We start from the raw sequence: 72089 nt of genomic DNA, 5'->3' as shown, positions 1-72089 counted from the left end.
CTTAGCGTGGCTTCATTTAATGAACATGGCACAGGTGATACTGAGCCTGGAAGTGGTTGCGAACAAACACTGTGATTTGATCTGCTGAGGCTAGAAGCCCTAACCTTTACTTTAAAAAAAAACTGAAATCCAAACCATAACTCATTAATGGATTATGTAACAGTTTGAACCCTTGTAGCCTTTCCTTCTCACAGTTCTAATAGTTTTTATTTTTGGATTTCTCCTTAATATAAGTACATAGGACATAGTTAGGGTTGTGCCGATGGGCGATCGGATCGCCCATCGGCGATAGAAGGGTTGTTTCACAATGTCTTTTTGATATGACGATGCAATCGCGAGGTGTGGGGGGGAGACAGCACGTGTGTGGAGCATGCTGACGAGATTGAGGCTGAGTGAGAGGAGACAGAGGGAGGCTGCTTAGTGAGAGAGCGGAGGGTGGGGGGAGGGGGAGGAGATCAATGCCTCCGCCCGCTCGACACAAGCATACTCGGGTGTACTATTAGCAGAGCGGACTGCACGAGGAATGTCCGCAGTCATTCGGGGTTTCATAGTCGAGCGCACTTCCGTGTTGTAGTTTTCTGTAAAAAATGTCTGTGAAAAATCACCACGATGTGAAAAATACATGCCGAGCAGTCACTGGTGCACGGAGCGGAGTCCGCGCGGTCGTAAAATCTGAGCTTTGTGTGCACAGGGCTTGCGGACGTCCGCTTTGACTCCGTGCGGACCTCCGCGGAGTCTGTTCCGTGTATGTTCCGCCCGAGTATGTTCAGGCCTTAACGTGCATGTCGCGGAGCGGTGAACAAACCAAACAACACAATGTCAGGAGAAATTGAAAAGATATGCCGTCTATGTAAAGTCAACTTGCAAGTGAAGGATTTAGGATATACCGACAAAACTACAGTTGAACAGTTGTTTTCAAGTTGTTTTCCCTTATGAACACTGGATATGCTAACTTATAAATGTGGGTCAGATGACAACATGAGCTTAAAAAAGAGAGATTAAATCATTCCATGTATCTTATGCTGATATTTCACCCTTCCCTGTGATGACTGAGAGTTTCATTCTAAAGCACAGATTGACCACAAGGCCAGATCTGACAGTCTGGTTTCTGAGACCATAAATTAGGGGACTAAGACACTTAGGGAGAATGACAATGAACACATATAAAATTATGTGGATGCGCACAAGAGCTGTCCTTGTGGCAACTGTTGAGAAGGCTACAATAAATGAGTTGTGCATAGTTGACAGGAGACTGAGGCCCAGCTGCACCAGATGAAGCAGCAGTGTGTTACGAGCCTTCAGAGCTGAAGCTTTGCCTGTGGAGGCTGACCTAGCTGCTATCATCACACCAATATAAGAGCAAATGATTGCAACACTAGCTGATATAAACAGAACATAAGTGTTTGCTTTGTCATAATCATGAGATGTTGGGTCAAAAAACATGCTTTCCTTGGCACAGAATTCTTTCATCTGCAGACTCTCCAGATCTTCAAATGGAAATTCTTACAGTAACAGAACTCTTGTGAGGACATTTAGTGAACTGAAGGTCCAAACCACAACGACAGCCACTACTGTGTTTCTGATGGTGATGATGGTAGAGTGCCTCAGTGGGTAGCACACAGCTACATATCTCTCCAGAGACATCACCACCAGTGTGACAGGAGAGACACTGGTTGTGAGACTAGAAAACAACATGAAAACACCACAGACAGGATATGTCAGCCTTATTCTACTAGCAGCCAGTAGGTACAGTATCTGACTCAGTGCCATCTGGATAGTCTCTGCTAAAAGGAGGTTGAACAGAAGAATGTAACGGGATGTCTCACGAAACACAGTTTTACTCCTCAAGGTGAATAACATGACCCCGTTAATGAAGAGAAACACACAGCATGGTAAAGTAGTCAGAGTGGAAAGCACCACTCTTTCCAGTAAGCCCCGTCCAACAGTGATGTTGGTCTGAGACTGAGTTGCATAGGACATCTTAGAGAAGCATTGAAGACATGAGAAATTTAACCTGATGTCACTGTCAAATAAAAGCACAATAAATCTCTTCCTGTTGTATTGTGAGAACCATGAAAGTCCAACACCCATTAAGCACAGACACCTGTTGAGTCACATCGTCCATCCATCATCTGTGTTTATTTTCATGTGAGCAGAGCTGGTCTGCAGGGTTCTATCTATTCTACACGTTGTATATCAGCTTTGCCCGGCCCTAAACCATGTTCACATGACACTGCTCACATGTCAGCATGGTTAACATCTTAGTAATAGGTGATGTAATCTCCCTCTAATCATTCTCCAACCCCCTGGTCCATGTCAATGATTTACACAGTTGAAACATGTACATAATTAAGTAATCTTTATTCCTATAGTGCCTCTCAAAACCACAAGTGCACAGAAAACACAGAACCATATAACACAACAATAATTTGGGAGGACTGTCAAACACAGAGCATTCTCGGAACCCAGCGTCTGTATTCTCTGCACTGGCTCCCTGTAAAATCCAGAACCATATAACACAACAATAATTTGGGAGGACTGTCAAACACTGGGCATTCTCGGAACCCATCGGCTGTATTCGGCATCTGACTTCGGGCAGACGGCGATACAACCTCTGGGGGCAAACCCCTGATTTTTTGGCATTCCAGTTTGATTTGGGCGGAGGAGGCGAATTTCCGTTTCCGACTTCCGTTTATATATAAGTAAATATGCTGAACCATTGCGATGGATTCAGAGTTTGCAGTGACACCAATTACGTTCCGCCTTGTTAGTTCACTGCATGGACTGTTTAACCTGGCAGCAACTGCAGCCAGCTCAAACGTGATCGGTCAATATCATGCGGACTGCAAACAGCTAACAACCGGAAACCAGGGCTCTTCCACTCTTCTTCCGGAGGCAAGATCTCCGGGGTTTCCCTACAGACTCTACATTCACTGAATGTAGAGTCTGTATATAGAGACTAAACACAGAGTAATAAAAGAGAACTAGAAATACCTCCTTGTGGTTCATTCTATAACTCTGCAAAGCACTCATGGTCAGAGGTGGACAGAGTACACTACTTCACTACTGGAGTAAAAGTACAGATACTCCCTGTCAAATATTACTCCAATACAAGTAAAAGTAGTTTAGTCAAAATATTACTTAAGTTAAAGTACTAAAGTATTTGCTTAAAAAATTACTTAAGTAAAAATACTTTTAAAAAAATCTCAGGAAATACAGGAAAGGAAACTAGCTTTATTGTCACTCTTACGCGATTCTGCGACGGAAATGTTTATAGCTCAAAAATAAACAAATAAAGGCAAGAAGCCTCAGAACACAAACTCAGCAGCATTCATCAACAAATGAAATTGCTTCATATTGCCAAGAAAACACATTTCATCCCCAACTGTATTTTTCCTCACAAAAACCCAATTTTCCTTTTCTTGTAGTTACATTTGAACACATGAAGTATATGCTGCAAAAACTCAAAATCTTACCAAAAATATTTGTCTTATTTCTAATCAAAATGTCTCATTTCTAGTCAAAACAAATCTCATTACACTTAAAATAAGACACATGTATACTAGATTTATACAATCAGCACAGTATCGTTATTAGAGTCACCAATTCAGTATCTGACCAAATGTCTCCCCTTCTGTTCCTGAGATATGATGTTGAATAATGGCCAGAGAAGTGTTTTTGCACAGCATGATGATGTCACAGTGAAGCTGAACTTTGACCTTTTTGATATCATTACTCCATTGTTGTATTTTATAGATCTTTTTTGTAAATTTTTGTCAAAAACAGTGTATTAATCTTTGATTCATGGAATCAAGGTTCTGCACTAAGCTGGTTTAAATCTTACTTATCTGATCGTTTTCAGTTTGATCACGTTCATGATGAATCATCCTTACATACTAAAGTTTGTTTTGGAGTTCCGCAAGGTTCTGTGCTCAGACCAATCCTATTTACTCCACATATGCTTCCTTTAGGTAACATCATTAGAAATCACTCTGTAAATTTTCATTGTTATGCGGATGATACACAGTTGTATTTAACGATGAAGCCAGAAGAAACTAATCAATTAACTAAACTCCATAACTGCCTTAAAGACATAAAAACCTGGATGAGCACCAATTCCCTGATGTTAAATTCAGACAAAACTGAAGTTATTGTTCTTGGCCCCAAACAACTCAGAGACTCTTTATCTGATGACATAGTTTCTCTAGATGGCATTGCTCTGGTCTCTAGCACTACCGTAAGAAACCTCGGAGTAATATTTGATCAAGATTTGTCTTTTAATTCTCATTTAAAACAAACCTCACGGACTGCATTTTTTCATCTGCGTAATATTGCGAAAATTAGGCCTATCCTGACCCGAAAAGACGCAGAAAAATTGGTCCACACTTTTGTTTCCTCTAGGCTGGATTACTGTAACTCTCTATTATCAGGTAGCTCTAGTAAGTCCTTAAAAACTCTCCAGCTAATTCAGAATGCAGCAGCACGTGTTTTAACAGGAACTAAGAAACAAGATCATATTTCTCCTGTTTTAGCTTCTCTGCACTGGCTCCCTGTAAAATCAAAGATTGCAGGTTATCGTAATCTGCGCTCTTATGGTCAAATCGCATATGAAATCCCTCGGACTCGCTCTGTTTTTGGCGAAAGAGCATTCAGCGTCTGCGCTCCAAAATCCTGGGCTGAGATTCAGACCCATCTTAGACTTGACCATTGTATTAGTCTAGAAAATTTTAAAGTTAAAATTAAGGAGCATCTGCCCACCATTTGTACGTGTTTTATGGATTAATCATGAGGATTTGATACTGGATGTAATCCTTTTTATTTTATTTATTTATTTATTTATTTATTTTATTTTTTTTATCTGATGTTTATTAGTATGTCACTCTTTGTGTAACTTCTTGTGCTGCCTTCTTGGCCAGGGTCCTCTTGAAAAAGAGATTATTATCTCAATGAGAATTCCCTGGTTAAATAAAGGAAATATATAAAATCCAGAATTGAATTTAAAATCCTACTGTTAACTTATAAAGCTCTAAATGGTCAAGCTCCGTCATATCTTAGAGAGCTCATAGTGCCATATTATCCCACCAGAACACTGCGCTCTGAGAATGCAGGGTTACTCGTGGTCCCTAAAGTCTCCAAAAGTAGATCAGGAGCCAGAGCCTTCGGCTATCAGGCTCCTCTCCTGTGGAATCATCTTCCTGTTGTGGTTCGGGAGACAGACACCGTCTCCACATTTAAGACTAGACTTAAGACTTTCTTCTTTGATAAAGCTTATAGTTAGGGCTGGCTCAGGCTTGCCCTGTACCAGCCCCTAGTTAGGCTGACTTAGGCCTAGTCTGCCGGAGGACCCCCCTATAATACACTGGGCACCTTCTCTCCTTCTCTCTCTCATGTCCTGTTACTGCATCTTGCTAACTCGGCCATTCTGGATGTCACTAACTCGGCTTCTTCTCCGGAGCCTTTGTGCTCCACCGTCTCTCAGGTTAACTCATATTGCAGTGATGCCTGGATAGTGTGACGTGTGTGGTTGTGCTGCTGCCGTGGTCCTGCCAGATGCCTCCTGCTGCTGTTATCATTAGTCATATTTCTATTGTTATTATACACATATGATTAGTGTCATATATGTATACTATCAGATATTCATATATACTTTCAACCTATTGTACCACAATAGCCAGAATTATAATTATAATATTATTACTTTCATTAATGTTGTTGTAAGCTACTGTCATTACTGTCTGTCCTGCATCTCTCACTCTCTCTCTCTCTGTCTCATTGTGTCATATGGATTACTGTTAATTTGTAATGTTGATCTGTTCTGTACGACATCTATTGCACGTCTGTCCGTCCTGGAAGAGGGATCCCTCCTCAGTTGCTCTTCCTGAGGTTTCTACCGTCCCCGACCCTACCTCCCCCCCACCCCCCCACCTCTCCCCCCCTCTCCCCCAAAGGGTTTTTTTGGGGAGTATTTCCTGATCAGCTGTGAGGGTCCTAAGGACAGAGGGATGTCGTATGCTGTAAAGCCCTGTGAGGCAAATGCAAATTGTGATTTGTGATTTTGGGGTTTAGAAATAAAATTGATTGATTATTGATTGATTGATTGATTGATTGACTGACAAAAAAAACATGTCCTGTGAGGTCACAGTGACCTTGACCTTTAACCACCCAAATCTAATCAGTTCATTTTTTAATTTCGGCCGGGTTATGTGAACTGCACTCTGGTAAAGAAAGGTGTTGTGGAGCATCAGGCTACAGCAACACTAAACCCCCGAATTGGCCTGAGAAGGACTAAGTGCACAAACCTGCTAAAAAATCCCATGGAAAGAGATTCTCACTGCAGCCTGTAATGTTTTGAGCTATTTTGTTCTAAAAATGTTGGCATGCAGTCTCATTCTGTGGACGAAAAACAAGGCACAGACTTTCCTCTGTCGCCAATAATGAGGAAATACAGTGACTGCTGGATGGAGCAGTGAGTGACAATAACCCCGCCAACATTTTAAGGTATGGATCGCAGTGGAAATGCTACAGTCTTGGTACCATGTCTGAAGGATTCTTTCGGTTCCAAAGGTACCATACCAAAAATGTTTGGTGGAAACGGGACTTAACTGACCCAGTACCATCTGTACAGTGTCTGCAAAGAGAAGGTTAAACAGAAGAATGTAACGAGAGGTCTCACGAAATACTGTTTTACTCCTCAAAGTGAATAACATTGCCCCATTAATGAAGAGAAACACACAGCATGGCACTGTAGTCAGAGTGGAAAACATCATTCTCTCCAGTAAGCCTGAAACTTCTGTCCAGCAGTGAAACTGATCAGAAATTGATTTGCATTTTAGAGACGCAATTAAGACATTAATTGATGTAAAATACAATTTCCTCCAGTTTGTATGTCCACAGCAACAAAGATCCAAGCAGACATGCCTGTTGAGCTTATATGAAAAATCTGAAATCAAGCAAATACATTTCCCCTCTGCAGACAGTTAGGAGGTTCAATCTGTGCTTCTTGCCATGTGAGCGGAGCTTGTCTGTATGTTTGCCTACCCTCACAGACTATATATGAGCTCTGTCCTTCCACCCATTTCATGTCACACTATCACGTCTGCATTGTTGAAGTTTAGGGATACTTCATCACAGGGCAACAGTAGTTCAGTCCATAGGTACCTGGGTTGGGAACCGGAGGGTCGCTGGTTCATGTACCTGTCTGGACCAAATACGGAGTGTGGACTGGTGGCTGGAGAGGTGCCAGTTCACCTCCTGGGCACTGCCGAGGTGCCCCTGAGCAAGGCACCGAAGCCCCCTTCATATCAGTGAAAGATTTACACTGCTAACACGGTCAGCAATAAAGGTAAAAAAAAAAAAAAAAGTTTTCTGAAAAGGTGTCAAACTACAATAACATACAGCTAATTAGCACATCTTCTCATTTAGTCCCCTCCACCCGGATGGACTTGTCAGATGGAACTACTGTGTTACTCTAGAGCTACTCTAGCACCGTCCTTTACTGCTTCAACATCTGTGTTGGCACCACAATGACTGAAATCCAGGAACTCTCTATACTTTGTTTCTGGTGCTATGTCGACTTAAGACAACCCTGACTACATTCTTTCTCCAAAATCCATCCACCTTGCCTCTGAACCGCAGGATTGCATTCCCAGAGGACACTGTGTTCTACAAGTGAGCATATGCAGCACATCCTCTTTTGGTCTTCACTGCTTGTATCTGTGATCTAATGCTGGTCTTGCACCAAATGACTTCTCAAGCAATTTCACTGTCGCAGACAAATCTTTTGAGTTTTACCTCAGTTGGTGCACTCTTCCATGATCTCAATGGTTTGATGTGAAGTGGTAATAAAACTCAGTTCAAGCTGTCTTCAATCAGTCTTTTCCTTGTCTTGACATACCGATAAAATCAAACATGTTTAATATCATCATATGTTTTAGTCTTCTTTCATTCGGTCTTCTGTCATGCAAATAGCAAAGTTCAGACATCAGCACTGTCAACAACCAATAGGTGTGCGCTCTCTAGCAGCAAACGGGGTACGCAGTAAACATGGAGGGGATTCTGCAAAGGTAAAAGAATGTGAACAAGTCTCGGTTGTCATGGACACTAGAAAAGGAGGAGAAACTGGCAGAGATGTGGAGTGAACAAGAGTCTTGTTCTATTCTGCGTGTATCTGATCCAACCAGCACTTATTTTAGTGATAAATCTTAATTTTTTAAATGATTTTGCAGACATGTAAAGATCCATAATATGTCATGTTTCTTAAAGGGAGTTTGGCGTAATATTTTCCACCAGAAGCAGGATAGTAAATTATCTCAAAAGCACTCTAGTTGTAGTCTTCCTAACAGTGACCCTTAAAGATCCCCAGTCTTTGTGAAATCTTACAGTGTGTGACTAAAAACTGTGATGAAAAATAGCAGTACACACAACTCCAAAAATCTTAAGACAATATATATATAAATAAAAGGTGCATCGTACTGGCAAAGATCAAAAAACAGATAGAACACCGGCAATTATATTAAAAATCTCAGGAGAATCTAAGAAAAAACAAGGACATGCATGTAAAATTATAAGATCTTGTTAAGCAGTTATGAAGTTATATGGAAAAATATAGTAGAATAAGAATAGGAAAAAGACATAGTGACAGGGAAAAAAATATATCCAAAAAAAGTCAAAGATAAACGCAGAAAAAAATTAGAGACTTCAGTACATGTATGTCAATTAGTTACTTTTTAATTGGTCTCCTTTACAGGGAGATTAAACAGCACCATAGACACACTTTTAGAAACAGATATCAGGAATAAAAGCAAGAATAACTAGAGCACTCAGAGAGCGCAGACCTCCACCAAGCAACTCGGATTTCCCGCCATTTTATTATTTTATTATTTTATTTTATTAAAATTTGTTCAGAACTTTGAGTTATTTTGCAGACAAACAGACAAACGCCGTCGAAAACATAACCTCCTTGGCGGAGGTAAATATGCCCACAGTACTCTCAATATAAGATAATAGAAAAGTAGGGACCACAATAAATTAGAAGAAGCAATCTAAAATCAATTCTTCATTCAAGCCCTTAGGGCTGTCAGTTTGTAGTGTGTGTATCCACTAAACTTCCTTCTGTATCAAAAATCTATCCTTGTCTCCACCCCTTTTGAAAAGATACACAATTCCAATGCCTTGAAATTTGAGGGAACAAACATCATAGCCAGCTGTATAAAAATGTTGGCCCGCCGGGGACTTTTCTTCCCTATTCCCAATGCTACTTTGATGTTCACAATTTCTCGTTTTCAATTCCTGTTTAATTTGACCTATCAGAAAATTTCCCCGATGTGGGATGTATAAAGGATTGTCTTGTCTTGTCTTGTTATCTTATCAACCCGCAGGGACATTTCAGAAGGTAAATCACATGTCTGGATTTGCAAGTTATCCTGTTTTTAATATGGAACTTTTTACCAGTGTGAGGGTGCAGAAAAACATCCCTTCTGATCTTTGCATTACACTGGGAACAATTCAAACATGGAAAATTGCTACCTGTTGGGTCAGACAGAACATGCTGGGGAAGTTTATAATAAACAGCTCTAACCAGCAGGTCTCTTAGGTTGCTGGCATGGTTATTGGCAAAAATGGGAATGTTTTTGAAGGCATGATTAACTAAAGGGTTGCTGGATTAGATATGCCAGTGTTATTTGACACTCCTCTTAATGGGTAGTAGCATAAATGTTTTTTGAGTTTGAGAGGTTTAGATGCTAATAAAATATTTCTATCTGTGCTTGTTACTTTATCCAAACTGTACAGTGGCCAAGAGAGGTCACAACACACGCAAACTCTACAACACCTGCAAATCCACCCAACACATGCACATTAAGAAAACACCCCCAAATTCAGAAAACACATTCATCGATTTTGCAACACATACGCTGCAAATCCTTACAACACAAGCAAATGAGATAATGCGATGCAAATGCTCACAACACAAGCAAGAAGCTAAACGCTCTGCAAAAACAAAAACACACCAAAATAAAGACACCAACGGAAATGTTTCCAGGGGGACCGTAATCACTCACAGACCTGCTTTTTGCCACCAAAAACAACTTAGATGCTCGGACCAGAATCGACGACACATCGATGTGCTCCAACAGGTAAGTGTTTATTAATGCTAACATTATAGAGGATCAAGTTTTGCACTTGTCTTCCACCTAAAACAAATGTTAAACTTCTGACCTGTGTCTTGAGGAAAGTCTGGAAATGTCAACAACCAGTAAGTTCGTTACTGATTACGGTCTCCCTGGAGACATTTCCGTTGTTGTCTTCATTTTGGCGTGTGTTTTCGTTTTTGCAGAGCGTTTAGCTTCTTGCTTGTGTTGTGAGCATTTGCATCGCGTTATCTCATTTGCTTGTGTTGTGAGGATTTGCAGCGTATGTGTTGCAAAATCGATGAATGTGTTTTCTGAATTTGGGGGTGTTTTCTTAATGTGTGTGTGTTGTGTGGATTTGCGGGTTTTGTGGAGTTTGCATGTGTTGTGACCTCTCTCGGCCACCGTAAAACTGTTCTCTACCACTATACCCTCTGTCCCTGAACCGGTTGCATTTATCAATTGCTTGTTCATCAAATGCATTTTCTGTGCTAAAGATTCTCTAGGCTCTCAACAGTTGACTATATGGAAGGCCTTTCTTTAGACCACCACAGTGTGAAAGTTTATTCCTATCAGTAGGTTCTCTGTACACACCGGTGTTGAGCTGTTAGGTCTTATTTACAAGTACATGGATGAATGACACAGATTCCCCACTATATACAAATAAAAATTGAATGGATGACATTTTAGAATTAAGGTGCTTACTGAAGGCCTCACATTTCTCAAAAGTACCAGAGGATATGAAAAATATTTTATAAATATATTGGGACCAACATTTTAACAGAGAGTGAAAGGGGTTGTTCTAAAATACATACTCATCTTCAGACTTTCCCACAAATACATTTGCATAACTGGGGGAACAACAACTGCCAATAATGACTCCTTGACAATGCAAATAGGAAGAATTTTCAAATTTAAAGTAAATTTCTGTAAAGGACCAGCTGGGTAAGTTCCACTAGAAAACCAGTAGGGATGGTTATTCTCTCTGAGAACCTGGAAATGAGTCAATGCCTCTCAACTCTCTTTTGAACTAAGACGAAATGGTCTACTGGCCTACAAAAAGTGGAAATGGAGGGATTGTTAATTTGGACGAATAAAGGTACGTTTAGATCTCCGGTTGGGCAGAATAGGGTCATTCCAGTCATTCATACACAGATGGATCTTATCACTGAATTATGTATTCTCTATCCTGATTGTGGTTTGAACCTCACCTGTGTGTAGTTGCCATTCACTATTGTTTTGTCACACAGATGATGTCTCTTTAGCTGAAAGGCGTCCGTGTCTGTATGTTTTTGCCCATATTAAATGAGTGGATTCTACTTTGAGTGCCAATGTTGTGTTTTTTTGTGACTAAAAACTCACATTGTCTTTAGATGTGAGACGGTATCAGACGTTAATCTTTAAAAATTACTCTCAAAGTGTTTTCAAAGTCCTCTAGTGTATGGCAGGCATCTATTTACTTTAGACTTTATTGACTTTAACTTCTTAACCTTTACCATACTTTGTCTCCATAGAGGTACACACCCCTCCCCTCTCCATAAGATTTCTAATTAACTCCCACAGGAACCTTTAATCATGTCAATATATACTGAAAACACTAATGAGTAAGGGTTTGAATATTTTATGTGTCTAAATTAGTTACCAGGAGACTAGTTTGAAACTTCTATGGAAAGTATACCTAACTATGCAACTGTGTACTGTAGCAGCGCAGTTGCCAGGAGAAAATAAGATGACACTTTATGTGGATAGTCCCCCTACATACTATTCATAAACATACTCACATATTCTTAGAATAATTTAGTTGAATTATATTATTTAGTTGAGTATGTCCTGAATTGTCACCTGTATTCTACAGATAGAAAAAAATGTAATTGTTGAATCTCAACTAATCTGTAAGTGGACGATCCAAATACAGGGTTACCATGCATGCAACCTCATACCTGGATATGAGCTCAGACTTTCAAGATTCAAGTTAGCTTTTGAGGACAGACAAAGAAAACTGAAGTTTCCTCCATTTACTTTGGACTTGTTAAACTTTGTTATACTTTCTCCACACAAGGTACACATCATCCCCTCTCCATTAACATTACTGATAAACATCCACAGGAGGCTTTAATTATATCAATATTTAATGAAGACATGATGGTGAGTAATGGTTATCTAGGGATTGGGTCAGCTGTCTGTGATACCTCAGAGTCTTTCACCAAACTAAGAACAACATTTCCATAATAACACAACTCATTACTTGGAAAAGTTTGCAGAAGTATAACTTGTACTGACTTGTACCTACTGATGTTTTCTGTGTTGTTTTGAACATAAGATTTTAAAGCAGAATAGTATAAAACAAATGTTGAAAATCTATTAGAAAATCTGAAGTAATACAACATTTTTACAAGTATGAGACACAACACATGGCCAACTGATGTCAAATTCAAATTTGGGCAAATGCAAGGAACAGAAATTGTTGGCTGAGATATCTGGCAATCAAGCAAACACGCCCTAAAACAACTCTTTTCACAACTTAATGTCAGTTGTCTTATGCTAGTTTCAGACTAGACAATATCAGCCCAATTATAGCCTGACACCGCCATCCTACAATGTATGCCCGGCTTGTGAATGAGTGTCGTGTGCAATAAATGATCCTTTTATTCATTGTAATGTGTTATAGTAGACACGACATCCCAACAGAAAGTCTAGCAGCTTTGAATTCCTCTTGTCTTTCATGACTTCGCCTGTCACAGCTGTCAATTTGACCACTGAGAACACAAAGCGATCTGCTGCCATAGACCACTGTATGGCAACATCATCTTAGCTTAACTGATATTTTCTCTAGGGACTACTACAACAGAGTAAAACAGGTAAAATGCCAACACAAGATAGCAGAGACACTTTAGCAAACCTGGTAAGCACTGCCATTAGCATCAAGCTAGCAAAAAATGTTACTTCCTCATAATGGAGGATATAAAAGAACAAAACTCAAAAATACTGGCTCTGCCTTTATTTACCGCCGCTGCAGAAGGTACCAGCTGCATTTGAAACAGACCACATTAGAAACAGGCCTTTATTCCTCATCCCCTCTGTAGTTTTCTATTTTTATTTTTAATCTGCTCCCATTTGCGATGTTTAATTTAATGCATCACTCCGTCATTTCACACTCAACACTTCCTTTATCCATTTGATATTGGAGAGAATCCTTCATATTATAAAAAAAGGCTTTTATTGTGAAACATTTGTTGGAACTTGTGTTGGAGGATTCAGTGACTTGCAGTTTTAATGCAGTACTTCAGATATAGCTCCTGACATTACTACAAAAACATCTCAGCTGGGACATGAACAGACACAGTGACTGAAATATTAATAACAATAAAAAAATAATAATAACAATAATAATAATTTAAAAAAATATATAGGACAAGAATAATCCAGTGACATCACGCACGTTATGAAAGATGATCAGCAATGATTGATCATGGACCAATGTGTAGTTTGTCATGTCTGTCACTCAAGTTACTGCAGGATTTTATGACTTCACAATCTCCTAAACTGATGTCGTGACTGTTGAAATAGACAAACGTAATGTAGTCCGAAGCTGGCATAACCTGTAAAGCATCATACCTGAGTATGAGTTTATACATGTAATATTCAAGTCAACTAATGAGGACAGATGTTGACGGCTGAAGTTTGATTCATTTACTTTGCACTTGTTCAATTTTGTCATGCTTTCTCTGTTCTACAGATAAACATCTACAGGCAAAGCAAAAAAGCTGAACTTTTGAATCTCAACTAATCTGTAAGTGGATGATCCTAATACAGTCTTACAATGCATGCAACCTCGAACCTGAATGTTGTTCAGACTTTTAAGATTCAAGTTAACTTTTGGGGACAGACAAAGAAGATTGGAGTTTGCTCCATTTACTTTGGATTTGTTAAACTTTGTCATACTTTCTCCACACAAGGTACACATCATCCCCTCTCCATTAACATTACTGATAAACACCCACAGGAAGCTTTAATTATATCAATATTTAATGAAGACATAATGGTGAGTAATGGTTATCTAGGGATTGGGTCAGCTGTGGGGATTTCTCTCTGTGATACCTCAGGGTCTTTCAACCAACTAAGAACAACATTTCCATAATAACAACACAACTCATTATTTGGAAAAGTTTGCAGAAGTATAACTTGTACTGACTTGTACCTGATGTTTTATAAGTTGTTTTGAACGTTAGATTTTAAAGCAGAATAGTATAAAACAAATGTTGAAAATCTATTAGAAAATCTGAAGTAATACATTAGTATACATTTTTGCAAGTATGAGACACAACACATGGCCAACTGATGTCAAATTCAAATTTGGGCAAATGCAAGGAATAGAAATGGTTGGCTGAGATATCTGTCAATCAAGCAAACATGCCCTAAAACACAATTCTTCACAACTTAATGTCAGCTGTCTTATGCTAGTTTCAGACCAGAAAATATCAGCCCAATTATAGCCTGACACCGCCATCCTACAATGTTTGCTCAGCTTGTGAATGAGTGTCGTGTGCAATAAATGATCCTGTTATCCTGTGTAATGTGTTATAGTAGACAACAACGGAAGCCACATGTGGGACGCCTCACAACATCCCGACAGAAAGTCTAGCAGCTTTGAATTCCTCTCGTCTTTCATGACTTCGCCTGTCACAGCTGTCAATTTGACCACTGAGAACACAAAGCAAGTTAACTTTTGAGGACAGACAAAGAAGACTGAAATTTGCTACATTTACTTTGGATTTGTTAAACTTTGTCAGTCTTCTTCTTCAAAACATACACATCATCCCCTCTTCATTAGCATTACTGATAAACACCCACAGGAGGCTTTAATATATCAATATTTAATGAAGACATGATGGTGAGTAATGGTTATCTAGGGATTGGGTTAGCTGTGGGGATTTCTCTCTGTGAGACTTCAGTGTCATTCACCAAACTAAGAACAACATTTCCATAATAACAACACACCTCATTATTTGGAAAAGTTTGCATAAGTATAACTTTTACGGACTTGTACCTATTGATGTTTTCTGAGTTGTTTTGAACATTAGATTTTAATGTCAGCTGTCTTATGCTAGTTTCAGACTAGACAATATCAGCCCAATTATAGCCTGACACCACCATCATATGTTTGCTCGGCTTGTGCAAAGTGTTGTGCGCAGTAAATGATCCTTTTATCCCATGTAATGTGTTATAGTAGACAACAACGGACACCACATGTGGGACGCCTCACGACATCCCAACAGAAAGTCGGTAAATAGCAGACACACTTTAGCAAACCTGGTAAGCACTGCCATTGGCATCAAGCTAGCAAAGAATGTTACTTCCTCATAATAGAGGATACTAAAGAACAAAACTCAAAAATACTGGCTCTGCCTTTATTTACCACCACTGCAGAAGGTACCATCTGCATTTGAAACAGACCACATTAGAAACAGGTCTTTATTTCTCATCCCCTCTGTAGTTTTCTATTTTTATTTTAATCCGTTCCAATTTGCGATGTTTAATTTCATGCATCACTCCGTCATTTCACACTCAACACTTCCTTTACCCATTTGATATTGGAGAGAATCCTTCATATTATAAAAAAGGCTTTTATTGTGAAACATTTGTTGGAACTTGTGTTGGAGGATTCAGTGACTTGGACAGTTTTAATGCGGTACTTCAGATATAGCTCCTCATAGCTGGTGACACTTTTTACATTACTACAAAGACAGTACAGCTCGGACATGAACAGACACAGTGACTGAAATAGTAGTAGTAATAATAATAATAATAATTATAATAATAATTATAATAGTAATAATAGGACAAGAATATTTTGATGACATTACACACGTTGTGAAAGGTGATCAGCAATGATTGGTCTTGGATCAATGTGTACTATATATGTCTGTCAGCCAAGTTACTACAAGATTTTAATCTCCTAATCTGATGTAGTGACTGCTGGAATGGACAAACATGTCATGTAGTCTGCAGCCAGCATAACTTGTAAAGCATCATACTTGGATATGAGTTCAGACTTTTAAGATTCAAGTTAGCTTTTGAGGACAGACAAAGAAGACTGAAATTTGCTACATTTACTTTGGATTTGTTAAACTTTGTCAGTCTTTTTCTTCAAAACACACACATCATCCCCTCTTCATTAACATTACTGATAAACACCCACAGGAGGCTTTAATATATCAATATTTAATGAAGACATGATGGTGAGTAATGGTTATCTAGGGATTGGGTCAGCTGTGGGGATTTCTCTCTGTGATACCTCAGGGTCATTCACCAAACTAAGAACAACATTTCCATAATAACAACACACCTCATTATTTGGAAAAGTTTGCATAAGTATAACTTTTACTGACTTGTACCTGATGTTTTCTGAGTTGTTTTGAACATTAGATTTTAAAGCAGAATAGTATAAACAAATGTTGAAAATCTATTAGAAAATCTGAAGTAATACATTAGTATTACAGAGGACAGAGGGATGCCGTATGCTGTAAAGCCCTGTGAGGCAAATTGTGATTTGTGATATTGGGCTTTATAAATAAAATGGAATTGAATTGAATTGAATTGAATTGAATTGAATTGAAAATTGAATTAGTACATTTTTGCAAGTATGAGACACAACACATGGCCAACTGATGTCAAATTCAAATTTGGGCAAATGCAGGGAACAGAAATGGTTGGCTGAGATATCTGTCAATCAAGCAAACATGCCCTAAAACACGATTCTTTTATTTATTTATTTATTTAATGTTTATTTGTATAGGGCCAAGTATATAGCATACATAAATGCCACACACTACAGCATTAGCTGGGCCTTAAAATCCAAAAGAAACAAAAACACAAGTGACAGTGTAAAGTACACATGAGTAAAAGTACAGAGAGAACAATAAAATACACAAGCTGCAACACATAATAAGCACCACAGAATAGGAAGCACCAAATTATTTATGACTACATAACTGATTCCTCTTCAAAAAGTGCTTCAGTTTGAGTGTAAAGTGATCGAAATCAGTATCCAGTTTAAGTTCTGAAGGTAATGAATTCCAAATGTTAACTCCATGAACAGAAAAGGCTGTTTGTCCAAATGAGGATTTACAAAGGGGAACCTTACTGAGCCAGAAGCTCTAAGTGGAACCACAAGGTCACTGAGCACCTGGGGAGCCTGATTATGTAGGCATTTACGGACGAGTTTGAAATTGGCAAAATTAATGAAATTATCAAAATTTAATATATTTAGTTTCTGAAGAACATGGCAATGATGTGCTCTTATTGGTTTCCTGTCCAAAATTTTAATTGCTCGATTATATATCACCAAAAGACGGTTAATTGTTGTAGATGTTGCTTGTGACCAAGAGGTTACACAGTAACTTAAATGTGAAAAAATCATAGCGTGCATGAAACTGTTCGCAGCATGAAATGGGGGACAGTCCCTGGTAAGTCTAAATGTATGTAAGTTCGCTTTTGCATCCCTGCTCACCAGAGAATTGCCATTAAGTTTTAACAATTTAATGTCAATTCTCAATAGTGCCAGGTTCAGACCACACAATATCAGCCCAGTTATAGCCTGTCACCGCCATCCTACAATGTTTGCTCAGCTTTTGAATGAGTGTCACGCGCAGTAAATGATCTAATACTCTTCACTCTCTTCAACTCATAAAGCATCACCAAAATGTATCATAATGATGTCTTTAATTTACTGGACTATATTGCTGTCATTGTTCATTTTAGGTGCACATTAATAATCCTCCAGGGGCCGGTTGCACCAACTGGTCTTTACTATGCCTGGTCATAACTCCTAAGACGGTCTTTGTTAAGACCAGTCTTAGGAGTGGACTTAAGTCGGTTGCACCGACAGGGCTTACGCCTGGTCTTGGCTACACCGGTTTTAGCTGTGCGCATTCATGTGAATGCCCCCTGGAATGCCGCACCCGGCCTGCCAAGAGGAGTGCGGTGACGTCAAATGACATGCCGCTGATACACCCCGCGAGCTTGACAGTTGACAGCCAGTTTAATCTGTGTTGTTGTTTAATCTGCTTCAGTGGGAAGGTGAACATGAAGGTCAAGGCGGCGGCTCAGTGCCAGTGACACTATGCGGATGGCCCGACAGGCAGCAGATTTGTGGACACTGATCATGTCCCTGACGGTATTTTGGAAAGCTCCGTTTCCATAGAAACGGAGCGCAATCAGCAACTGTAAGGCCGGTGGCAGTGCTGCGTTACGGCCCGACACAAACCGTAAATCCGGTGACAGCTCTTCAGTGAGTTCAAACAGATCTCTCCTACCGAATCGAAACCTCTCAATCAGCTTCTCGTCATTATAAATGTCCAATGGATTGCTTCTGTTCCTAATTACTCTCTCCTGTCTAAATGCCCACTCGTTGTACAGATGGTGTATGAGACGTGCCATTGTCAAGCTGTGCTCTATGCGCTCTAGAGCACACTAGCACAGCTTGATAATGACCTTATGCCTGCTCTTGACTAGGCATAAGATTTACACCTGGTCTTAGTGACAAGAAGGCTTAAGCCTAGATGGTGCAACCGGCGTAACTATTAGGTCGGACTTACAGTGGTGGAAAAAAGTGTTCGGACACCCCATGCATTTGTGAAATATTGCATTAAGAATCACTCTTAGTTCTTCAAGTGCAATTTCTTTTAGTACAGTCACAGCCAAAATACTAAATAAATCCTAAAAAAGCCATTAAAAACTTAAAATTGATTGGTTCCATAAAAATACATAAGAAATTTTGAGTATTGGGTCATTTTGGTACCAGTGATGAAGGTCGTTCTTTTTATTAAAAGACACAATTTTTGTTGCCAAGCTTCGTGTCTACATAAAGCCAGCACATTTGAAAGTTCTTCAGACACAAAAATGGCTCAAACAAGGAACCTAACGCAGGAAACACGCCTGAAGATAAAGATTCTCAGCCAGGAAGGGTACAGCTGCCGCCAGATAGCCAGGAAGTGCAGATGCAGTCCTTCAGCAGTTGGATACACTCTGCAGAAATACAGACGAACCAACAGCTTGGAAGACAAACCAAGATCTGGGCGTCCAAGGGTTTCTTCAGCAAGAAATGACCGCATCCTGATCCGCATGTGCAGGCAAAACCGCCGAATGACATCACAGGAGCTTCAGCAGCAGTGGTCAAACCAAACTGGTGTCCAGTGTTCCACCCGCACTGTACGTGGCCGACTTTTAGATCATGGCTTAAGGTCCTACAAGGCTATCAAGAAGCCCCTGATCAATGAGAGACAGAGGTTAGCCCGGCGTCGTTGGGCCCAGGCACACAAGAACTGGACAGCCAGGAACTGGAAGAAGATTTTGTGGTCAGATGAGTCCAGTTTCCAGCTTTATCTTCCTCCTACTAATGTGAGGGTACGCAGAAGGCCAGGCGAAGCATGTACAGTACCTACTGTCAAGCATGGTGGAGGCAGTATCATGGTTTGGGGATGCATGAGTGCTGCTGGTGTTGGTCATCTCACTGTCTGTGATGGCACATTGAACTCTACCAAGTATTGGACCATTCTCCAAACCCACATGCTCCCTTCTGCGCGTGCACTGTTCCGTCGAGGTAAAAACTGGATGTTTCAACAAGATAATGCCCCTTGCCACACATCCAAGGCCAGCAGAACTTGGCTGCAGGAGCACAGTATCCAGGTCTTAGAGTGGCCAGCTCAATCCCCGGACATGAGTCCCACTGAAAATCTGTGGTGGATTATCAAAAGGTCTGTTTCAAAGCATAAACCAAAGAATTTAGAAGAATTAAAAGCAGTAATTCAAGAAGAATGGGACAAGATTACCCCTCAACAGTGTGAAAGGCTCGTGGGGAACATGCCAGCCAGGATTAGAGCTCTACTACGTGCCAATGGCAGGACTACTAAATATTAATTTGATGATGTGATGGTTTATTTATTTTTTGTTCAGTTTTGAACACATTCTCTGTTATTTGTTGACTTTGATACCGACAATGTTGAGAACTGACATATTGAAACTGTCAAGCCCTGTTGGTGCAACCGGCCCCAGGACTGTAATGTGCTCATGTTTAACCCAAACAATGTGTCATGCAAATGCAGATTTCGAACTCGAGTTTGACTGAACTGAACCACAACAGGTCAGGTATGAAAGCACCCTAAAGTCCAGTTCAGACCAAGGATTCACAAGGAAACAAGTTGAAATTTACAACTACTTCATGGGATCCAAAATGCCCCCCTCCTTCGCCTCACTGTATTGTTGACATTTACAGCAAGAAATCATCTTCAATCAGGAACACAACCAATACCTACCATACATTTCACACTGGTAAAGGTACACAGATGATGTCTGGTTTGTGTGGGCAGGCGTGGTGTGAGTCCTTACTAAAAGACTTTCACACCTTTGTCAACACCAACAATTTTAACCCAAGATTCACTATTGAGTATAGTCAACAGTAAACGAACTTCTTAGATATACTGGTTTACAAGGATGGCAACAGACTGGGCTCTAATCTATATAGAAAACCTACTGACAGAAACACTGTACTGCATGGCCATTCTTACCATCCTATTCTTCTTAAGAAGAGCCTGCCAATATCTCAGTTTAACCGCATCCGCTGCATCTGCAGCCCAGATGCCGACTATGAAGTCCAATCTACCAAACTTGTAAAACGCGGAAGTGTTCTTGATATTAAAACAGCAAATATATTCCTCTGTTATAATTTCCCACCAATGATAATAATAATGATAATAACGTGATAGTTCGGCTGTTCTAGATATTTGTTATAGCCTATTCAAATATTCAATCACAAAAACACCGTTTCTAGAGAACTTGCTAAAATATCTGAAATGAACCATCATGCCTACTTTTCTTAACATATTTCATCTAGGTGCAGTGTCATTATTAGTTCAGCTTTACTAGACATTTGATATATTCAGTAGATGTATCTTTTTACGACCCTGTTTTACAACAAGCCGCAAAAAAACAACCGTCCCAAAAACGCCGTTTTTAGAGTACTATCTAAAATAACTATGATTAGCCAACATCCTTGCTTTTTTTTCTTAACGTAGTTCATCTAGATGCAGTGTAATAACTACTTCGGCTTTACTAGATATTAGATTTATTCAGTAGATCTATCTTTTTACAACCCTAATTTAAAGCCGCGAACGAACCTACTGTCCCAAAAACGCCGTTTCTAGTGTATAAGCTAAAATATCGAAAATTAGCCGACATCTTTACTTTTTCTTACCATAGTTCATCTAGGTGCAGTGTAATAACTAGTTCGGCTTTACTTGATATTAGATATATTCAGTAGATATATCTTTTTACGACCCTATTTAGAGCCCTACTTTGCAAATCAGAAGAACTACAACTATGTTGCTGATATGTATCAAACTGCATGGCGCGGTCCCAGGGAACTGTAGTTTTTTAAAAATCTAAGTGTTTTTCCCAGATTTGGAAGTTGTAAATACTGAATTGAGAGTACACTGTGGACTTTAAGGGGATGGTAAACACATTTGTGAAATCAGATTTTAAATATCTAATTTCTAAATGGGTGAAAATTAATTTTATCCATATTTTATCCATATCTGACAGCACCCTCAGTTGTTGACTACACTCACATGATAGCTGAGGTCAAGAGCTCTCTATAACAGTTGGTCCCATGTCTGTACCCCCTTTAGTTGCTGAGTTGTAAGTCCTCAAACATGCACTGAGGTCAAGGTTCAAAGGTCAATGCCTGAAACCAGGAGCCATGTAGAATCTTCATACTGACATATGTTACTCTCCAGGTTGAGACCTTTCCAATGATGTATTTGGTTTAGCTCTACGACAAAGTTTTTTTATTTTTTGGACACAAGCCATGCCAGGTGTAGTTTCAGAGAGCACTTTGAAGGCCCAGTGTATAAAATGAGTTTTGTTTGTTTCTTTGCTTGTTTTTTCCTTTTTTACTGTAGATAGTTACTAACATGAGTCATCCTCACACAATACAATACTACTAAAAAGTAAAACCAATAATAACAATAATGAAATAAGCAAAAATAATATTAAAATCATATTGAAATTTTAAAATCTATTTACAGAGTGGAATGGCAGCCTAATAGATAACTTAGATAATATTTATTATTGTTTAGACACTTTATTATTGCTTAGATACTATTTAGCCTATTATTGTATTTACTTTTAGCATGTTCTACTTTTGAGTAATTTCCGAGAAGTTATGATAAAGAAAAAAAAAAAAAAAAAAAAAAAAAATTACAGACTATGGAGACAACCTCTCCAATGTCTCACGTCAATTAATTAACACTATTTGTCGGCTTTTTATAATGCCTTTTTTTGCTGCTGTCTCCAGTTGAGAGTGGTGATTTGCTAAATACATTCTACAATAATAATTAGATTAACATTTGGTCTATAATATTATAGATTTTATAGATATTATATTATTATTATTATACACACGAACACGCGATTGAATGAATGAATGAATGAATGAATGAATGAATGAACATTAGAAGTGGTTCAGCCGCAGTCCCGGCGGCTGGCGCGGTCACATTGAGATTACATTTGTTTTTTTATTACAAACAAAATGTTTTATATTGACCGTATGAATGGTTTCGTTTTCAAATAAATATTTGGAAACGAAAATATGCTTTGGTGTACTTTTACAGAGTTTTGCAATATGTATATAGCCTACCTGTATCAAAATGTATAATGTTCAGCAGCGGTTTGTGTGACAGCTGCCACGGTCGGAGGTATAAGCAGCGGGGCAGCCGCTGGTTCTGTGGCGCTGGCTTGGGGTCCGCTCTCCCCTGGTGGAGTGGAGGGTGGCCGGGTTGCCAGGGGCAGATGGCTCCATGTGATGGTGTTTCCTCTGTGGTTCTTCCGTGCTCAGCCTTATTTTTATCTTCTTCTTTATTTATTTATTAGTGGCATTTGGATTCAGTTACGGCAGACGGACGGCAATCTGAAATGGCATTAAGCCCACAGACGGCGGAGAGCAGCTACAAAACAGTAGTGGAACGCGCCCCATCCGCCCACAGCACAATGCTCTTAAAGCTCTACGCTATCAAAAGCTGGCAAAATACATTTATTTTATTTTATGGCCTTGACATTAACCTGTCATACTGTTGAGTTATCAAGAACACTTCCGCATTTTGTGTGTATACAGGAATGTTAAAGATATCATTGAGGAAAACGAGGTTGACGTGACGTGATTGAATCAGGGAATCCGTGTGTCCACCACGGGAGAGGATCCTAATTGACTTTACATTGGCATTGTTTTCGTGGTGGCAGCACGTAATTTCAACCCATTACGTGCTGCCACCACGGAATGCGGTGTTAAGAGGTCGTGGTCATTTCACGTATTTCTGTGAGATCAGGTTGGCTAGGAAACCACTGCTAAGGAGAGGCAACAAGCAGAAGAGATTTGTTTGGGCCAAGAAACACAAGGAATGGACATTAGACCAGTGGAAATCTGTGCTTTGGTCTTATGAGTCCAAATTTGAGATCTTTGGTTCCAACCGCCGTGTCTTTGTGAGACGCGGAAAAGGTGAACGGATGGATTCCACATGCCTGGTTCCCACTGTGAAGCATGGAGGAGGAGGTGTGATGGTGTGGGGGTGTTTTGCTGATGACACTGTTGGGGATTTATTCAAAATTGAAGGCACACTGAACCAGCATGGCTACCACAGCATCCTGCAGCGACATGCCATCCCATCCGGTTTGCGTTTAGTTGGACGATCATTTATTTTTCAACAGGACAATGACCCCAAACACACCTCCAGGCTGTGTAAGGGCTATTTGACCTAGAAGGAGAGTGATGGAGTGCTGTGGCAGATGACCTGGCCTCCACAGTCACCGGACCTGAACCCAGTCGAGATAGTTTGGGGTGAGCTGGACCGCAGAGTGAAGGCAAAGGGGCCAACAAGTGCTAAACACCTCTGGGAACTCCTTCAAGACTGTTGGAAAACCATTTCAGGTGACTACCTCTTGAAGCTCATGGAGAGAATGCCAAGAGTGTGCAAAGCAGTAATCAGAGCAAAGGGTGGCTATTTTGAAGAAACTAGAATATAAAACATGTTTTCAGTTATTTCACCTTTTTTTGTTAAGTACATAACTCCACATGTGTTCATTCATAGTTTTGATGCCTTCAGTGAGAATCTACAATGTAAACAGTCATGAAAATAAAGAAAACGCATTGAATGAGAAGGTGTGTCCAAACTTTTGGTCTGTACTGTATATAAGCACACTAATCTGATTGTAAAAGGTGGAGCAAGAAACACTGCAGTCCATTGATCAGTCAGTAGCGAATCAACACTCTTGCTTGTCAAGGACTGCAGTGGAAAGTAAACATTAGCCATTTTTAGGTAGGAATTGTGCAAATTTGCAGGAAAGCCCAATCAGTCTTTTTTCAGCATTGGCAGTATAAAAACAAAATCGGGGAGTGCAGCAAAATGCCGCCTACCTACTTTTGTTTACAGAATGCGCCTTTTTCAGGGCAATGGGGGGCGTGAGCAAGTAACAAAACGTGTAGCTCAGCGTGTGACGTAAACAATGACGTGGGAGGGAAGCCTGCAGCCATAGGCGACGATAGCCAGGCGGCGATTCTCTCGTAAATCGCCCCGTTCCTCACAGTCTCCATCATCTGATGGTTAATGGCCACTTCGTTTGTGAGGACAAGGAGGGCGTGCAATTCCTTGTCTCCCCAGTTGCTCATCTTTACAGTGTCTGTCAGGTTTGCGTTTCCCTCTTGCTACTAGCTGCTTGCTAATTCCTGCTATCAGCTGTTTCCTGTTTATCCACCACCAGTGGCTCGCACTTGCGGCGTCATCAACAGCTCCTCCCACAAGTCATCAACAGCCCCTCCTGTTGCGGAAGGCCAAAAAGGCGGAAAATTGGTCACCTCGGATCGACTCGCCATTCCGCCTGTGTGTGTCTAAACGCTCACAGCTGGCCGGCAAACGGCCCAACATTCGCTGAAAATCTGGCAGTGTAAAAGGGGCTATAGTGCCTTCGGTGACATACATCAGTCAACTATAAGCAGTGGCATAGTGGTAGTTGATGAACTGGAAGTACTATTACGTACATGGGTAGGTTATGGAGAAGGAAGTGGGTGTACTCTCCTATATATTCCAATGGCTTTTGGCTGATAGATAGGTATACTGTAAACAGCCAGAAAAAGAAAGGAGTATACCCCATCTACCTATGTGTACCCTAAACTACACCACTAAATATACCTATACAATAAAAGGATGTTTGTTGCCTTTTCATCTTCACTGGTTAACAGTTAGCAGCTACAGACTGAGAAAAAAATAATTTATTTCACTTTGATGCCCAAAAGCTACTGACAACTACCGACAACCTTTAAGGTTGAATGTTTTATTGCATATTACTCAAATTATGAGTTGACAACATGAATCAGTCAGTGCACCTTAAATGTCAATTTGAGACTTTTGCCAATCCATTTGTTTTTACTGGCTCTTTTGCATGATTCAAGCATTTGAAAAAAAATATTTTAATTTCAGGCAGCTTATGCAAACTATGTAATTAAATAAATAAATAAATATAGATATTCTATTTCCTCAACTGGGCAAAAAGTAGCAGAGTTCAGGTTTGCTCTGCAGCACTACACCCCTGCTCTAAACACTCAAACCTGTTCTTTTTTGTTCTGAAAATGTTGTACAGCCCCTTTCTGCGGATGATCAGTGAGGTGCAGGCGTTGTAGGTGAAGAGAAAATACAGCAAAAGCTTGATGGAGCAGTCATGCAGCTATGACCATCTGGTAACAGCCCTTCCTACATTAAGAGTACAGTCTGCTGTGGGAACCTTAAACAGATTTATGGTTTAAGCACATGTCCATATGGCTTAAATATGGTTCTAATGGTAATATATCAAAAGTGTTTGGTGGAGAGGCAGCACTTCTCAACAATTCTGAGTGTACTGTGGAAGCCTTCAGCTTTCAGGGATCCACAATCAATCATGATCTGAAGTGGGGATCTTATATATTTGCAATTTTCCCACCCAACATGCAATGTCTGTATACTTATATGTACTATTTAGTTATGCATATTTTTTTTTTATCTATCTTTGTATAGCTTTGTTGCCCTTATTTTAGCAATATGTCTGTTTCTTTTTGGGCCGTGTACGTGGGGCGCCTGCTCTACCCTAAGCCACCATCGCCCCAATATGTCTGTTTCTATCATCAAAATGCGTATAAGTGCATTGAGTGTAATTCTTGGGACCTGTACACATTCATGGCCAATAAAGTTGATTCTGAACCTTGACCTTGACAGGCAGCAGATATGGATACATTGTCAGAGTAACTCTCAGGGAGAGCTTCTGCCTGCTGTCCTTCCAACCAAACATCATATTCTTTCAGGAAATGAGATACACCACCTTCCTACAGTGCATACGAAAATTTCCTTTAAATTTACATGGTTTTCACGTCCATGATTAACAACACAAAATAAAACAAGAACTACTAACAAAATACCAAATATTTCTAATTCTACCAAATTAAAAAGTTACAATAACTCCGTCTGGGGTATTCAAAAATAACTTCAAAAAGATGACATCATTCATCAATGTTTAGATATACAGATCTGGGTAGGTACTGACTCTTGTGTAATGGTATCATGTGAAGTGGGTGTGATGATCAAGTGCTTAAAAAGCATGTGAGGACAAGTGAAACCCTGCAGACCAGTTCTGCTCACACTGAATCAGGCAGGGCCTCCAACCTAATTGTCAGCATGGGGAAAATGTATGTGGATAACTTGGGTTTGCATGTGAACTAAACAGATATCTCTGCAAAAATGATGGATATTTACTTTCCTTAGAGTACAAACTGCAAGATTAATTGTGCGCCTGTGTTATAATTACATCCAAAGGTTGATGTGGTTTTAAGATTGTAAATGCTGTTTCAAATTATCTTAGTACTCTCAAAAACCCTTGAGATGTCCCATCTTGATTTTAGGGGCCTCCCATATATGTCATATGCAAACTCATCTCAGACAAACATCACTGCTGGTGTGCAGGGCCGGGGAATACTGGAAATTGTGTTATTTTCTGCTCCAATTACCATGCCATGCTGTGTGTTTCTCTTCATTAACGGGGTCATGTTATTCACCTTGAGGAGTAAAACAATATTTCGTGAGACCTCTCGTTACATTCTTCTGTTTAACCTTCTTTTTGCAGACACTGTACAGATGGTACTGAGCCAGTTACTATACCTGCTGGCTGCTTGTAGAATAACACTAACATATCCTGTATGTGGCGTTCTTATCATGCTTGCTGATCTAACCCACAAAATCTCACCTCTCACACTGGTGGTGATGTCTCTGGAGAGATATGTAGCTGTGTGCTACCCACTTAGACACTGCACAGTCATCACTATCAGAAACACAGCAGTGGCTATCATTGTGATTTGGACCTTCAGTTCACTAAATATTCTCACTCCAGTTGTGTTACTGTTAGATTTTCCTTTCGAAGACCTGGAGAGTCTACAGATGAAAGATTTTTGTGCCGAAAAAAACATGTTTGTTGGTCCAGTGTCCGATGATTATAGCAAAGTGTACACTTATTTTCTTTTTATATCAGCAAGTGTGGCAGTCACTTCTTCCTATATCTGTGTGATGATAGCAGCCAGGTCAGCCTCCACAGACAAAGCTTCAGCTCGCAAGGCCCGCAACACACTGCTGCTGCATCTGGTGCAGCTGGGCCTCAGTCTCTCTTCAACTATACACAAACCCTTGATTACTGCCATCTCAAAAATCACTGGCAGGGTAATCATTTTGCGTATCTGGAGTATTTCTTATGTGTCTTTAATCCTTTTTCCCAGATGTCTGAGCACTCTCATCTATGGCATCAGAGACCAGGCCATCAGATCCATCCTCATGTACCATCTATGTTGTCGGTTGAAACGATCGATCATCCCAGCCAAGGCTGAGGTCTCATCCTAGGCTATATTAAATCATTCAAGACTTATTCTTGATAAGGATGTTCATATTAATTTGAATCAAAGCTTAGTTTCTTGAAATTCAAATCAGAAAAAACTTTCAATCTGATTTGGCTACACTTGCTGATGATATTGGTGCACTTAATGTTTATGTGTTTTATATTATTAATTACAATATATATATATATATATATATATGAATATCAATAATTAAAATATTGTGTAGCTTAGTCTTTCCACAGTATTTTGTATTCTTTCGGAATTCATTTTACTCTGCACATGCTACACTCAAGTTAAATGTCTTTTCTATTGTTGTCAAATGCAACAGAAAAAGGGGTTATCAAACAGTATATACTTCAAACACTGTCCTCCTCCACACAGTTCCAACACTTTCTCAAAAAAAAATTTTTTAAATAAATTTGAGTGAAGGTATTCAATAAACATGCTCATAGATTTACAGTCTGGGTAAAGTTCTTTTAAGGTGTTAATATTGTTTTTACACCAGATCTTAACAATTACTACATTCACACAGACTATTTGCCTTTGTTCCCTGGTAAAAACAAGTCTAATCAGATGTACTACAATGTAAAGTATAAACTCATTCATTTATCAGTGGACTTAGGTTTACTCTAGCAGCACTACACCCCTGCTCTGCTTGCCTTTTCATCTTCACTGGTTAACAGTTAGCAGCTACAGACTGAGAAAAAAATAATTTATTTCACTTTGATGCCCAAAAGCTACTGACAACTACCGACAACCTTTAAGGTTGAATGTTTTATTGCATATTACTCAAATTATGAGTTGACAACATGAATCAGTCAGTGCACCTTAAATGTCAATTTGAGACTTTTGCCAATCCATTTGTTTTTACTGGCTCTTTTGCATGATTCAAGCATTTGAAAAAAAATATTTTAATTTCAGGCAGCTTATGCAAACTATGTAATTAAATAAATAAATAAATATAGATATTCTATTTCCTCAACTGGGCAAAAAGTAGCAGAGTTCAGGTTTGCTCTGCAGCACTACACCCCTGCTCTAAACACTCAAACCTGTTCTTTTTTGTTCTGAAAATGTTGTACAGCCCCTTTCTGCGGATGATCAGTGAGGTGCAGGCGTTGTAGGTGAAGAGAAAATACAGCAAAAGCTTGATGGAGCAGTCATGCAGCTATGACCATCTGGTAACAGCCCTTCCTACATTAAGAGTACAGTCTGCTGTGGGAACCTTAAACAGATTTATGGTTTAAGCACATGTCCATATGGCTTAAATATGGTTCTAATGGTAATATATCAAAAGTGTTTGGTGGAGAGGCAGCACTTCTCAACAATTCTGAGTGTACTGTGGAAGCCTTCAGCTTTCAGGGATCCACAATCAATCATGATCTGAAGTGGGGATCTTATATATTTGCATTTTTCCCACCCAACATGCAATGTCTGTATACTTATATGTACTATTTAGTTATGCATATTTTTTTTTTATCTATCTTTGTATAGCTTTGTTGCCCTTATTTTAGCAATATGTCTGTTTCTTTTTGGGCCGTGTACGTGGGGCGCCTGCTCTACCCCTAAGCCACCATCGCCCCAATATGTCTGTTTCTATCATCAAAATGCGTATAAGTGCATTGAGTGTAATTCTTGGGACCTGTACACATTCATGGCCAATAAAGTTGATTCTGAACCTTGACCTTGACAGGCAGCAGATATGGATACATTGTCAGAGTAACTCTCAGGGAGAGCTTCTGCCTGCTGTCCTTCCAACCAAACATCATATTCTTTCAGGAAATGAGATACACCACCTTCCTACAGTGCATACGAAAATTTCCTTTAAATTTACATGGTTTTCACGTCCATGATTAACAACACAAAATAAAACAAGAACTACTAACAAAATACCAAATATTTCTAATTCTACCAAATTAAAAAGTTACAATAACTCCGTCTGGGGTATTCAAAAATAACTTCAAAAAGATGACATCATTCATCAATGTTTAGATATACAGATCTGGGTAGGTACTGACTCTTGTGTAATGGTATCATGTGAAGTGGGTGTGATGATCAAGTGCTTAAAAAGCATGTGAGGACAAGTGAAACCCTGCAGACCAGTTCTGCTCACACTGAATCAGGCAGGGCCTCCAACCTAATTGTCAGCATGGGGAAAATGTATGTGGATAACTTGGGTTTGCATGTGAACTAAACAGATATCTCTGCAAAAATGATGGATATTTACTTTCCTTAGAGTACAAACTGCAAGATTAATTGTGCGCCTGTGTTATAATTACATCCAAAGGTTGATGTGGTTTTAAGATTGTAAATGCTGTTTCAAATTATGTGAATATTGGATAAAACCCTCAAGATGTCCCATCTTGATTTCAGGGGACTCCCATATATGTCTCTCTAATATGTCGTATGCAACTTCATCTCAGACAAACGTCACTGTTGGAGTGCAGGGCCGGACAATACTGGAAATCATGTTATTTTCTGCTCCAATTACCATGCCATGCTGTGTGTTTCTCTTCATTAACGGGGTCATGTTATTCACCTTGAGGAGTAAAACAATATTTCGTGAGACCTCTCGTTACATTCTTCTGTTTAACCTCCTTTTTGCAGACACTGTACACATGGCACTGAGCCAGTTACTGTACCTGCTGGCTGCTTGTAGAATAACACTAACATATCCTGTATGTGGTGTTCTTATCATGCTTGCTGATCTTACAAATGAAATTTCTCCTCTCACACTGGTGGTGATGTCTCTGGAGAGATATGTAGCTGTGTGCTACCCACTGAGGCACTCTGCCATCATCACCATCAGAAACACAACAGTGGCTATTATTGTGGTTTGGGCCTTCAGTTCACTAAATATTCTCACTCCAGTTCTGTTACTGTTAGATTTTCCTTTTGAAGACCTGGAGAGTCTGCAGATGAAAGATTTTTGTGCCGAAGAAAACATGTTTGTTGGCTTCACGTCTGATGATTACAGCAAAGCATACACTTATTTTCTGTTTGTATCAGCTAGTGTGGCAGTCACTTCTTCCTATATTGGTGTGATGATAGCAGCCAGGTCAGCCTCCACAGACAAAGCTTCAGCTCGCAAGGCCCGCAACACACTGCTGCTGCATCTGGTGCAGCTGGGCCTCAGTCTTTCTTCAACTATACACAAACCCTTGCTCAAAGCTATCTCAAATATCAATGACAGATTAAAGATTTTGCGTATCCGGAGTATTCTTTATGTTTGTATTATCCTTTTTCCCAGATGTCTAAGCGCTCTCATCTATGGCATCAGAGACCAGGCCATCAGATCGATCCTCTTGTACCATCTATGTTGTCGGTTGAAACTATCGATCATCCCAGCCAAGGCTGAGGTCTCATCCTAGGCTACATTAAATCATTCAAGACTTATTCTTGATAAGGATGTTCATATTAATTTGAATCAAAGCTTAGTTTCTTGAAATTTAAATCAGAAAAAAAAGCATTTCATTAAATTTTCAGTCTGATTTGGCTACACTTGCTGATGATATTGGTGCACTTAATGTTTATGTGTTTTATATTATTAATTACAATATATATATATATATATATATATATATATATATATATATATATATATACATATATAAATATCAATAATTCAATGTTGTGTAGCTTAGTCTTTCCACAGTATTTTGTATTCTTTCGGAATTCATTTTACTCTGCACATGCTACTCTCAAGTTAAATGTCTTTTCTATTGTTGTCAAATGCAACAGAAAAAGGGGTTATCAAACAGTATATACTTCAAACACTGTCCTCCTCCACACAGTTCCAATAGTTTCTCAAAAAAAAAATTTTAAATAAATTTGAGTGAAGGTATTCGATAAACATGCTCATAGATTTACAGTCTAGGTAAAGTTCTTTTAAGGTGTTAATATTGTTTTTACACCAGATCTTACCAATTACTACATTCACACAGACTATTTGCCTTTGTTCCCTGGTATAATCAAGTCTAATCAGATGTACTACAATGTAAAGTATAATCTCATTCATTTATTAGTGGACTTAGGTTTACTCCAGCAGCACTACACCCCTGCTCTAAACACTCAAACCTGCTCTTTTTTGCTCTAAAAATGTTGCACAGCTCCTTTCTGTGGATGCTCAATTAGGTGCAGGCATTGCAGGTGAAGAGAAAATGCAGCAAGAGCTTGATGGAGCAGTCATACAGCGATAACCATCTGGTAACAGCCCTTCCTACATTAAGAGTACAGTCTGCTGTGGAAACTTTAAAGAGATTTATGGTGTAAGCACGTCATTGACATCAGCCGGGACAACCAACTCAGGGTCTGTTTCATTGTTGGCTTGGCGCCAATTACAGCATTGAGTTCTGGAGACTCTGGGTTGCTGGGCAGCAGATGCTCAGGTCACTAGTGTCGGACTCGAGGCTCGTCCTACTCTCCAGTGTGCTATGTGTGAGCTCAGTCCTGCGTGTTCTTTAATGAAGCAATAGGAGAAGATATTCGGTCTCAGTTAATGTAGTTTATTAAGCAGTAAAGGAATAAAATTACAGAGCTCTGGGTCTCAACTTCTTTCCCTGACAAGCAACAAAACGTGCCAGTTCACGAAGTCTGACTCACTATCTCTTCCTGACCCAGTGTATTTAAGCGTCACGAGTCATTGTGCACGCGAGGCGTTGTCCTCTTCTCAGTGGCGGTTCCACTTCCTCCTTCACCACACCACGACCCTTATCTGACTAATGTGACTCCTTCACGCTGACGGTGGGGGCATGGTTCTGTTTTGAAAGACAAGAGAACAACACAACTCCCTACACGTGCTGTACCTTACTATCTGTACATCACTTTCTATTCTTTATATATGACAATATATGAAACTAATTATCTAAGAATTGTGGTATGTGCTCCTCAGACTTCATTTCTCTTCCTCTCCTGTACTTCTCCACTTCTGCAAAGCAAACACATTCAGATCAGCTGTAATCATCTCAGTATTCTCATTGTTCACACATCTAAAACTTATATAGTGAAAAACAACTTATAATAAAACACATAAAATCATTCCATTCCCAACACTAGGCAGCTTAGACAGCCAGTGGTGTAGGAAGCCATTACAACCACATTGTCTTTTGTGGCCTCCATGAGAACCTGTAAAACTGGCAAGGCAAAATCCTTTGAAAAGTGACAGGTGTCAGATTGGCTCCTCATGCGGTTTATAGATGACTCAAAGGATTCAGGAAAGGTAGGCATCGGGGTTGCCAAATCAGGATAGGCAGAAGGCATGCTGTCCAGCTAAGGATAAGCATGTTGCGGACTAGCTGGCTCAGGACATACGGGCGATGGGGGCGCCACATCAGGATGCAGGTTCAGAAACCTGACTCTATCAAGTAGAATGCAGGCCCAGATACAGGCTGAAGGAAAGCCTATTTTCTAGCAGACTGAGAAGCCAGCAAGAGACCACCTGGAAGAGGTGCAAACTGAAGGATGGCCTTCTGATGGCTAAAATTCTGGTGGCTAGCTAGTTGTACTCTGGAGGCTAGCAGGCCCAATGCTAGCTGACAGGAATGGCTGGTAATTGGGTTTGTTGCTGGCTGGTGGAGCTGCAACTGGAGGCTAGCTGCAAACTGGAGGCTGGCTGTCATCAGATTACTGGCTAACAAACTGGATGCTAGCAGACTGAGGTGCAGAATGATTCCTGAGGACTTGGGGGCTAAGGCTCGGGCTGATATCTCGGAAGCTGGGACTGATGATGCATTCCATTAGCACAAAGTCAGAATTTCCAAGTTCTCATTTGGAAATTTCAACAATCATTCCTTAAAGGGTAACTAATGTTTTTTCAACCTGGGCCCTATTTTCCGATCTACTTTTGTCTAAATGAGTCATAGGATGTTCAATATGTGACATTTCTCCAGTACGAAGCTAGGGCTGACCTGCCTGCAGCCCGTGAGCGTGCCCTATATTAAATAATAGGGCAATCAGACAACATCAAACAACGTCAAAATACGTCCACTTAAAGTGCATTTTTTCACACAGATAGGCTCAGATTGTTAGTATAATTATCCGACAACATAACGGAAAGGAGAAATGAATGTCTGTGTTTACCTTTAGCTGGATTCGGACATGTTCCTCTGCCTGTTGCTGCTCCCTCTCTCTCCTCGTCCGCTCTTCAATTTCAATGAGCTCTGCATCCGTGTACCTTCGTGTACTCCGTGTTCAAATAAATACGTGTGGTCATCAAATTCAAATGGCTCATCCAGATCCAGTTGGTCAAAATCGGGTAAATATTCGGACATGTTTGTTGTGGCAAGTGAAAACCCTCACTCGGAGAGCGAAAGTATGGCTCTGAAATCACACGTCTCGCGAGATTTGAGTTGTTGCAGGAAGTTACCGCTGGAGTGACCTTACAAATGCGAGGAGTTACTCTGTTTGGAGTAGTCATGGCTGAATTTTTACCCGATTTTGACCAACTGGATAATCATGAAGCTGACTGAGTGTTGTTTGATCACTGATAGTACTGTTTTGAAGCTGAGTGACCGACTTGTCATTTGGAGCTCCACCTGGATCTTTTCATGGAAAAAACACTGTAGAATGATCATAATTTGTGCAATCTTCTTCAAATTTGAAACAAATGTTTATTGATAGCGTGCCTACAGCCCCACAGTGTCATTTACCTGCTCAGATGAAGCAACAGACAGTTATTCATCCTGAAAAACATTTTTTATTTTATTTTTGGCAAAATCTTCAATTTTTTACGGATGATGATTTAACTATCTATACACCAGCTTTCTAACAGTGCAGATGAACATTTCCTTTAAACATACATGGCTTTCATGCTCATGATTAATGAACATTAAAATAAAACAAGAACTACCAACAAAATCCCAAATATTTCTACACTCCTTGTAATTCTTCCAAATTAAAAAGTTACAACAACTCCGTCCGATGTATTGAGAAATAACTTCAAAAAGATGACATCATTCATCAGTGTTTAGGCCTCCAACCTGCTTACTGTCAAGATGGGGAAAATGTATGTGGATAACTTGGTTCTACATGTGAACTCAGATATCTCTGCAAAAATGATGGATTTTACTTTTCTAAAAGTACAAACTGCATGATTAATTGTGCTTCTGTGTTATAATAACATCAAAAGGTTGATGTGCTTTTAAGGTCTTCATACTATTTCAGATTATTCAGATCAGGATAAAGCCCTTAAATGTTCCATCTTGATTTGAGGGGGCTCCCATATATGTCTCTCTGTCATATGCAAACTCATTTCAGACAAACAACACTGTTGGAGTGCAGTGATGTTTGTCAAAAGGTTTTTTTTTGATACATCCAATCATTGATTTGCTCATTTCAGTGACACAGATGTTTTACAGGTCCATAAATCAATACAATGAGAGAGGTAATCAGGAGTTTTTCTCAAACCCAAGAAAAATGCTGAAAAATGACTTCTGTTCTTGGAGACAATATTTTTGCTAGTCCTTCTTAGAAGAATGAACTTGCAGATTTACAAGCACACAAAACACTTTTAACAGTCTGATTTGATGTGTTCTTGCTGGTATTGTGTAATAACCCCAGCAGAGAGGCCACCTGAAGTGATCCAAAAGAAGAACAGGGCTTTATCCAGTGGTGGACTCTACTTCAGTAACATTTTACATGCAGAACTTTTACTTGTAGTATTTCTTCACTGTGGTATTACTACTTTTTTTTAAAGTAAAAGATCTGAGTACCAGGGCTGCCAACTCTCATACATTGGCCGTGAGACACACGCATTTGATTGGCTTCACATGCTCTCACGCTACACCCCCGATTTCTCACACTGAAGTGTCCGTCTGAGCTGGCTGTCAGCGTCCGGTCAAAATGGTACACAAAGGGTTAACAATCGTTGGTGTCTACCATACGTCCTGCCTCTAATCTTGTATTGCTCATCGATTGGCTCTACTGTTATTTTGGTAACGTGTGATTGGTCCTCCCCAGCGCCGTTCTCTCCACTGACTTTGTGGGTACACGTCACCGAACAGCTCACGGCAGTTCGTGAGGGAACGACACATACACGCGCGTCACCGTTAGCGCTCCACACAGGAGCACCGAGGGTGACAGTGAGTCAGTTGGTTCAGTAAATAAGCTAAACAAACACCTGTTGATGTTAGGCTAAGTGAATGGCGTTCCTTGGTAACTCTTTGGTAGGTATTGAGATGCTAACAAGCTAATACTAGCTGAGCTAAGTTTGGCAAGTATTAGATCAATATTATATGCCAGAGAACATGAAATTCCACTTCACATGCTCCATCAGCAATCATAGATGTCATGTAGTGATGACACAGTTCACATTAATGGTTGTAGTAAGTCGGGTTGTCACAAAACTAAAATTTCAAACTCGATATCGATACCCAGGAAAATATTCAATACGCGATACCATTTTCGATACAGCAGCAAAAAATTAAGAGGCATGTCATTTAAATAAAGATCAGAACAGTAACATCAATGATAACAACAAAAAATCCCCCCAAAATAAATAACAACCAGAAACAAGATCTGTCCATACAAATGTATTTATCTACAGCCCTGTTTATTTTCTGTGCTTCTGGTGAATTGGCACCATATTTTCGTTGCTGATCAAATAGAGTTGGTAGTTTAGGCTTAGGATGCTCCTGGTTCTACCTGGCCATATTACAGCAACAGAAATGTGTGCATGCATGCACAGCGATAACAACAAACCGGGTTGCAGCGAGGGCTCTGTGCCTGCCACACGCTGCCTGCACAGCGCGTGTCCGTCGGACCCGTCGCGCGCACCCGACAGACGCTGAGGTGGCATGCACTGTTAGTATCGATACTTTTGACAACCTTAGTAGTAAGATGACATGATAGAAACAGTCTGAATAAATAAAGTGTAAACACTATAAATAATAGCTCCTTCAGTGACAGTCTTCAGCATCCATGGTGTGTGAAGGAGAGACTTAGGAGAATAGAGATCCACTGCTCCCAGTAAAAACACCAACACTGAGTCATATTTACCTAATAGATATTGGGTGTAAGTGCAACATTTTGCACACAGTTGTAATATAATGATTTTGGAGCATTTACATTTTTGTTGATTTATTTTATTTATGTTTAACATGATGAAGCTGACTAACTTGTGTTGACATTATGGCTGTTCTTCAGCCTATATACATTCAGATGTTGTTTAATGAATTACACAATTGTAAAACATACAGTATGTTTTCCTCAGGCTACAACAGTCAAAATCTATGACTGCTGCATCTCAAATTGTCCCACTGTTCACATGTCTTGCATCAATATATTTTTTGTCAGATGACAAGTAGTAGAGAGACTGGAGGAGATGGAGGAGGAGAGGCAGGAAGAGAGACAGAAGGAAATGGAAGAGAGACAGGAGGAGATAGAGGAGAGACAGGAGCCTCACAGGTGAGATTGAATCATGAAGGATATATGTTGATAGTGAGACTAGGGGTAAGTAAAAATATTGATTCATGCATAATATGTTTTTACCCATTATCAATATCAATTCGGATCACTATTACCAACCCAACTGCAAACTGCAGGCTGGTACTGAAGTTAAGCCCCTTCAGAGTATACTGTTATTGCTATTATCATAGTTTACCCTGGGAAGCACATATGGACAGATGTGGTGAAGTTATCAGTGTATATTCATGTAACTGATAACATTAGAAAACACATTAACCAAAACATTCTTGTATTTAGTGTAGATATCTAGATATGCATTATAAAGCAGTGATCAGTTTCGCACGACGTGAAATTGCATTTAAAAATCATCAACATACAGGTCAATGCCATGGAGCACTTTTATGAGCCAAAACAAAAAAAGTCCCTGTTTCAATGCGCAATACACCTCCCGACCGCTACATTGGATGTTGGTGGCGCTGTGGCCCAATTGACACCAGAATTGCACTCAGAAGAAGAAGGAGAAGAAGGAGAAGAAGAAGAAGAAGATCGATTTCCCCCGCTCTTTTCAGGTATGTATGTTAAGTGATTGTGCTCTTAAACTTTAAGTAATGTTTGCATATTTGTTTTTTGTGTGTTGTGAGATCATTTAAAGGCATTTCGAGAGCTTTGTACATATTATTTTGAGGTTTCAATGCAGCTGTAAAAGTATACTGTAGGTTGATGCCTAATTAATTTTGTCTGTTTTATCTATACAAAATATTCCTCTATGCTGCTTTATAATTGTATATTAATTACTGTATATATAGTAGTATATACAAATTAGGATAATTTGTTATGTATGTATAAAGCAGCATATACAGTAGGTGCGTACATTTTCTTTTAGACAAAATTAATTATCAACCTTTACTCATCTTTCAAAGGAATGTGAGATTTTTTTTTTTCCCACTGTGTTCTTGGTTCATTCTTCATAGGTGACAGGGTTAAGTCTGTTCATGAGGCTTGCCACCATTGCAAAGCTGGTCCTGGTGTTACCCCACTCCAATGCAGATGCAGAGAGAGAGACTAAAACCAGGAACAGCCTGGCTCTGGATGGAACCCTGTCATCAATAATGACAATAAAGATGGCTGGCCTGGAGTCCTGCTTCACGTGGGAGCCCTCCCCAGAAATCATCAAGGCCTCAAAAAAGGCCACAAGCAAGTACAACAAAGCACACAGATCTTAAGGACTTTGACAGTAGCCTCCCTATTTTGGGATTGTTTGTATAAATGGTTAAACTTTAATTTAATTTTATTTTTTTAATTTAAATTGGTATTAGCTGCATGTAGTTTGGGGATGTTCAAAAATGTCACAATAACATAGCTTTTGGAGGTTTTCATTTTTATTTAAATGTTTCTTGCAACATTTGCATATCTGTTTACTATTTGATGACTTTACTTTTATACAGAATCCCGAAGTAAACATGCACAAATTTGAGCCATGCTTTGTCTTGTGTCTTACTGTTGGGTCAGTTGGTTCAATTGGTACACTCTGAGTTAGGCTAATACATTGAGAACTACTGATGTATGGAAAATGGTATATTTAAAAACAACAACAAAAAAATGGTTTGCTGTATGGTAATGACGCTGAATGGGCCATACAAAAAATTGCAGTGTATGTGGCAAATTGTCAGTTGGCCCCGCCAAATCTCACTCCAAGGTTTTTTAAAAAGTTGGCAGCCCTGGAGTAATTCTTCCACCTCTGGCTTTATCACCCAAAACAACTGTTGTTGTGCAACAGCCTATCCTAAGCTCAGGTGATTACTCCACAACTGTGAACTAACAATGTAATGTGTCTATTTATAATAATAAAGCAACGACAGTCCCCTTTCATACTACTTTGAATGTTATTTTTTTTATTTTTTCCAAAGCGCTTGTAACGTTCATGAGCCAAGAACTAGCCACCTTATTTTTCATGGAAACACGGAGGCAAAACAGAACACAGCCAGCTTCCGTTTTATTGTGCGACACTTCCGGTCCAGCACTCTTGACCACTGTATTAATGGGAATCGCCTTGTTGTTTACCTTGTTGAGTTTAGCTTTTGACATTTGACATTTTTCACGTCACTATATCACCGTTTAGACTAATCTGATGTTTGTAAAGTCTATAATCACAATTATCGAAGAAACGTTACTATTTCTGTGCGCACATTTTGTTTGTAATTAGTAACATGGTTATCGTAGATTAGCTGGGCTAACCGTTGGCTGTTAACCGTTAGCGGTGTCTGTAACTCAATAACTCAATAAACGGTCCATGAAAAAAAATATTTTTTCCAGCGGATGTCTTAGTTACAACATGATTGAGCTAACTGGAGTAGTTTCATGTCGTATCCGACAACGGGAGGCTTTTAACGGATGATGTCCTGATGTTAGCTTTGCTGCTAGTGTTAACATTAGCTGTCCCTGTCAGCTGCAGCCACTGATGCTTTCTAGACATTGTGATTTCCCAAAACTGAATAAATACCACACACAGCAACACAAAACTGCTTTGCTAGCTCAATCATGTTGTAACAGCTGGATGGCTGATGCGTACATGCTGATTCGGGTGCCATCAGAGCCGATCTGTGCATCACTATGGCTTAATAATCAACTCAGTCAATTAAAACAACCCGTCCTGTGTTATGAGTGTATGTTGCTGACAGGAAGAAAGAAAGAAAGAAAAGGGAAAAAAAGATAGAAAAGCAGCGTACACCTCACATATTTATTTCTCACAGTTGCGCACACGTGTGGCTGGCATGCAGAAGCACCTGTGTGTCTGTGTGTCGAGGGTGCGAGCCGCAGCTTCAGCTGCTCAGGTAGAGAGGCTGTGTAGCCCGGTGTGTTTTTTCACTGATTCGGTTCTGCAGGTTCTCTGCTGGTACACTGGAGACGGGGATCAAGTAGTTTGTCTCACTCGGGATAGACTGTGCTTTTTTGGTTCATAGTTTTTGATTGACGTGCGATTTATTCGCGTTTAGAGGGAATAAATTTCCCTTATAATGGAAACATGGGCACAGTGGAAACGTGGGCACAGTTATCTATATAAAATACACAGACTAACTAACTAACTAACTGATTGCCTAGCATAATTGATAATTGAAAAATTTAGCTTGCGCCGTTAGCTCCAGTAAGGGAAAGCATGGCAAGGCAAGGCAAGGCAAGTTTATTTGTATTGCACAATTCAACACAAGGTAATTCAAAGTGCTTTACAGAGACATTAAAAGCAACAAGACACAATTTAAAACAATAAAAACAGTAAGAAATAGAAATTGAGAATGATAGTGATAATAATAAAATACAGTAACATAAAATAAAAACAGGCTCAATACATTGAACAGTCAGGATAAGAAAAGAAGCAGAATAATAGAAAGCATAAATCAGCAGTGTGTAGTTAAAAGGTACGGGCAGTAGAATACAGCAGGTAAGTATTTAATTTAAGAGTACGCTTCAGTAAACAATAGTGTTTTTAGCCCTGATTTAAAGGAGCTGACAGTTTGAGCAGACCTCAGATCTACAGGAAGTTTGTTCCCCAGGTGAGGAGCATAATAACTGAATGCTGCCTCACCTTGCTTGGTTCTTGTTCTTGGAACACACAACAAACCAGTTCCAGATGACCTAAGGGGCCTGGATGCTTCGTAAGGAACCAGTAGATCAAGCATGTATTTTGGTCCGAGACCATTCAGGGCTTTGTAGACCAGCAGTACGATTTTAAAATCTATTCTTTGACTCACAGGAAGCCAGAGTAGCGATTTAATGACCGGTGTAATATGGTCCAGTTTCCTGGTGTTTGTACGGACTCTGGCGGCATCGTTCTGAATCAGCTGCTGCTGTCTGATTGATTTTTTGTTAAGGCCTGTAAATAAGCCATTGCAATAATCCAACGTACTAAAAATGAATGCATGAATAAGTTTTTCCATGTCTTGTTTAGACAGAAACCCCTTAATTCTAGCTATATTTTTCAGGTGGTAATAGGCAGATTTAGTATTAAACTTTAAATGGCTGTTGAAGTTCAGGTCTGAGTCAATAATAACACCAAGATTTCTGGCTTGATTTGTAGCTGTCAATGACATAGAGCCAAGGTGGGTGCTGATCTTTGCCCTTTCATTTCTAGGGCCAAAAATTAATACCTCTGTCTTTTCTGGATTTAGCTGGAGAAAATTCTGGCACACCCAGTCATTGATTTGATGAATACAGTTACTCAATGAGAGTAAGGGACTATAGTCGTGTGATGACACTGAGATATAGAGTCGTGTGTCGTTGGCATACATATGATAGGAGATGTTGTGATGTTCCATAATCTGGGCTAGGGGTAGCATATAGATGTTGAATAGAAGTGGACCCTTGAGGAACCCCACATGTGATCGTAGTTCGCTCAGATTCATGGTTACCAATTGACACAAATAAGTCCCTATCTTGTAAGTAAGATCTGAACCATTGTAGCACAGTGCTGGTGAGTCGCACCCACTTTTCCAATCTGCTAAGTAGTATATTATGACCAACTGTATCAAATGCAGCACTGAGATCTAGTAATACCAGGACAGAGGATTTGCATGCATCATTATTCTGATGAATATCATTTAAGACTTTTGAAACCGTTTCTGTTAGAGTTGTGTAATCTAGGAGGCCAAAATGTCCTAGATTAACCGGAGGACAGGAAGGCACAAGTGTTATCATTCCTGAACTGGAGCTGCACACTGCCTGTCTTATCTGTAATATTTTGTTTGTGAAGAAGGCTGCAAAGTCATTACATGACTTGTTAGACAATAGTTCAGGAGGGAGTGATGCTGTGGGGTTGGTCAGTCTGTCCACTAAAGGAAAAAGTGTGCGGGCATTATTACTGTTTCTATTGATAATCTCTGAAAAATATGATTGCCTTGCATTCTTCAGTTCCTGGTTATAGTTGCGAAGACTCTCTCTATAAATGTCGTAATATACCTGGAGTTTGTTTTTCGCCACCTGTGTTCTGCTTGTCTACAGACTCTTTAACCAGTATGGCGTTTCTCCAGGGTGCCTTTTTCCTGCCTGACATAACTTTGGTCTTAATTGGGGCGATAGAATCAATAACAGTCATAACACTGGAACTAAAACTGCTTACAAGGTCATCAACTAGAGCTAAGGGCAGGGTTTGTGATGGTGTAAAACCCAGGGTAAATAATGCACAGGTCTTATCATTTATGTAACGCTTTGTGATCACCTCTGCTTCACTTTTCATAGGATTAGCAAGGGTGGTCATTTTGAATGAAACACAGTAATGGTCAGATAAAGCGACATCGTTCACCACAACCTCAGAGATATTAAGACCTTTGGAAATAATTAGATCTAATATGTGTCCTCTAGGGGTGTAACGGTACACAAAAATCATGGTTCGGTACGTACCTCGGTACACAAGTCACGGTTCGGTTTTTTTTGGTACAGTAATGAAAAAAATATACAACTATTAAATATCTTTTACTTATTGGTAACCTTATTAAAACATACCACCACAGCAGTTAACTCTTTTTACACATTTTTTGAATGAAACACATATATATAAAATCCTGCTTTTTCACATTGTTTGAATGAAAAATATAAATATAAATTTCTGCTTAAACAGTTTTACTCAATTAAAATAAAAAGTATAGTGCAGCTGGTCAGCTTTAAAGCCTGCTCAGATTCAGTTTTACTAGGAACTTACTTAGCTTTCCCACTTTGTTAAAGTGCAGTAAACAAAACATGCTTATATCTGAAGTGCAGCTCAAACAATTTTACTCAGCTCCAATGGCATTGGTTATTTCTTTAGCGCAATGGTCAGGGAAACGCTCTCTTTTTAAACGACGACGATATCGTAGTTTGCACCAGATTGCTTTTTCTAGTCATGCCGGTTAATGTTCAAACTCGGGTAGTGTCGCTTTAGATGCATTAGCATGTTAGACGTGTTTCCAAGTACATACCCGACCGCTGTTCTGCAGTGTCGGCACACTGCTTTTTTTATTTTCGCCATGCCGCTGGCTGAGTGAAATTGCCGGCATAAGGGCGAAAGCGGCATGGTGACTGTCCTATCTCTTCTTTTCTTGACATTCTTGCTGGGACAGAGACAATCTCTGCAGGTTTCTTGTAATGTGGAGGACAGAGTCACAGACCGTGACGTCATCATCATGGGAGGCGGTTGTTGTTTTTGGAGCAGTAACTGTCTGTCTGTCTGCTCCCTGTGTGCTGACCTTCCTGCTTATCAGTGCATATATGTTCTGATAAGATGACTCAATGGTGTGACGTATGTTGCAGCCAAGATGTCTGGAGCCAAGGTTGTTTGGGTGAATCCCGTCTGACATGAAGCGGCTTTTTATGTTCCAAAAAATATTAAAATTGTCAATAAATCCAACCTGTTGCTTGCCATGTGCTTAAGCCAAGTAGTCTGCTGAAGGACTCGCAACCTCTGCCGAGTGTTGGGATAGGTCCAGAGATGAAAGACACTCCTGAGTGAAGTTTTTTAAGTGTTTCCAATAAAATCAAAAAGTCTTTCTTTAGGGTCTCAGACCCAGATTTATTCGTGAGGATGTCAAATGAGCCAGCATGAATAACAATCTATTAATATGTGGCCGTGTAGACATAATGTTTGGTAGCATAGCTGCCACCTCTCTGATTGATGTGTTATTCACAGTTAGATTTTCAGTCCTGGCCATTTCCACCTGCCTCGTTACAAAATCCCCAATCAGAATAGTGTCTATCCTCTTAGCTTTGTTTTTGGCAGAATGCTGTCTGGCTCTTGGCCTGGCACTGGCTTGTGACCCGTTAACTTTGTTATTGCTCAGTTTCATAGTCTCACCTTTATGAGATAAGCAACTCTGTTTCCTCTGTTGCCGCTCTGTTTCCGTGGTGTGTGTGAGGGGGGATACAGAGCTGTCCACGCAGGGAGGCTGCCAGCTGTTAGCCGGGAGGGGAGCTGCCAAGATGGGAGCTGCCAGCAGAGGATGACTCCCGGACTGGGGAGATGTGGGACAGGCTGCATCATCCTTGAGCTCATCAGAGTCCGGCGCTTCGACCCGCGATGACAGAGGCTCAAATCTGTTGGAAAGGCTGAGGTGGGATGAGAGACCGACGCCAAGCGAGGTCCTTTTTTTTTGCTCCGTAACACCACCTCCGACCATTGCGGCTTACGATGGGGCGTTGAACTGCTGGGCTGCGGAGGAGAGGAGGTAGGATCCCAGGCTACTGTGTCCTGAAGAGCAGCTTTTAACGAGGCGATCTGTAGAGACTGCTCGTGAGCCACGTCCAGGGTGTTTGTCAGCAGCTCAGCTTGGGACTTGAGTTCCGCTGACAGCCTTCGGATGTCTTCCTGGAGGTTGGCAATGATCCTGTCTTTCTTAACAAGTTGCTGGTTTTCATCGGGAGGGCTGGACGTAGCCATTAGCTTAGCAAACCAAGCCAAGTTGCTACAGGTTGCTTCACAAGTCGGCTCCACTCATGCTTGCACTGTGCCTCAGCCCTGCTCACACAGTACTAAAGTTGTGAAAAAGTGGTGAAAATATGGCAGTAGTCCTCTGTATCTCCTCCTCTATTGGTATACTTCACTGAGAAGCAAAAGAGTGCCCCTGAGCTGAGGAGAGTCAAGATGAAGAAGGAAAAGCTGGAACAATGCATCTGGTCTGTGAGTTTGATGGGCCAACTGGCTAGCAAGCTAACTCTGTAGGCATTCATGGAGCTTTTTAACCCAGAAAACATTGGAGTACATTCTCAATTTGTCATCAATGTTCATAAAACTGCCAATGTTTGAAATCTGCACAGATGAAGCTTAGAAGTAAATTTAGTGATGAAATGCCATATACTTTGTTGAGACTTGTTGAGTATTGGAATGGCTATTAGATATAATTGATGATTATCAAAAATATAAATATTTTTATTAAAGGGGCAATAAGCGAAATCGTTTCATCGCTAGGTTCACTGTTGTGCACCACTGCCCGTAGAGCAAAACAAAGTGTGTCATGAGCTACACCTCCCTCTACCTCTGCTCTCCAACCCCCCCCCCCCCCCCCCCCCACTCGCCTCGTCTCGGTCCCGGTGTTTCCTCCGCAGGCTAACTGGCTGTGCTGGCAGCTGAGTGAAGTGGAGCATGAGGAGGAAGCACCGGTCAGCCCCGCTTTCACTGCAGGCAGATTCACTCACCACAGGGGCGAGGAAATAAAACCTCAACAGCCAACTTAGTTTGGCTTAGTTTAGAAGTTAGCGATGTCTTTCACTCACTCTTGGTCTCTGCTGTGTTTAGCTATTTCCCTGCTTTCCTGTTAGCGTTGGCACTACTCGGTTGCCACGCTAACGCTCCAACTCCAACTGAGCCGGGAGCCCATGAGCCTCACGGAGAAGAGTTGGAACATTAACATGGCAGCCGACTAGCGCTAACGTCCCTACACTTCTCCGCCAGGCTCAGTGAGCCGGAGCCGAGAAGCGTGGGGATGTCAGCATTAGTACTAGTCGGCTGCCATGCTAACGTTCCAACTCTTTTCTGTGAGACCGTGAGCCTCCCAGCTCCAGCTCACGAAGAAGAAAGGAATGTTAGCGTTACTCCCAGAGTTAGCACTAGAGCTACTACGGCTACTGGAGTAACTTGCAGCTATGGAGCGCTTCTACCAGCTCTTCTAGTCACTGAGCCTCGCCTCCATTTCAGCAGATATATTACATTTATTACAGGTACCATCATCATTGAAGTAGGCAGGGGAATAGCTAAACACAGCCACCAGGCTGCCCGCCGGGCTACATTTTACAATGCTAATTGCAAATGTTAGCTGGGCTGCCGGGCTACTCACCTAACACAACTGTAACGCCTGACCCATTGCTGGGACAGAGCCGCTAATAACTCAAGCTCCAGACATTAATCCATGCTACGATTGTAACATTAAATTTAATTGAATCGACATAGCAACATGTGCTTAACGTTACTGTAACACTAATTAAAACAGACATTTGACTTTATGTTGTACCTGTCCAGGAGAAGAAGAGCTAGCTCCAAGTCAGATTGTAGCCCCTTTAGCTCTCGCAGTGCTCTCCACTTTGGAAATGCAAGGCCAATGTTAATCCGGGTTCTGTCCCTTTCTTTATCCGACAACTTCTTCGCCAACAACCGTTGTTTCTTCAGAGGTAATGTCAGATCCTGGTCGTGTTCAGGTGGACGTTCCGCTCTCTGCCATTTCATTTAAAAAATACACGCTGCCATTGCTCACTGGATGTAGCCTTTTATAGGGAGGGAGGGCCAAGGGCTCCGAGAGGAGGGATTCCCATGAATGTACATGAACGCGCAGCCGGACCGGCTTGTAAACAATGGGCTGGAGATCAACACAGAGAGAGGGTGTGTGAGGTCATGCTATACTCCAGATGAAATTACACCTCTAGTTCTTCACATATCAATTTTTTTAATTCCTTCAATCTAGAAATGCTGAATTTCGCTTATTGCTCCTTTAAGTAATATTAAATCACCTTATGGGGCACCACATTCCACATCAGGAAAATGATACCAAAATAATTTACTCAGTCTCAGAAAATATACTAAACTATGAATTTGGAACTTCAAATTAAAATAATAACTATAACCAAAATTGCAATATCAATAGTCAAGATTAAAGGATTTTTGAGTGTTTGCACTATTAAATTGACAACATGTATGTTATAAAAGCAATTATTCAAAAGAAAGCAAGCAATTGTAAAACACAAAAAGATGTAAGATGAAAATACAGTGTGTATGTGCACGTATGTGTTTGTGTGTGCATGTGTGAAAAACTGAGGGTGTGAACACAGACAAACTGGCTGACTACTGAAATACCAAAACAATGATGGCTAATCAAATATGGTCAATGAAAGAAGGGGAGGTTCTGCCTCACCACGTGATCAGTCAGGACAAAAGAGCAAAGGAAACTTTTGAAGTGGGGACTTTGAGTTCCCCCTCTATCTTTGAATGCCAAATTAAGTACATGTCTACAAGACCTGTGTTATATGAAGATGCCAAGTTAGCAAAAGGGGCGTTCAGTTGCATGCACCCTGGGCCTGTGTGAAGCATAAGTTTACTAACATCAACTTAGCTATGACAAAGTTACCTACCCATTAACCTAGCTACAAAGAGATCGCAACAACAGACTAATTAAACATAAAATCAATACATGTGTATTAACAGAAGTTAAACGGTCTGTCTGTCTTTTGTCTGAAGAACAAAAGGGGCCTCAGTTACCATTTTGAGAGGGCTGAGATTTGAGGGAATGTCAGTTTACACAAAGGAATATATCATCTGTGGAGTCCCGTGATCCCAGCTTGAATGCCAAAATAAATGCTGGGATATCCGTTCTATCAGGTTCATTCATGTTACCAGCCAGTGCATCCTCAGTAAAATGGGTGTGTCAAAAACATTTCTGTGAATTTTAACCATTCTTGGAAAAATAGTAAGTATTGTGTATTGGGACAGTAGTTGGGAAGAAAAGGTGACGTTTCACAAGAACAGACAAGAACGCAAAGAGAGGAAGACCCAATCACTCAGTTCGTAAACACACAGAGGCAGGAAGCTGAATATCTGAAGTGAGAGGGAAGGTGAGTATTTCAAAGTAAAAGAATATGAATAAATATCATGAAACAAAGAATAACGTATCCTAAAGAGCAGGACGGAACACATTTCCATACCAGTTACATGGTTTTAATGGCCATGTCATCATATTAATATAAAAAAAAGTACTAATGACAAAATCCTAAATATTTCTTCATCCTTCATCATTCTGCCAAATTAAAAAAGATACTTTTGGCATGTTCACAAAGTAAAATACAATAACATTGACCACAGTATTGAGAAATTTCCTTTGAAAGGATTACATCACACTGTTTAGTATGAAAGATCTAGTTACTATGCTTTTGTGTGATCTGTCACGTGAAGTGCTGTGGTGATGGAGTGCTTAAAAAGCATTTGCAGACCAACAAATACCTGGCAGACCAGTTCTGCTCACATGGAAGCAGGCCTAGCCTCCAACCTGTGAACTGTCAGCAATGAGAGAATCGATGTGAATAACTTTCTATTATGCACGTCAACTCAACAGACATCTCTGCAAAAATGATAGATTTTTACTTTTCTGACTGAATTGAACTGACTGAAACTGTGCAAGAGGAATTGTGCTTCTCTGTTATACTTACATCAAAAGGTTGATGGGGTATTAAGATTGTAAATGCTGTTTCAAATTATGTGAATATTGGATAAAACCCTCAAGATGTCCCATCTTGATTTCAGGGGGCTCCCACATATGTCTCTCTAATATGTCGTATGCAACTTCATCTCAGACAAACGTCACTGTTGGAGTGCAGGGCCGGGCAATACTGGAAATCGTGTTATTTTCTGCTCCAATTACCATGCCATGCTGTGTGTTTCTCTTCATTAACGGGGTCATGTTATTCACCTTGAGGAGTAAAACAATATTTCGTGAGACCTCTCGTTACATTCTTCTGTTTAACCTCCTTTTTGCAGACACTGTACAGATGGCACTGAGCCAGATACTGTACCTACTGGCTGCTTGTAGAATAAGACTAACATATCCTGTATGTGGTGTTCTTGCCATGCTTTCTAATCTTACAAACGAAATCTCCCCTCTCACACTGGTGGTGATGTCTCTGGAGAGATATGTAGCTGTGTGCTACCCACTGAGGCACTCTGCCATCATCACCATCAGAAACACAGCAGTGGCTATTATTGTGGTTTGGACCTTCAGTTCAATAAATATCCTCACTCGAGTTCTGTTACTATTAGATTTTCCTTTTGAAGACCTGGAGAGTCTGCAGATGAAAGATTTTTGTGCCGAAAAAAACATGTTTGGTGGTCCAGTGTCTGATGATTATGGCAAAGCATACACTTATTTTCTTTTTATATCAGCTAGTGTGGCAGTCACTTCTTCCTATATCTGTGTGATGATAGCGGCCAGGTCAGCCTCCACAGACAAAGCTTCAGCTCGCAAGGCCCGCAACACACTGCTGCTGCATCTGGTGCAGCTGGGCCTCAGTCTCTCTTCAACTATACACAACCCCTTGGTTACTGCCATCTCAAAAATCACTGACAGAGTAATCATTTTACGTATCTGGAGTATTTTTTATGTGTCTTTAATCCTTTTTCCCAGATGTCTAAGCGCTCTCATCTATGGCATCAGAGACCAGGCCATCAGATCCATCCTCATGTACCATCTATGTTGCCGACTGAAACTTGGATCATCCCAGCCAAGGCTGAGGTCTCATCCTAGGCTACATTGAAGAGATGTATATTGATTTAAAAGTAGCCCAATTTCTCGAAACTCAAACAGAAAATAAATCAAAGCATTTTATTTTGAAAAGAAATAAATTTTGCTATACTGGCTGATGAAATTTATACTTTATATACGTGTAATTAATTAGTAATTTCAATATACTAAAATAAGTTCAGCTTAGTTTTATCAAAAGGGATTTGTATTCTTTATGAAATATTCATACTCTATATACTACATTTTAGTTAAATGTATTTTCCATTGTTGGCAACACATGGTGCATGGTAGGAAAATGCAGTTTTCCCTAAATCTACTAAAACCTGGGGTACATTAAAAAGTAACAATTGGAGGAGCATAGCTGGTAACTACCAGAGCTGACACACAGAAGGGTGCAGAGGTAGGCTGGAAGTTTCCTCCATATTGCTTTACAGATAAAAAATATACCAGTGCTGTTGGCTGCGAGTTGTCAATGACGTCCAACCCATCAAATCACCACCAATACACTTATATTCATTAATGAATTTAAGGGCATCATAAAGAATGTGGTGACTGAGACATGTGCTTGTTTTTCTTTAGAGGTCACTATGTTTGACTAGTTGTTGTAGTTGTTTTATTGTGGATTTTTGTATTATATGCTGTGTTTATTGATTTTCCTTTTGAAGACCCAGAGAGTCTGCAGATGAAAGATTTTTGTGCCGAAGAAAACATGTTTGTTGGTCCAGTGTCTGATGATTATAGCAAAGCATACACTTATTTTCTTTTTATATCAGCTAGTGTGGCGGTCACTTCTTCCTATATTGGTGTGATGATAGCAGCCAGGTCAGCCTCCACAGACAAAGCTTCAGCTCACAATACTTTTTCCCAGATGTCTAAGCGCTCTCATCTATGGCATCAGAGACCAGGCCATCAGATCCATCCTCATGTACCATCTATGTTGTCGGTTGAAACTATCGATCATCCCAGCCAAGGCTGAGGTCTCATCCTAGGCTACATTAAATCATTCAAGACTTATTCTCGATAAGGATGTTCATATTAATTTGAATCAAAGCTTAATTTCTTGAAATTTAAATCAGAAAAAACTTTCAGTCTGATTTGGCTACACTTGCTGATGATATTGGTGCGCTTAATGTTTATGTGTTTTATGTTATTAATTACAATATATATAAATATCAATAATTATAATATTGTGTAGCTTAGTCTTTCCACAGTATTTTGTATTCTTTCAGAATTCATTTTACTCTGCACATGCTACACTCAAGTATTGTTGTCAAATGCAACAGAAAAAGGGGTTTTCAAACAGTATATACTTCAAACACTGTCCTCCTCCACACAGTTCCAACACTTTCTCAATTTTTTTTTTTTTTTTTAATAAATTTGAGTGAAGGTATTCAATAAACATGCTCATAGATTTACAGTCTAGGTAAAGTTATTTTAAGATGTTAATATTGTTTTTACACCAGATCTTAACAATTACTACATTCACACAGCCTTTGTTCCCTGGTGTAAACAAGTCTAATCAGATGTATTATAATGTAAAGTATAAACTCATACATTTATTAGTGGACTTATTAATTGAAAATCATATCAAAGTTTGTATTTGGAGCTTCATCAGTAAAACTTAAAAAAACTAAATATGAACCTTACAACTATTTACACTGCGCAAGTTCTGAGTTCAAATTACAAATATCATGAAGTGTATCAATAAATCTTTGCAAGCTACTGACAAATGATTGCATGTGCTTTGTACCACTTTATGACTACAATCTATGTGACTCCATTCTCTAACCCTAACCTACTGTACCTTTGAATCCTACCCTCACACAAACAAAAAGCAGATACTTAGCAGCTTGACCAAAACTTTCAGTGTATTTGCCTAGGGTAACCTACATTGGTTGTCCTCACTGGTTTATGTTTCTGTTCCATGCCACTGAAAATAAGTGCATTCAAAGTCAAAAGAAACAAGGCAAGATGTCATCAAGAAAGGGAAACGCAACCCTCCCAAATTAACAGCTATAAGCTTGCTAGAAAAATACATCACATTTTCACTCTTTTTAAGAAGCGGGATATGAGATTGTAGTGCTAGCATGGGGTGTCAAGGGGCTCTCCGAAAAGGTGGTTTTTAACCTGCAGTGAATGATGGGCAGTGATTTTGCTGTCCTGACTTCAGTGCTGAGTTTATTTCACCATTGTCGGTCCAAAACAGAGAAGAGCCTTGTCTGAGATAAGTGACCCTCAAGATCCTCAGAAGGAAAGGACACCTTCTCGTCCAGAAGCAGGAGAGAGCAATGGTTGGGCCAGAGTGTAGGATTTGACCAGTGGCTTAGAGTCTGGGTCTTCCAGGGGGTCTGTGACCCCCAGGGGGTCCTCAGAGTTACTACAAGGAGGCTGCAAAATTATTGCTTGGTAATTAAGGCTTACTATTTAGGCTAATTTATTTTAACTGTTACCCATGAATCCTTCTACCATTATGTTAGCTAGATAATGCTAAATCACTGTACGGCACCTGTCCATAGCAGCAAGGTGAACTAGCTGCTTACGGACAAGTATGACTGAAACATCCTGGCTAGTTATCTGTATTATTTTAATTGTGCAGACAATTTTATTAGCCACAAAGGATAATTTTGTAACTTTTTGAGCAAGACCATCCACCTTGGAAACAAACACGATGTATAAATATTTGAATCTGTCAATATGTTTTTTAATAGCTAAGTATTGGATGCACCATAAAAGGGCATGTTTATACATGGCACATTACACCACCATGATAATGATTAGATTAGATTTTCAAGCTTTTTTTTTTTATTTCAGCGAGCTTATGCAAACTATGTCTATTGCTTAATTTCCCTTAGGGATGAATAAAGTTCTTTCTATTCTCTATTCTATATCAATATAATGATTCTTTTTCCTCCATTGGAGAAAAAAGTAGCAGAGTTCAGGTTTACTCCAGCAGCACTACAACCCTGCAGGTATTGTAGGTGACAGGGACGGAAATCCCGAGGAGGACAGGGGGGACATGACCCCCTCTCAAGCAAAGCTGTACCCCCCTAGAATAATTTGAGACACAATTAATAATTTTTGAATAATGCAGTAGTATTTATTAAAAGCACAATGTAATCGGTGCTCATTATAATCGTGCAATAATGTGCTATTTAAATCTTAAAAGATTTAGTCCCCCCCCCTCCCATTCCTAGTAGTGGTATATCCCACACTCTTTCCAACGGGCGGGGCTAGGCTGGACCCGGCTGAACACATCGCAGGGAAAGATGTACACTCACACAGACACAGTTTAACTTACACAAGTTACAACACATCCCATTTACTGTTACAACAAGCCCCAGGCCCAGGCTGATAATACTGATTAGCTCGTAGCTAATGGGTACCTGTCTGTAGGCTCTCCACCTGTCAGTGAGACAAACATGAAAGACGTGCAGTTTAACAGACGAGGAGCGGTCATTACGCGCGACTATTACGCACAGTTGTGACGGAGCGGCTCGTAGTTATGGGTACCTGTCTGTAGGCTCTCCACTTGTCAGTGAGACAAACATGAAAGACGTGCAGTCTAACCGACGAGGAGCGGTCATTACGTGCGTCTATTACGCACAGTTGTGAAGGATCAGCAGATCTTTATATCTAATTATTCTTTTCTTTACGAACACTGGTAGATAACTATCTTGCCATCAGGTGGTCTTTGGCTGCTCCTGACGCTACCGTCATAAAAACAAGAGAGGAAGAAATCTGAGTATCCGATTGGTCGAAAGACCGAACTGAACAGTTGATATCAACATCCGTGATCAACAACATAGACGCATTTATTTTTATCACAAAACTAATAAATAATCATGGTGGATTTACTGAACAGAGTTCCTGAAAAAAAGGTGCACTTAACAGCTTATTTATCTTTATTTCAGCCATGATAATTATTCTTTTCTTACCAGTTGGTCTTTGGCTGCTCGAAGAAATCTGCACTGACTGAAACACTGCATTTAACGGCAGGATTAAAAAACCTTCTGTAAAGGATATAATTGCCCAGATTGCCCACCACAGATCGCCTAAAGGGTAAGTTTCTGATTGTAATTTCTCCCCATTATGTTCCATTGTGTGTGTTTAGAGATGTTGAAACAACATATTAATGTAACTGCTATGTTTCCTGCCTTTTTTGGATAAGCAGGGAACATAGAACCCGGGAAACATGGAACCTTTTTTGTGTAAGCGGGGAACATAGAACCTTTTTTGCAGGGTTAAATGGGGAACATTGAACCCTGGAAACATAGAACCTGGGAAACATAGATACGCTCCCACAGCTATAACCATCTGGTAACAGCCCTTCCTACATTAAGAGTACAGTCTGCTGTAGAAACCTAAAAGAGATTTATGGTTTAAGCACATGTCCATATGGGTTACATACAGTTCTAATGGTAATATATCAAAAGAGCTTGGTGGAGATGCAGCACTTCTCAACAATTCTGAGTGTAATGTGGAAGCCTTCAGCTTTCTGGGATCCACAATCATTCATGATCTGAAGTGGGGTTCTTGTATACAGACATTGCATGTTGGGTGGGAAATAAACAAAACAAATGCAAATGTATTCACATGTACTATTTAATTATGCATTTGTTTTTGATTTTTTTTCCATCTTTGTAGAACTTTGTCCTTATTTTAGCAATATTTCAGTTTCTATCTTTCTGAAGATTTATTAAAATAAAACAAGAACTACCAACAACATACCAAATATTTCTAATTCTACCAAATTAAAAGTTACAATAACTCTAGGGTGACCATATTTTGATTTCCAAAAAAGAGGACACTCGGCCCGGCCATGATGTCATGGCTGAGCCTATTTAAATGATACTCGCAGTTTACTCAAAGATGCCTTATCATTTTAATATATTTAAAATTTATATGTATGGATATAAAATTCAGTTATATTACAAAATAATATCTCTCAAAGACAGAAATTCAGATAGGCCCCAATAGGGGACACATACACACAAGAGTGTGGCGATCCGAGCCCGACGGTACCCAACGGGTCAGGCCGGGTTTGGTCAAAAATGTAGCTATAAATTGTGTTCGGGCTCGGGTCGGATTCAGTCAGCTTTCAGTGAAAATGTAGTGTAAAAATAAATAAAATCCTATTGTCTGTCCTGTTTATTGCTTGGGCGCTGTTATTTACGTGACAACACCTGAACATAACACACACAGACACACATTGGCTGTTTGTTTCTACCTCTCCCCTCGCTCAAAGTCTCGGACCTTCCACCACCCGCCTCTGCCTTGATTAAACGCTGAAAATAAAAAAAAGAGGGAGACAGGTTTTTCCTATTTTATCTTATTTTGTTTTATTTCTCCCTCTCCTCTTGCTGGAAGCGTCGGACCTCCTGCCTCCCGCTCCCGTCTCACACATGGGCTGAGCACCCACGGCGCATGCCCGTCCTGTTAAATACCCTGTAACTGTAACAACTGTGTGGCACAAACTCAGTGCTTTGGTCATTAAATAATGTCGGGCTCGGTTCGGGTTCGGACAGAAATACGCGGCGCGTGCCGCACTCACACACACACACACACGGAAAACCGGACATTATCATCAGTTTATAAAAACCCCCCTGGACGGGACGTGAAAAGTGGACATGTCTGGGCAAAAGAGGACGTTTGGTCAGCCTAAATAACTCCGTCCGGGGTATTGAGAAATAACTTCAAAAAGATGACATCATTCATCAGTGTACAGATATACAGATCTGGGTAGGTACCGCACTCCTGTGTAATGGTATCATGTGAAGTGGGTGTGATGATCAAGTGCTTAAAAAGCATGTGAGGACAAGCAAACCCTGCAGACCAGTTCTGCTCCCATGGAAGCAGGCAGGGCCTCCAACCTGTTTGCTGATGGAAAATGTATGTGGATAACTTGGTTTTGCATGTGATCTCAACAGACATCTCTGCATAAAGAGTGAACTTTTACTTTTTTAAAAGTACGAACTGCAATATTAATTGTGCTTCTGTGTTATAATTACATCAAAAGGTTGATGTGGTTTTAATATTGTAAATGCGGTTTCAAATTATCTTAGTACTCTCAAAAACCCTTGAGATGTCCCATCTTGATTTCAGAGGACTCACACATGTCTTTCTAATATGTCATATGCAACTTCATCTCAGACAAACATCACAGCTGGTGTGCAGGGCCGGGCAATACTGGAAATTGTGTTGTTTTCTGCTCCAATTACCGTGCCATGCTGTGTGTTTCTCTTCATTAACGGGGTCATGTTATTCAGCTTAAGAAGTAAAACAATATTTCGTGAGACCTCTCGTTACATTCTTCTGTTTAACCTCCTTGTTGCAGACACTGTACAGATGGTACTGGGTCAGATACTGTACCTACTGGCTGCTTGTAGAATAAGACTAACATATCCTGTATGTGGTGTTCTTGCTGTGCTTGCTATTCTCACCAAGGAAATCTCCCCTCTCACACTGGTGGTGATGTCTCTGGAGAGATATGTAGCTGTGTGCTACCCACTGAGGCACTCTGCCATCATCACCATCAGAAACACAGCAGTGGCTATCATTGTGATTTGGACCTTCAGTTCACTAAATATTCTCACTCGAGTTCTGTTACTGTTAGATTTTCCTTTTGAAGACCTGGAGAGTCTGCAGATGAAAGATTTTTGTGCCGAAGAAAACATGTTTGTTGGTCCAGTGTCTGATGATTATAGCAAAGCATACACTTATTTTCTTTTTATATCAGCTAGTGTGGCAGTCACTTCTTCCTATATTGGTGTGATGATAGCAGCCAGGTCAGCCTCCACAGACAAAGCTTCAGCTCGCAAGGCCCGCAACACACTGCTGCTGCATCTGGTGCAGCTGGGCCTCAGTCTTTCTTCAACTATACACAACCCCTTGGTTACTGCCATCTCAAAAATCACTGACAGAGTAATCATTTTACGTATCTGGAGTATTTTTTATGTGTCTTTAATCCTTTTCCCCAGATGTCTAAGCGCTCTCATCTATGGCATCAGAGACCAGGCCATCAGATCCATCCTCATGTACCATCTATGTTGTCGGTTGAAACTATCGATCATCCCAGCCAAGGCTGAGGTCTCATCCTAGGCTACATTAAAGAGATGTATATTGATTTAAAAGTAGCCCAATTTCTCGAAATTCAAACAGAAAATAAATAAAAGCATTTTATTTTGAAAAAAATTAAACTGATTTTACTATACTGGCTGATGAAATTTATACTCTATATACGTGTAACTAATATCAATAATTCCAATATACTAAAATAAGCTCAGCTTAGTTTTATCAAAGGGATTTGTATTCTTTATGAAATATTCATACTCTATATACTACATTTTAGTTAAATGTATTTTCCATTGTTGGCAATTCAACAATTTATCATTGCATTCTTTGTGATTTGGTGGGTTGGACGTCATTGACAACTCACAGCCAACAGCACTGGTATATTTTTATTTGTAAAGCTGCTACCATTTTCAATCTCAATAAAACTTCCAGATGAAATAAAGGTAAAGAAAGAATAATTCTACCATGAAAAAGGGGGGTTACATACATACATACAGAGTAAATATTTTGTATTTTTAAATCCACTGCCGAATTCTAACACTTTTGCGATAAAACAAAACAAAAACCCTGTACAATATAGGTCCTCAATAAAAATGCTAATGTATTGTAAATTTACTCTGTATACAAGTTTCTTTTAAACGGGCAAAAAGCGAAATCATTTCACTGCTAGGTTTGCTGTTGTGCACTGCCTGTAGACCAAAACAAAGTGTGTCATGAGCCTAGTTCTTCACATAGCAATTTTTTAATTCCTTCAATCTAGAAATGATGAATTTCGCTTATTGCTCCTTTAAAACATTAAAAACAGAACATTCAACAAATGTCATAAATTTAGATACTTGTTCAGGTTGTAGGAGCTTGACACCCAGCAGTGCACAAAGATGATTAATGGGAATAAGGTCTTTAAGTGTATTATGTGGCTCAGTTTTATCCAAAATAAATCATATTCATTGTAATCTTAAACTGTAATGAGTTTATCAGTTACAATTCATAGTTCCTCCACACACACACACACACACACACACACACACACACACACACAGAGTACAAGTGAGTTAAGTAGTTTGTCTGTAGCTCAGTAGAATCCGCAGGGAGCAGAGTCTGACTCACAAACAGGAGGCAATTACATTAATGATCGTCCATGAAACAATAATAATGCAGCGTATATTGTTCGGAGATTATGAAGGGAACACCTCCGAGGAGACTGATCTCACAGTGACTTCATTAAATATTTATAGGGAAAGAAACTGTTGTAACTTCATGATAAAATATCACAGCAATAAAAAGCAAAAGGCCCAAAAAGACCTTCATCTTTCTTCATCTCAGATTTCCCAAATCTTCTCTCAAATTCATCCCAAATAAAATGTACACCACATTACTTCCTGTGAAGGCAGAGGTTGGTTGACAGTATGTTTAAGTTTCAACAACCCTCAGTCTTGATGTATGATGGTCAGTTTGGTCAGTACCAGAACCGACCCTTGATTAAAGACACACAAGCTACAGTCACTCACATTAAGCTGGGTTCTCCGTTCTTGAAGTATAAATCTCGCTGGCCTGCCTAGAAGTATTGCATTTTCCTGATTACACCCCAACAAATGCTCCTTGTCCTGCCTTTAAAACACTTCCTCATGCTCCCCAGTTGAGGACTGGCCTGTCCTGGTCCATAAATCAAACACACCCACACTTCACTCTGTGTCAGTTACGTTGTATCTCTGTGTAACAATATGAGATCCCAGACTCGGACTGAAAGCATTTCCTGTGTAGTTTGTATGTAGTTAAACTAGTTTCTTTAAAATACTTTTACTCTGACAAGCTCAACATTTGTTGGAGGCAGTTCAGATAATTTAACTACTTCTCATAGTGAAGAAGCCAGTTTGGTAAACCACCATTTGTAGTTTACCAAACTGTAGTTTCCCCGATACTGCTAGATCCATCAAAAGAGAAGACAACACAACACCACAGACAGTCTCAGACAAAATGCTAGTACTCATGTAAGCATTTTGTCAACCTTACACCTTCATCGACATAACACCAATCTGCGGCTTATTAAAGCACAGTAGCACTTTGAGCTAACGTCAACATGCTAACATGCTCACAATGACAACGCTGATATGCTGATGTTCAGCAGGTATAATGATGATACCATGTTCACTTTCTCAGCTGAAGGAACTCGGTCAAGAACCAAAATACTGGACATATTAAAATGTTTACGTCATGGTGGTGTTAGATGAGAAGTCAGAGAATTCCCAGAGTTATTGAGTTACTTTTTATCCACTGCTCATCATCATTATGATTATGATTATTATTATTATTATTATTATTATTATTATTTATTGCTGTTTCTTCTATTTTTTGTACTTTTTTTCTGCATGCCTAGTTTTTTAAAGTTTTTTAAATATTGAAATCTTTAATTTGACTCTTTACCCTGTAACACTGGAATTTCTCAATTGTGGGATCAATAAAGGTGTATCTTATCTTATCTTATCTTATCTTATTAGGGTGCATCCTGAGCAAAACATCAATGGGTGGATCACATTTAGTTGTTAAGACATTTCAGTCTGGATCAAAGTGTTGGACTGACTGACTGACATCTAAATAATCTAAAATATAAAAACAGATAAATAGTAACATATCGTGAAGATGTGCTGTGTGTATGTACTTTTCAATATTACAAAAATGGCTACCTGTAATGTTTTTATATAGGCTGCTGGGTGAGAGTATGTTAAATGTGCACTGTACTCAGGTATCTCTGTAATACTGTATCTCTGAAAATTTTTTTCATTTTTAAATCACTAATTCGCAAAAAAAAGTCTGCCTTTAATGTAATGTAATGTAATGTAAACACAGAAAAAACTGAGATAGTTGTTTTTGGCCCCAAAGAACAAAGATCAATAGTCAGTGCTCACCTTGATGCCATGACACTAAAACCTACAAATCAAGCCAGAAATCTTGGTGCAGCTCGTCCAGAACGCTGCTGCCAGAGTCCTCACCAACACCACGAGAGTGGAGCACATTACACCAGTGCTTAAATCACTGCACTGGCTTCCTGTGTGTCAAAGGATAGACTTTAAAATCTTGTTACTTGTCTATAAAGCACTAAATGGTCTCGGGCCTAAATACATCTCTGATATACTTGTACGTTATGAAGCATCCATCTGGAACAGGTTTACTCAGTGTTCCCAGGATCAAAACCAAACAAGGTGAAGCAGCCTTTAGTTTCTATGCTCCCCGCCTGTGGAACAAACTTCCAGAATATCTGAGGTCGGCTGAAACTGTCAACTCATTTAAATCAGGGCTTAAAACATTACTATTTACTGCAGCTTACCAGTGAACTAGATATGTAACTTATTGTTAGGATAATCTGTAGCTATTGTTTTTGTATTTGTCTGCTGTTGCTTTTGCTTTATGTTTGCTTTTTAAATGAATTTTCTGCACTGTTTTTCTTGCTTTTAGCTTTTGTTTTTAATGATCTATTGTTCCTTTGATGTTTCATCTTAACGTATTTCTCTTGTAAAACACATTGAATTGCCTTGTGTATGAATGGTGCTATATAAATAAAATTGCCTTGCCTTGCCTTGCCTAAGGCTGTGCAATTAATCATCAGGGCCCAGTATTTTAAAACTTGTAAGCTGGATCAGAATAATCGGGATAATGAAATCCTCCTTTTCCCAGTCAGGGATCAAGGTGATCCTGCTGACTTTATCTGGGTATTTCAAAACATTGGCAGGGTGGATCACTTTGATCCCAATCTGACAGGATACGAATTTCCAAATCTCATGACTCCGCCCCAAGATCTGAAACATAGCGGACTACTTCACGAAAGGAGCACTTGGTAGCACAGCTTTCACATCAAAATGTAAATTTACCGTTATCTAATGTATAGCATTGTTAAGACCATACGAAGGCCACCCACCATCTCATGTGAGCCAGCTATTTGAATTGTCACCTACTTAAAACGTGGGCGTACCAATCTCTAATTGAGCCGAGGTCGTGCTAACGGTAGCTAACGCGGCTCCATTGACTTGCATGTTAAAGGAATAGTGCACCCAAAAATTAAAATTCAGCCATTATCTACTCACCCATATGCTGAGGGAGGCCCAGGTGAAGTTTTAGAGTCCTCACATCCCATGCGGAGATCGGCGGGTGGAGCGGAGAGCACACATAATAGCTGACGCCGCCCCAGACTAACGTCCAAGAACACAAAATTGAATCCACACAGTATCTCCATACTGCTCATCCGTAGTGATCCAAGTGTCCTGAAGCCCCAACATAAAAAGTTGTTTCGAGAAACGTCATATGAACTCTGTTTTTAGCCTCACTGTAGCCTGTAGCTCTGACTGCTTCTCTGTGCTCCGCGTTCATGTGTGCGCGCCTGCGCGAGACCAGCGAAAGCATGAGCTTTGCTCACCCGTGTTTACATCACGTGACACGTGCACCGTAGGGGGAGACAACGGTAGCCACAGTCGCTAAAAGATCATTTGCACTACGGTCTTTTAGCAAAGGACAGCCCAACATGTCTGAAGACTTTGCAGTTGAGGAGGAACAGCATTTCTTTGTTGAGCCCTATTTGTTTGAGCCCGAGTATACACACGGAACTCAGGCTACTGGACGAAGCAGCCGCCGCAGCTCATGAACCTAACCCTCAGCCAGCCGCAGAATACCAGAGTCGAGCACTGGAAACCTGGTGGTGTAGTTGTTTCAAATGCAAAGCAATGCCAACGGATGAGGAAAGTCTTTGCTGCTCAGACTGGGAATTGGCGATGCCTGCACTTGAGAATCCGGACATCAGTACTGACGAAACTGCTGCTCTTCAGAGACTGTGCATCACCGATCACCTTGAGCGCGCATACGTGAGCGCGGAGCACAGAGAAGCAGTCAGAGCTACAGGCTACGATGAGGCTAAAAACAGAGTTCATATGAGGTTTTTCGAAACAACTTTTTATGTCACGGCTGCAGCACACTTGGATCACTACGGATCAACAGTATGGAGATACTTTGAGGATTCAATTTTGTGTTCTTGGACGTTAGTCTGGGGCGCCGTCTGCCATTAGGTGTGCTGCCCGTTCCCCCCGTCGATCTCTGCAAGTGATGTGAGGACTCTAAAATTTCACCAGGGCCTCCATCGGCATATGGGTGAGTAGATAATGGATAAATTTTCATTTTTGGGTGCACTATTCCTTTAAGTAGCTAGCAGGCTAGCGAGGTAGCTGGCTTTGTTGATGCATTTTGCAATCTATGGCTTAATTTAAAAGGGAATTAATCTGAAGTACGTCATACATGAACTCTTTAATCATCAACCTGTTCAGAGTTTGCCAACACAGCAGACTTTTTTTAAAAACATTTTTACATGTGTGCAGAGCAGACTGCTGCAGTATAGGAAAAAATACACAGTGCTGGTATGAATTATGCGGTTCATTCAGAAGTGTCAGAGGACTGAGTTGTTGTCCATGTGCTTATTATGTTAATCTCTGTGTTGTTTCTTGCACTCTGTGTAAAGAAAAGAGTGTGTTATACAAATAAATTTGCTTTGCATTGTGCTTCCTTGCCTTTGTCTGACCACAAACATATGTTGGATGTTTTGGTACAACAAGTTACAATGTTAGGTGAAACTAGACGTTGAGAAATAGGTCTGTATTTGTTACTCTTATTTACAGCAGTTTCAGGAGTATGGCCAAACAATATTTTTCTAAGCTTGAAATTACTTACAACCAAAACACTAATTTAGATTAAGTGTAATGAACATCTTGAGTAACAATATCTAGAAGAAGTGGAGCTGAGGCTTTGTCAAATCCACCTCTGAGGTGGGATCCAAATAATCCTGAAATTTGGTATCAAACTGATCCAGATCTCTGCCTTAACTTTTGAAATACCCAAATGCAGCCTTTATCTGGATTAAAGGGTGGATTGGATTACCAGAACTGAAACGATGACGGTCAAGGGTCTGTGTGTGTGTGCATCGTGACCGAACACCGCTGTACAGAGAGCAGAGGAGAATTGTAAACGTGTGACCATGTAGAGACAGAAATGGCATGCCATCATGTAAACAATATGTCATCACGTGCGCCGCATAATCGTTTGCATAATCTCGATTTCAATTTTGACCAAAATAATCGTGATTATGATTTTTTCCATAATTGAGTAGCTCTACTTTAATGTGTAATGCTATCATATGATGAATACTGTAGCATTTTCTTTGTATACCTGACATCACACAGAAGCTCAGTGTGTGGATGTGAAGGGATGGTGTGTGTTTCCTGATGCAACAGCACTGAGCTCTGTCCTCTGAGAGTTGTGTTAACACTGAGGTTAAGAAGCGTCAAACTTTATGTTAAAGAAAATGCTCTCAAAGTTAATCTCCTCTTCACCCTCTGACCCCAGAATAGCAGAGACCCTGAGCTCAGTGTGGAGTGTTCAGTCTCACTCATGACGTCTACATGCAAAAAATATCCAAGTTTTTGCTAATATTCAGAGAAAAGACAGCACACCCAGTAAGCTGTTCACATGGCTGATGAAACGAATATCACACTGATATTCTCTTTCATGTACAGCCATGCGCACTCTGATTAACGTGCCCTACAATGGCGTTTATGAGCAAATACCTGCACAACTAATGACGTTCACATCAGCCTCAGGGGGACCATTTATTCACTGCTAACTAATCTTTACATGCTAACATGCTAAGATAAGAGGGTAAACATTATACTTGCTTAGCATAAAAACGTTAGCAACATCTTTGTAAACACGTTAGCATATAGCTCTAAGCACTGCTGTGTCATACAGCGGTACCAAGCTGCCAGCATTAGACTCTCAGTTTGGTGAATTACTGTGAAGCAGTTACTCACTTTGCACACTAGGTGTCACTTTACAGATGCTTGATTCCATCTACTACTGCTGTGTGAATATGAATTCACTGGTTGACGGACATAAACAGCTGGTGGAGCTAATTCTCTAGTTGGTGCCATAAAACAATGGCACAAGAGCTTGTCATGCTATGGCTGCTACCACAGTTGGGGAGATCAAGATATGATGGGAACCACAGTCTTGCTTGTATTTATTTCACATGCAAAGACAATCTATGTGATTGTGTGAACGAGGCAAAAAGAAGAACAAGCTTAGCCAGGTTCGACCATGATGGTTTTCAGATGAACAAGCACTTCCCTGACATTGGTGTTTTCCTGGTTCATCTCAAACTGAATTGTTGTGTGAATAATTGCTCATTGCAAAAACACAAAACAAACTGATAACATATGTGCCAGTACCAGGAAACAATCTGTGCTAAAAGTGTGAGAAAATGCATCACAATCACTTCTCACTGATTCATTCCATTAGTTATTAAACTGATGCCCTTGTCCAAAGCGACTTACAATAAGTGTATTTAACCAGGTGGACAAAACCCCAAGAAGTACCAGAGTCATGCACGTACATAAACTGCAGCAAATATACTGAACTGCTTCAAGTGCAACATTGAAGCTGCATTTATATTCAGACTTTCTGCTCTCATGTGACCTACAGATCTGGGGCGGTATTCACAAAGCTTCCTAGTGCTAAGAGTAATGAAATTCTGAGAAAATTCTTAGAATTGTTGCGCTTTCTTAGAGTTTCCCCTTAAAGTCAAGACTAGGTCCTTGTAAAGATAAATGTTAGAACATCTTTGCCCCGAACAGAGTTTCTAAGATGCAGGAGAAAGGACTTTAAGAGACTTAAAAGTTTCTTAATCAGAGGAGAAAATGGTGGAAACACAAAGAGCCTGAAGAAATAACTTCCAGTCTGACGTAGATGGCTTCTTTCACACCTCTTTCAATCCATCTTTCTTTCCTGGCCAAGATGTGGACATTGCTGTCCTCGAAAGAGTGTCCCTTCTCCTTTAGATGTAAATGGACAGCTGAGTCTTGACCTGACAAGCTGGCTCTCCTGCGCTGTACCATGCGCTTGTGGAGTGGTTGTTTTGTTTCACCATTGACGTCTTGAGATCTCTCCCCAGACGACTTCACACCCATTCACACCTGGTCCCATCTAACCCTAACGACACACATGATGGACGGGTGAGTCAACGACTCACATGTGACCTTAACAACTCCGTAAAAGTCCTGACACGCCAAGCCGACAGTCGGCCGTCAGGCTGTCAGTGGCTTTTTGGCCAATTGAGCATGTTGAATCGGTGGCGGAACTAGTCGGTGAAAGAGATCATTCTGATTGGCTGTTCAGTTTAGCGAATCAGTGCACGAGAAGAGAAACGGAAATGACGAAAGAAAGCAAACGACAAAGTCAACAGGGCTGTTGAATCAGCGGCGGGGCTTGTCAGTGAGAGATCACTCTGATTGGCTGTTCAGGTGAGAGCGATCACTCTGATTGGCTGTTCAGCTTAGCGAATAAGTGCACAAGAAGAGAAATGGAAGTGACAAAAGAAAACAAACGATAAAGTCCAGAGGGCACACACAGAGAGCTTATTTTTGATCTACATTTCATCTGAACTTTCATGAATATTTCCACAACGCCATGGCCATCTGGAACGACGACACTGAAGACCAGCTGATCACAATGATTAAGGAGAGGCCAGCTCTGTACAACATCACAGCAAAACGCTATGCCAGCCGAGTGGTGAAAAGGGAGCTCTGGCGTGAGGTTGAAAATAAGCTTGTTATATCGGGTAAGATTTTCTTTCTGGCCATTGAGCTCTTTAGCAGGAACTGTTCATAATTGTTTGCAAGCTCATGCACGATGAATAAGTTCTTTTTGTTTGTCAGAGAAAGAGCTCAGGAAGAAGTGGGAATCTCTGCGAACCCAGTATACCCGGTACAAGAAACTTGCACCCTCGTGTTGGAGCACAGAAGACTGGCAGGCAGCAGTGGATACTGACCCGGCTGCAGTTTTTGAAGCCCTACACAAAAAGGAAAGAAACCTCCTCCAACATAACTATCGTGGTAACTAAACCCTTTTATTTGTTGAGTAAAAAGAAAACATTGTTTCTTTCTTCTGTCATTTCAACGGAGGGCTGGAGGCTAATTTGCTGTGTTTCCCTCCGGTCGTGCTGCGGCTAACGCCCCGCTAGCCTCACAGCTAGCCCGGCGCTCCGTTGAGAGCCGGGCTAGCTGTGAGGCTAGCGGGGCTCTCTCCGTTGAGAGCCGGGGCTAGCTGTGAGTTAGCTAGCTGTTTGTATCCAACCCGCTAGCCCGGCGCTCCGTTGAGAGCCAGGCTAGCTGTGAGGCTAGCAGGGCTCTCCCCGTTGACAGCCGAGGCTAGCTGTGAGTTAGCTAGCTGTTTGTATCCAACCAGAGCACCGAGCCCCGGTTGTTATTTAGATTAAAGTGGGAAGAAGCAGCGGGCAGCTGAGTGAAGTGGAGCCTGCGGGGGAAACACCTGGATGCATAATAAGAGTCAAAAAGTAATCGTGTTAAATTATGGTGATCTCAATATTGACCAAAATAATCGTGATTATGATTTATGCCATAATCGAGCAGCCCTAGTTTGTACCCCTCTTTTCACATGCATCCTTTCGTACAATAACTTGGTTTCACTCTTTATTCACTCTATATTAATATAATTTATTTTTTGTTTTTATAAGGAACCTTGAGCTGATGCTGATTCTGAGACACCCTCAGACTGGACCAGCACCTCAGAGGAGCCCTGCTTCTTTGCTGAACACAGACCCAGCACTACCCTAGCAGAATCCACCATCTGTGGAGCAGAGTCCGCACTTACACCCACCAGAGAGGACCCACTGCCAAGCACCTCCAGCCAGTCAAGCACTCCGAGGCCTCAGGTGAAGCACAGCAGGAAGATGCTGGACGAGTCCACCAGTGAGGAGTCATCTCAGTTGATGCACACCATTGGTCAAACCCTGGAGAAGTTAGCTTCTCAGGATGAGAGCAATGATGCCATCCATGCCTACTGCAAGAACATTGAACACAGAATGCGGAAGTTGCCCCCACATTTACTGCCATATTTCCAGCACGATGTGGACAACTGCCTATTCAAGTATTCAGTGGACCAGAACCTGGCATCAGAAACCTCTGACAGACAGTTATGCAATCTGTAATGTTGGATGTGGAACTTGTAACAGATGTAAATAGTTCCTTTTAGAGCTGTGCTATGCAGGTGACTGTTACATTTATAAGCATTTCATTGTCCTGCACATTTGGTAATGAAACACTTTGACTTTCAATGACTTTGTGAGAGTGTACTTTCAATAGATTAAACTCCAGACAAGAATGTATCATGCAAAATAACTTTATTGTGTATTTTTAGACTACAGCCCTAGACCTGAAACACACAGCCAAGTTGTTTTCTTGTCAGTCAGACACTTCAATATCATACAATCAATAGGCATACACATTTCCTTTATTTTTCCCCACTGAAAAGGCACTGCGCCGATATCAGACATGAAGTAACGGCATAGCTCATTCCTGTGCTGCTTGGCTCGTGTTGTAGCATTGGTTGTGTGTGGCAGGGAAGCCTGCTGTAGGTCAGGGTCTTGTCTCCATCTTCCTGGGACAGTGTCATGATTTGGTCCTTCCTGGTCAACGATCCCTACCATGTATTGGTCACAGCTCTCGGTCCGCAGGAAGTTGTGCAGAGCACAGCAAGCCAAAACAATGTCCTCCACTTTGGCAGTGTCTTGAATGTTAATGGTGGTTAGAAAGACCCGAAAACGATTGGCTAGGATTCCAAAAACATTTTCTACCACCCTCCGAGCTCGTGACAGCCTGTAATTGAAGATGCATTGCTCTACAGATAGCCTGCGGTTCGGATATGGCTTCATGGGGTACTCCTTCAAGGGAAATGCCTCATCTGCCACAATGCAATAAGGAGCCAGCTGGTCAGAAGCAGGAAGTGATGCAGGGGCAGGGATGTTGGATGTTCTCTTCTCCAGAGCATCCTGCAGTGAGCATCCACCAAACACTCCGCCATCAGAAATCCGCCCATTGCAACCAACATCTACATAAAGGAACTTGTAATTGCTGTCAACCAGTGCCATTAGGACTATGGAAAATGTATGTTTGTAGTTGTAGAATGTTGATCCAGTTCCTGGTGGGGGGCGAATGTTGATGTGTTTCCCATCCAGAGCACCTAGGCAGTTTGGGAAGTTCCACTGAGCCTGGAATCCATCGGCTACTTGCTGCCACTCTTCAATTGTGTCTGGGCACTGAAAAACAGGAAAATACAATGTAAAACCCATGATGGCTAGTTTCATATGTCAGACCCCTGATAACTTTAGCAGACAGCACTATAAACCTCATATCGCACATACCTTCAGGTATTTCTCCTTTAAAACCTGGTAGATTGCTGCACAGGTTTCAGGAACCAATTGCCGAATTGCTGATACTCCCACTCGGAACTGGTAAGAAAGGCTCTTGAAGCTTTCCCCTGTGAATATAATCAGAATCAGAATCAGAAATACTTTATCGATCACCGAGGGGAAATTATTTGCGTTACAGGTGCTCCTTGCAAGAGTGGAAAGATAAGTGAAAATATAGAAATTTAACGAGTATTTACAAATATATAGTTAAAATAAACAGGACTATTAACAAAAAGTAAAAGTAAAAAGCACATAACTCGGTTATCTGTTACAGTGTGAATTATTTGCACAGAAAGCACAAAAAACAGTTGTGTATGTATTGTGGATTAAATACTTTCAGCATTTCAAGTACTGCTACTGAAAGGGCTTGAAATACCACCAATCCATCCATTTACGTCACACAATACTGTTTGCCTCGGCTAATTAATGTGCTGTCTTTACATACTAAAAGGAACCCCACATTATTTACACTTCCACAGTCAAGATCATTCATACTTGTGTCTACGCTCATTCAGTAACCACCCTACACACCCTGTGTCTGGCTTTACGAATTTGAACATACAAAAAGAGCTCTGAAAACCAGTTGTGTATGTATTGTCATGGATTAAATATTTTCAGCATTTCAAGTACTGCTACTGAAAGGACTTGAATACCACCCTTCCATGCACTGATGTCACACAATACTGCCTGGCTAGGATAATGTAGTGTTTTTACATACCAAAAACATTGTCCAGACCACTTATGTACCTCCACAGTCAAGAGCATTCACAGCTGTCCCTACACCCATACAGTAATTATTCTACTGAACTTGTGTATGTCTGTAGATATTTGAACATACAAAGAAAGATTGAAAGACAGTTTTGAATGAATTGTTTCTGATTAAATACAGCCACAGTTTTAATATATATTTTAGCATTTTCTAGGGAGTGGCAGATAGTTTTGGATTAATTTCAGAGTGAGGAGGACTGTTTCTATAAGACTGAATAAAACTACAGACCATATGTATTAATATTCTCATGCTTCTATGGTCAGATTTACTCACACCCTGTTGTATGTATTGTATGTATGTTGTATTCACATATTCACGCACAATAAAGTTGGTATAAATGGAAGCTGGATTTAAGCCAACAAAGAGGTTTGGTCAACAGTGTAACATATACCAGGCAACAAAGTTTTACGTTTTCCTTGAAGAAAGAGTCTTTAAAGACGGTCATTCGACATCCAGCGAGAGAAAGATGTCACAAAGCAGGCCAGACTGATTATTAGCTTATGTCGCACAACAGCAATATAAATATATATATATTTTTAACATACAACAAATAAACAAGAATAAATGCCTATCCACCACACAAACAAAAGAGCTGTTAAAGAGCTGTGTTCCTGTCTCTGAAAATAATCAATTTGTCATTTTTGAAGAGGAGTAAATGTGACTTAATCTGGCCTCTAGGTCACAGAAAATTGGAAACTTCAAACCTCACGGGTGTAAAATAATACAATGCTTGCCTGTTGTTAGCTTAATAGCTTACAGCTATCAGGCTAACAGCCTTACCTGATCCGAGAGAATCCAGTCTTCACTCTTCTCACGTCTTAGATAAATTAAATTCCGCCTCTTTTTGTTAATTGGACCATTTTTGGCCAGTGGTTTGGTTTCGGTATCACCAAACTCATTGAAAAAGGCTGTTGTGACACAATTTGATCTCGCTATCACACTGTCATGTGGTTCATGCCGCTCTTTCAACTACTTTAACAAAACAGCAGTAAATTGATTTTTAATGACTCAGCATTTTAAACACACAATGACAACAAAAAAGATTAAAAAAAAAAACACCTATCCACCATCAAAACGTTTGTTTTTTGGTGGTGGATATATTACTTGTAGTTTACACGTAATGATGCTTGCCTGTTCTTAGCTTAATAGCTTGCCTTAGTTAGACTTGCCTGATCTGAGGGAATCATGTCTTCACTCTTCTCATGTCTTGTAAAATTAAATTCTGCTACTTTTGTGCTTTGGTATATTCAGTATTACCAAAGTCATTGAAAAAGACAGTTGTGACACACTGAAAATACATTGACAGCATATGTATAATAATCATTGAGACCAGCACACACTGAATATCAAGTACTTAACTGCAATTCCCTTTTCTCTTTGTAGATAGCTGGCTTCATAGGTCATCAAAGTCAGTCCCCTTTGCTTTCACATCAGCTCTTCAACATGTATTAAAATGTAAAAAATATTTCATCAACTTACCGTATGCTTGTAAAACTCTGAAAATTAATGGGTTTCAACGCTTGAACTATTCAGCATTTGGAACTATTGGTTGCCCCCCCCTCTGTTGTAATGTTTTCTTTTTACTTATCAGTGGGTTTAGTTATGTGCCTGCCAATTGATGTTGTTTTTTTAAAATGCATTACTGCCTTTTTATATGGTTGTTTTAATACGGGTGTTTCTCTCTTTATGCCCTTGTTTGTGTGTGTGATTGCCTATGCTCTTAATTTTATATGTGCAATTATCTATTTACGCTTTTATTTTCATATGTGTGTTAATCTTGCTGTTAATTTTGTGCCGTTGTCTTACAGGTATTTTCATATGTGCAATTGCCTGATTTAAGTAGTAACCCTGCCTTCACCAATCAAACTGCACAACACAGAACTTAATGGAACAAAAGACAGATAGCTTAAGTCTCTGAAGTTTGTTGTGTTGTGTGTTGTTGTAGTGTGTATATTGTTGTTTTTATGGCATTTAAAATGTATGCATATATGTATGTAAGTGTATGGTGTGTTTGTAAGGGTGCATGTGTGTATACATACATGCATCATTTAATATTTCTTATGTAAATTCAGGTATAGATATATTTTTACTTGTCTTAATGTAAATTCCAGTCCACCAGGATGATCCAGTTGTTAACTGTGAGCATGAACTCCACAAATTCATTTATGCTTTTATTTTTATATGTGCAATTGTCTATTTGCAGTTATATATTTGTCTTTTTATGCTGCTTTTATTATTGAAAACATTTACAAAATAAAATAAAATAAAATAAGCGTACCCATGGGAACATTCCCATCTCATACCAAAGTTATAAAATAATCTTTCAAGATTATCATTCTACCAACAATAAAAAAATCACTATCTTAGTTTGTGCATTTACTTCAGCAGTTGTAAACGGACATATTTAATGAACGTAGGTGATGCATATGAGACTCACACTATATACTATCACACTGCTGTAAGTTCCTCAAACCACCAGATGTCACTGTGCTTCCTTAGGTTTAAGCCCTGGAGCCACTGATTTTTGATTCTTTTCTGATCTCCTCTAATTTTCCAGGTTTATGTTTACTTACAATATGTTTGTTTGTGTTTATGGTTTGTGTCTGTCCACTGGATGCAAACTTTACCAATGTCTTTTGGAGGGTGGGTGCTTACTGTATTTTTTAGTTTCTCTTGTGTTTTGTTGTTGTGCACTTCATCAAATTTTAGTTTTTGTATTATTCTGTGCATATTACTTGGTGTCATGTATATTTTAAGTTGCGTTGTAATGAAATATGCACATAAAGTGCCTTTTCTTACTTTGTAATGTGCTCGCATCACCTGCCCAAAAAGGCACTTTAATTGGTTTTTAATGACCTTTTATTTTATATTAGTGTTGTTATATGTGACTGCACATACATATAACACAGTAAATCACATTTTCGAAATGCTTACCACAGAAACAGGCAGCAGACAGTGTTACTAACACAGGAAAATGCAACTGACTTGTAACACACTGTATCTTAAAAACATCTTATAAACACCCTGAATGATTTACTATATTCTAACCAATTCATGAACCAAAAGCCCAAACCACAGAGCGCTCACCTGAAAGCCTTTAGCTCCACCTGCCTCCAGGCACCTGCCACTGCAACTGCTGTTGGTGCCAATGTCCCTGATAAAATGACCCAAAAAACATATCAGTTACATGTGTGAATAATTGTGTTTATGACTGATAGAATGCCAACACATCACTGAAAAA

General features: G+C 40.0%; 3 protein-coding genes and 2 pseudogenes across 3 annotated transcripts; 4 read left to right on the top strand and 1 right to left on the bottom strand.

Moving 5' to 3' along the window:
• Positions 1-1017: 1017 nt before the first annotated feature.
• On the bottom strand, positions 1018-1980 carry LOC125897848 (odorant receptor 131-2-like; annotated as a pseudogene).
• Positions 1981-27112: 25132 nt separating this feature from the next.
• Positions 27113-28084, top strand: LOC125897847 (odorant receptor 131-2-like). The gene has a single exon (XM_049591303.1). It carries the CDS (start codon positions 27113-27115, stop codon positions 28082-28084), a length of 972 nt encoding a protein of 323 aa, XP_049447260.1.
• Positions 28085-30476: 2392 nt separating this feature from the next.
• On the top strand, positions 30477-31335 carry LOC125898386 (odorant receptor 131-2-like; annotated as a pseudogene).
• A 17412-nt stretch (positions 31336-48747) lies between these two features.
• LOC125897846 (odorant receptor 131-2-like) lies at positions 48748-49728 on the top strand. Its single transcript, XM_049591302.1, has one exon. It carries the CDS (start codon positions 48748-48750, stop codon positions 49726-49728), a length of 981 nt encoding a protein of 326 aa, XP_049447259.1.
• Positions 49729-55841: 6113 nt separating this feature from the next.
• On the top strand, positions 55842-56813 carry LOC125897845 (odorant receptor 131-2-like). Its single transcript, XM_049591301.1, has one exon. It carries the CDS (start codon positions 55842-55844, stop codon positions 56811-56813), a length of 972 nt encoding a protein of 323 aa, XP_049447258.1.
• Positions 56814-72089: the final 15276 nt, after the last annotated feature.

The sequence above is a fragment of the Epinephelus fuscoguttatus genome, linkage group LG12 (assembly GCF_011397635.1).
Source record: "Epinephelus fuscoguttatus linkage group LG12, E.fuscoguttatus.final_Chr_v1".
NCBI lineage: Eukaryota > Metazoa > Chordata > Actinopteri > Perciformes > Serranidae > Epinephelus > Epinephelus fuscoguttatus.
The sequence above is the reverse complement of the archived record's forward strand: the minus strand, read 5'-3'. Positions and strand labels throughout refer to the sequence as shown.

Bases quoted from the DNA above. Each gene is read 5' to 3' on its own strand.
- LOC125897847 (XM_049591303.1), top strand. From the start codon at position 27,113: ATGTCATATGCAAACTCATCTCAGACAAACATCACTGCTGGTGTGCAG.
- LOC125897846 (XM_049591302.1), top strand. From the start codon at position 48,748: ATGTCGTATGCAACTTCATCTCAGACAAACGTCACTGTTGGAGTGCAG.
- LOC125897845 (XM_049591301.1), top strand. From the start codon at position 55,842: ATGTCATATGCAACTTCATCTCAGACAAACATCACAGCTGGTGTGCAG.